Genomic DNA, 60,387 nt, shown 5'->3' with positions numbered 1-60,387 from the left:
AGAGAAGCAGGCGAGCGCCTTCATTTCACCTCCTAAATTCACTTTCCCTTCAGAGACGGGAAGAGGAAGAGCTGGAACATGACAAATCTGTTCTATGGAAGACAAGTCAAGGAGCAAAATCTACTAAAGACAGTATCCCGAGGCACACGATGTGGTGATATCACTACCCCACGGCATCCACACTCAGATAGATCAGACTGCTTGGGTTGTGGAGAGCTCCTGAGCTGAACGACATGCCTGGGCCACCTCTGCAAGCTTATCATCCAGGTCTGAGTCCAGAACAAGGACGATTAACTCTGGGATAAAGGGGTTCCCAGTTTGTATGTGATGTATGTGGTTTTTTAAAAGGAAAAACCTCACCATGCCATCAGTAACTTAGTCACTTGTTCCATTTCCTCTGCCACAAGCTCTCTTGGCCTAATGGAAGCTTTGCTTTGTGTAGACTACCCGCGTGTCTTATGTCATTATACTTCATTGTTAGGCAAAACGGAATCAACACATTTTTACTGGTTCCACATTACTAGATGAATCTCTAAGTAAGGGCATGGGTTTCAAGCTTTTCTGGTTAGTTTGTCAAACCTAATTAGTAGAATACATTAGTAGAATAAATTGTGCTCCAGAGTACCCATCATATGTAATTTTCATTTGACTTTTAAAGAACTGCTCAATGAAACTGAATTCTCTAAGCAGAAGAAATTTAAAAAATTGTCAAGACCAAAGATAAAACAGACAATCTGTGCTTAAAAATAATTCATGTATATATTTTAAAATTCTAATTTATGTCTAAAACTGACAAGTGTAAATTACATTGGTATTTTTTGCTCAATTATTTAATCTACTAAGTTAAAAAGATTTCTTCTGGTGTGGAAGAAAATATGGCTGGATAGAAAACTGTAAATATCACTTTCTAATTAATGCATTTCAGTTCAGTCAGAGGCTGAACATGGATCACTCTGATGACTGGTCATTGTTACTTGTGACATCTATTTGCTACAAAGTAACTATTGTTAATCCCATTTTTTCCAGATCAAGAAACTGAGATGTAAAAGCTGTCAGAGCTGTCACCTAACTCTGTCCAAAAGTCATAAGCTAGTAAATAGTAGAACGGGGTTGGGAGAATCAACTTTCCCCTGAGTTGAATCTTTTTAAACTCCCAGAAGAAAAACAGTATCTGCCAAATACCTATTAAGTGCCAGGCACTGAGTGTGTTTACAAACGTTATTCTACTGAATTCCTACAATAACTCTGAAGTACACATCTCCTCCAAGTGGTAAGGACATCGATCGGCTGGTGGAGGGAGACCGCCAAGCCCTGCTCCTTCCACTCAATCGTGCAGCCTTGGGGCAATGGACATCCTCCCACCTGCCTTGTCCAGCCCATCCAAGTACCTTGCACCATGCCTCTCCCAGAGCGCTTTCTTTCTGTCTTTTGTTAGGGATTATAAATCTATATAGTATTAATAAGAAACTGACAATGTAGTATGAAGTTTACATTTAAACAAAATTTTCACAAACACTTAACAGATGTCTAAAAAGATTTACAATGGAGTTCTAGATGCAGGTCTAGAGAATGTCAAGAACTGATGGATCTCATAAGTCAAGACAGCATTTTGGGTATTAGTTAATTCTTAGGATTAAAAAAGAATTTTTATTTTGTTTTGTGCTCTAAAGTGAACCACTGTCCCAGTATGAAAGTTTAATCTTCTCCTCAGAACAGGACTTTTGAAATAATCCAACTCTTAAAGTGACTTGATGAACTTGTGCTCAGTGACTGAACCCTGCCACTAATGGTTTCATAGTTCAACATTAAAAAACAGAGATGCTCTGGCCGGGTAGCTCAGTTGGTCAGAGTATCGTCCCGATATGCCAAGATTGTGGGTTCAATCGCCAGTCAGGGCACATTCAAGAAGCAACCAATGAATGAATAAATAAGTGGAACAAATCAACGTCTTTCTCTCTCTCCTTCCCTGCTCCCTCTCTAAAATCAATAAGAAAAAACCCCAAAACAAAAAAACCACCTCTTATGCTACCTTCTTCCCCTCCCCAAATACCTCAGCCAAGTGGTTTTGATGGATAATCTGTAACTTCATAATTAGAAAAGGGTCTTCTTGTCAATTTCAAGAATTGGCACCTCTAAGACAGAATAATCTAACTATGTATATGCTTCAATGAAAGACTGTCCCTTCTCAACCAGTTTCCATCCCCAAAATGGCAGCCTTGGTAACTCATCAATGGGTTTAGTTCTTTATTGGGAACACGTTGGCTTGTAAGTTTTTTTCCTTCATAGAAGGCCCTTCGCTTTTCTCCCCAAAGTGCAGAATGGGTTGCCTCAAAACACTGATCTTTCTTCCCCTCCACTGGGATGGGTGTGCACTGTACAGCATGGAACAGCTTTAAAGCACTGGGCTGCTGTAGGGCACAGAAACTAGACTGGCTCTTCAAAGGACATCTTCTCAAGCCACCTCTACAGCTTCAAGACAAGGAGAACTCTTCCCCTCCCCACCTGAAACCCAGTCAGATGTGACAGGGGCTGGTCCCAGCAGAGTTTTTTGTCACCATCTTCTGAGGAGTAGGAATGTCACATGAGCATAGAAGGATATGACAAGCTGGGGGCACTAGACAGTGGCTTCTTTGGCAGGGACCAGGTCAGCCTCATCAAACATGAGTTCTCCACTGGATTCTGCAGCTCTAATAATGTACTCTGGCTCCAAACCCCAGGCAAAGCCTTGGCGCTTTTGACTCTTCTTTCTTCTTCCATTTGTTCTCCTCTCCCTTAACTTCAGAATCAGAGTTAGCTTTGCACTTGCCTCCCTCTGACTTCTCTGTCTCATATGCTGTTTTCTGTGACTACAGAAACTCAGCTGTGAGGTTGGGGCAATCCAGGTTCTCTTCTGGCTCCCGTGCATTGCCTCCATCTGAGAACCCCTTCCACTTTAGCAGGGACCCCACCTTTGCCATTACCTCTCAACGGCTGAGCACTTTGCCCACTATATTCCTCTTCCTTCTCTTCTTGCACCTCCTCCACTTTCTTCTTGTTTTGTTTTTTCCCCATAGAGCCCACCAGTACTCTGGTTTAAAGGGTGACACACTGCTCAGAGCAGTGCCCAAAAGCACAAGAGGAATTGGGGCCGCACTACTGGCACATAGTGTTGGGCAGCTGGAGGAGTGGTGCCCAAGTGGCCACATTTGAGGCCCTCACTGAAGCAGCGTATCACAGGCCCCAGCCAATGGCCCAGCCTGAGAAGTGCTTTCTTGCTAACACAGGCCATGGAGCACCTGCAGGACTGGTGGGCCAAGGAAGTTACACGGTACAAAGGAAAAACTGTTTTGATGCCCCAAACTTTATAGCAAATTCAAATTCTCAACTATTGACATTTGAACATCATTGAAAATCTCACTTACACTTTTGGGCTCCATTGAAGAGGGCTCGGTCTTTTGGGGTGTCACCAACTTCAATTATTTTGGCGCCAGCCAAGAGCTGCATAATGAGGCCGGAGGTGACAATGGGAGAGATACCCAGCTCCATCAATGTGCCTGAGGACAGGGGAGGCAAAACACAGCCCATATTAGCTTGGAAAACATATTATTAAGAAAATGAATGAGCAAAATCTGACTGTGTACCCCTTACACAAAACTAGTGTGCTTCAGTTTGCTAGCAGCATTTAATTTAGAAAATAACTCCAAAATATCAACGATTACAGTATAATTCAATTCATTCTATCCAGTCGGCCAGACCACATCTTATTCTGTTTCCGAAGTCACATGGCTTTTAAACAGATAGCTACATTTAAATTCACCATAAACAGATTCATTCTGGTTTTACAGAGATAAGAAAGGTTTGTCTCTTTCTCAGGTAATAAAAAAGATTAACATTCAAATAATTCCAGAGTCTGAAAAGGATGCCTATACAATTGTATCTAGTTGTGAATAAACTTCTACTTCCATTACGCTAAAATACTTCCAACTGATTTGAAACTTTATTTGAACTATATCATATTTAAAAAAATAGGTTAATCGAAAGTGGTACTGACATAAACATTCAAAATCCCCCCCCCAAGGAAATTAGAGTGTACAAAACACTGTTACATATTTTGATATATATAATGATGTAACCTATAGATATGAAAAAGATGCAGCTGAGAAACAAATTATATATTCTAAAGGTTATCAAAATACAAGAAAGACAGGTAGAAATATCATTATTTCAGTTGTTTAAAAAAATATTCTAGTTTTTCCTATTCTCTACGACATCCTCAACCTTGTTATTACAGGTTTTATACTGCATTCAGATGCAATTCTGAATATGACATGCCTCGATGCTGAATTCGGCATTTACTAAGGCTACTCGGCACAGCACACTGACATTCTTCCCAAACACTCTCTGAGCTCCACATAAAGCCAAAGCCTGTAATTTAACTAAGAAGGTCAGTCAAGCCCACACTGTACAGAAAGAGGTACAGAGAGCCAGAGTTCTACCTCTATTAGAGGCTAGGATCACTCTTATCCAATAGAAAGGGTCGGCAGAATCTGAAGACATGATGCCAAACAGGGGGATCTGGAAACAAGCATAGAGAAAAGGAGTCAGCACACGTCTCCAGCCCTCTCTGACCCCCACCTCCATACAGGAACGGGAAATCGGGCTTACCTGGCAGCACACCAAGAAAATAAAGAGGGTAATAGCGGTCCATAGCACTTTCTCCTTAAACTGAATCTGTGTAGAAGAGAAAGAAATAAGGCAAGAAGTTATTTTCATAAGCAAATTAATAGAAATCGACTCAGATTTGACCCCTTTTTCTGTTCATCAGAAAGGTAAGCCTTGTACTCCAAACCATGTACCAAACATTAGTGTCAAAATACAAGTTCATGTACTGCAGGTTTTCTATATGCAAAGACCTTTATATGTATCATCTCATTGGACCCTTGAACTACATAGCTCCTATTTTTTTTAAAATATATTTTATTGATTTTTTTACAGAGAGGAAGGGAGAGAGATAGAGAGTTAGAAACATCAATGAGAGAGAAACATCGATCAGCTGCCTTCTGCACATGCCCCATTGGGGATATGCCCGCAACCCAGGTACATGCCCTTGACCGGAATCGAACCCGGGACCTTTCAGTCCACAGGCCGACGCTCTATCCACTGAGCCAACTGGTTTCGGCAGCTCCTATTTTTATTTAACAATGAGAAAACTGAGTTTTCTCCTGAGACCCATAGCTGAAGTGAGTTTGAGTCCAATGCATGTGCTCTTAACCATTAGTATAAACAATTTAGGATCAAGTCCAAGATAAAAAAATGTTGCAATAGAAAGAGATCCCTAAACCAGACAAGCCTTTACAATATATGAGCTATCATCATTCACTTGAAAGGGTTTTGTAACTGACGAAATCTTGTTATTTTGGAGTCAGCCAATTTGGAATTTGTGATTGTTTAATACGTAGTATACTTTCTATGAATTAAGGATAAAACAATGTAATAAACAATATGGGGCAGGAGGGCAAGGAGAGTTGCAGGTTTAACCCACTCACTAACTGCTAGTAGCATCTAACTAAGACTTTTCACATCTCTTCAGGTATGTAAGCAGGATAGGTTTACATTTCAGAAGCATTTTACAGATGACTACGAAGAACGATTAGAAAAGTTTAGATGCCCTGCCCAAGGCGCCTCTTGTGCTAAGCAGTAGAGTGGGATTCTTCTGGGTCTTCTGCTTCTAAAACTCAGTGTCTTTGTTAGTACTTGCTGCCTATACTGCAAGAACAGCTTTAAAAGGCTTAAAAAACACAGTAATATTGTGCAGAATAAGGATCTTTATGTGGAAATGCCTTGTGAGTGACAGTATTAAGTAAACAAAACTTGTTCTTTGAAATGACTTTTTTTAATCCTCACATGAGGATATGTTTCCATTAATTCCTAGAGAGAGAGGAAAGGAGGGAGGGAAGGAGGAAGGGAGGGGAGAGGAAGGGAGGGTAGGAAAAAAGGGGGGAGAAAGAGAGGAGGGGAGGGAGAGAGGGAGGGAAGAAGGGAGGGAGAGAGAGAGGGAGGGAGAGAGAGATAGAGATAGATCGAAGTGGGAGAGAAGTATCAGTCGGTTGGGTCGGGTCAGTTGCTTCCCATATGCTCCCTGACCAGGACCTAACCTGAAACCTTTTGGTGTGTGGGACAACACTCCAACCAACTGAGCCACCTGGCCAGGGCTGAAATGATTTTTTATAGGAAAAAAGAGTGGACAATTTTTACAAGACTCCTCATTTGTTAATAACCAAGTCTTTCATGGATGCAGCCAAATTTAACAGCAAGGCATCAAAAGCTGTTTATTTGAGTCTTATCTACTCTACCTTTTACACGGCTCCTAAATCTAGCCTTACCTCCTAGCCCACTCCCGTAGATCACTCTCTATTGCAAAAGCCTCTAAACCACTCTAATCCTCTACCCTACTTTCAAGGCAAGCTTCTAATGTCTGGCTCCTATTGCTTCCCACCGACCCTTTGTGTTCCAACCTGCTTGTCTTCATTGCCTTTGCACATTACACATTCTTTATGCCTGAAATTCCTCTCCCTCACTTCACGAAAACTTCTATTCTTCCTGCAAAACCACCATCAGAAATCACATCTTCCAGAGGTAACCCCTTTTGAAGCCACTGCTGTTTCTTGCACATATTTTCACTGCTCCATCTATCACACTTAAGCTACAAGGCCAATCCATGTCACTCGGCTAGTAAGCGGTTGTGGGAAGGGTGGGTCCCAGGATTGCCTGCCTCCAGAGCCATGCCCTTTCTACCATGCTGGGGGTGGGGGTGGGGGTGACAGGGGAAGGGCTTTGCCTATTTTGTATAAATGTGGGGCATTTATACAAAACAAAGACCACCCACACAAAAGACAAGACACTCCAAGAACCCAAGTGTCCATGTTGATGTCAAGTACACATATGTGAATGCATGAACAACAGTCGGAAAAGAATGTGAAGACAAAATATATTCCTATTCTTTAAGAACCCAATGACAGCTTTACTTATACTGGCAACACTCACTATCTTGGCCTGTAGCTATCCAGGTAGCAGCAGAAATCCTGAGAAAGATGCAATAGAAGTCTACACTTCTATTTTTTCCCACGTTTTAATGCACCTGCTGTAAAAAGCAGGGTTCACAAAATGCCTTCACTCTCAGGTGATCTGGCAGCTTACATACAAAGTTTTCGGTCAGAATAAAGCGACTGCTTTTAGCAGCTGGCTACAAAGAGCTTCTCCTAGAAAAAAACCCAACTGCATCTGCTCCTGTTGGAGGTGAAGAGGGAAGGGTAACCCAACCTGAGGATCCCAGGGCTTTTGAGGCCTTACTCATTCACTGCCAGGGTCAGTTTTTGGCACAGGGCAAACTCGAGGCTCTGCTCCCTGGAGTAACATCCACAAAGGATGCTCCGAATAAAGCACGATGACTTGGGTGGAAATTCCCACACGAGGAGGTCACCTTTCGACAAAGCTCAGGAGTGCATACAGCTATCCTCCAGGGGGAAGAGGAGGGAGAGAGTTTCCATTGGCGTGTTGAAGCCATATTTAATTGTACTGTAAACTTCAAGCATCCCGAGTTCCACGAAGCCTCCCTGACAGCGATTGGGGACTTACCTTTCGCTCGGGCTTCTGGATTTCCGGCAAGATGACACAGAAGGGTTTGATGACTTCCAGAAACTTGACTTTGATGGAAAAAACAAAAGAAGAATTAGGGCTCGGAGAACCTTTCGCGCTACCCGGGTAAGCCTTCCGCCCAGCTTGTGTTGGGGCAGGGGGCAGGGGAGCAGACCGAGTACCAGAACTCGTGGGAATCCCGAGGGCCTGGGATCCGGGCAGGCCTGGTGGGCGGGCACCTGCCCGGACCGGTGAGGGGAAAGGGGGACTGTGTTCCATCCCGGCGCAACCGGGGCTGCCCCCAGGGACTCACTCGCCATGGCGGCGGCTGCTCCACTCCGGGTCCTGCTTAGGCTCCACTCCGCTCCGCGCGAGGCGACGCTGCCCGCGGCTCAGCCAGCAACGGGGTGCAGCACCTCCGCCGAGAGACACGTCAGTGATAGCACTGGGATGAGTGGAGCGGGGCGGAGCCGGGACCGGGTGCAGGCCGTAGGCCGCTTCCGCTTCCTGCCACGCGCTGAGAGCTGGCCCCGGCGCCGCGCCGCCTCCGCGGAGACTTCAACTCCCGGCGTGCAGCGGGGCCCTCGGGGCCTGTCCGGAAGAGGATGCTCAGCCGGAGGGGCGGGGCCGCGAAGAGCGGCGCGGGGCACGCCGGGACTGGGAGTGTGTGGCTGAATGGACTTGGTTACGCGAGAGGGCGTGGGGAGGGCTTGTCGCAGCTCCGGAGGCAGAGGCGGTGCTGTTTGGTGGGAAAACTGAGGCCAATGGTAGCCGCTTCCTGCTCCCTCGGCTCTGAGCAAGGCGGAGTCGGGGTCACTTATTTGCTTTTCACGGCATTGACAGCTTTTGAATTAGCGAATAGACTGTAAGCTCCTTTGAGCGGACTGCGTCCCAGCGCTGACCAGTTCCGGCACCTAGTAGGTGCTCGGCACGGCGGCCCGACACCCTCGTTAGCCGAGTTATTTAGCAAACTCCGGGGCCTGTCCTGGGCCGGAAGTGACTTCTGCCCAGCCCCTGCCCTCTGAGGACGAATAGGATGAGTGCGCGGAGAGACAGGCGGTCCGAGGAGAGCGGGGGGCCGCCGAGGAAACGGTCTGGTGCACCGGGGAGTCCAGGAAGGTCTCCTTGAGTGGCTCAGTTGCTTCTGTGCCGCACGCAGACGGATTCCGGCGAGAAGGAAGGACGGAGGGTGCTCCCGGTTGAGGAAAGCGTAGTGAGGAAGACATGGTGTGACTGCGTAAGATCTATGGGGAAAGAAGCCCTGTCTGGCCATGTGAAGGAAAATCATAAGATTTAGTGTTCGTGGACCAATGGGTGGGTCCAAGGATGCTAGATGGGAGTTGGGATTTATTTTCGATGCATCTGTGATCCAGGGTAACATGTAAATTAAAAAGAAGAGACTACTGTGAGCATTGCCTGAGGAGGTGGTGGGCGCCACTGGCTGGGGATTAGTGAAGATTTTAGGGAGCCAAATCCTGACCTGGACCAGCAGAAGTCGGAGGTACAGCTGTGACAAGATGCTGTATTTTGGCAATAATCATTTAGGGATTGCTTTTGCTATTTTCCTCCCATTTCTAGCAGGTAGCCAGGACTTGTAAATCACTTTCCAGGATTTTTGTAGGATAGGAAGTCTTTTTTTTTTTTTTTTTTAAGGTTTAACATCTTTCTTCTTTTTTTCTGTTTTTCTTTTTAAAATTTATTGGGGTGACATTAGTTAATAAGATAGAGGTTTTAAGTCTACATTTCTGTGATACATGATCTGTATATTGCATTGTGTGCCCACCACTCCAAGTCAGGTCATCTTCCATCACCATATCTTTGCCCCTTTTTACTCTTTACTAACCCCACTCCCATTCCCCTCTGGAAACCATCATACTGTGGAGGTCCTTTTTTCAAAACCTAATCCAGGGAAGCGGAAAATTCAAATTACTATAGAAGGCAGGTAGGTAACTTCAATCAGTAAAGGGCTCAGATGTGACGTCACTTGATACCAATCCCCCACCCAAAAATTAAGCATGGACTACTCTTCTAGAGTTGCTTCTGAAATGCAGCCCCATCTTTCCTTCAGGACCCACTGATGATCTGGAGTTTTGACCAGAAGCTAAGACTGGCAGCTCTTGGACTAAATTCAGTGGGTAGACCAGAGCTGATGTCTATACACACTGCACCAAACTGATGGTCAGAATATTGAAGTACTTCATGGTAAACAGTCTCATAGTAATTGTGCTATATGTTACAATTAGTTAATATAAATTTTTAATATAAACTCACTGGTTTGTACTAACAGTTTTAGGATATAGAAAATGGGCATTCTGTTGTAGTGACATTTGAGAAACATTGATGACATAGTTTGGCCTGTGTTACCGAAGGGACTGTGGCTAACAAAACACAAATTGCTTTAGGAGAATCACTAGCTTACAATAATTTTGTTAGCACATTGGAAGAAATTAAAGTTTCATACATTAAATATTCGAAAACTTAAAACTCCCAAAAATGTTATCAAAGTGAGAATAAAGCAATAAAAAAGACTTAGAAGATAGTATTGGAATTTTTAGCACTATATAATAAAATATATTTAAACATTTTCACAAAAGTACTTACTAGAACTTTTAAAGGAATAATATTGACATGGACATGGGTACTATGGACCTGTTTGTTACAAAACATAGGTGTACCACAATGAGAAAACATAATCAAGGCAATACATTTTAAATCATCCTCAAAGAAGCTTCATTTGCTTCACATAAAAGTGTTTTAATATTTTGCTTACTCTTACCATTTGCAACAGCATGGATGGACCTAGAGGGTATTCTGCTAAGTGAAATAAGTCAGAGAAAGACCAATACCATATGATTTCACTTATATGTGGAATCTAAAGAACAGTATAAATGAACAAACAAAACAGAAACAGGCTCTTAGCTACAGAGAACAGACTAATGGTTAATAGAGGGGAGGGGACTTGGGGGACTGGGTGAAAAAGGTGAAGGGATTAATTAATAATTACAAAATAGTCATGGGGATATAAAGTAACAAAATAGTCATGGGGGTAAAAAGTAACAAAATAGTCATGGGGTATAAAGTACAGCTTAGGGAGTATAGTCAATAATATTGTAATAACTATGTATGGTGCCAGGTGGGTACTGGAAATAGTGAGGGAAGAAGCACATTGTAAAGTATGTGATTGTCTCACCATTATGCTGTACACCTGAAATGAATATAAAATAATACTGAATGTAAACTGTAATTGAAAAAAATAAAAAAATTGCTTAAAATACAAATGTCAAGATTTTGAAGATAATGGTTTTTGTTGAGCTTATGGCAGTTAGAATCACATTGAATACAATGTATTGAACTTTGGAGGGCCAAACATATTATATTTCATTGAAAAATATTTCCACAATATTTTCATTGAGATTTTACAACAATTTTTAAAAAGTTATTGGATTTTGTACAAAAATGCCATTGTAATGCTAGAAAGAATCTGGAGTTTTAGCCAAAAGTTTGGGAAAAAAATTGAAGGTTTGAATTTGCCACTAAGTTATCAAATTTAATTAATTTTAGATAAAGCAATAGTAGTATAAGATCTAAGTCAAGTAATTAATATTTTTCTCAATAAACTATTTATTGTCACATAGCAAATATCAACTGTGTCCTGGCTGGTGTGGCTCAGTTGGTTGGAGCATTGTCCCGAAGGGTCATGGATTTGATTTCCAGTCAGGGCACATACCCAGGTTGCAGGTTTGATCCTTGGTTGGGGCGTTTAAGGGAGGCAATTGATTGATTTTTCTTTCTCTCCATCTCACTTCCTCCTTCCTCTCTAAAATCAGTGGAAATGTCCTTAGGTGAGGATTTAAAAAAAAAAATCAGCTGCAATTTAAATAATGAAAAGTGAACCTTGATGGACAGCTTGAAGTGCTGGAGCTGTGAAAGCAGTTTGGGCCCTAGCAGGTTTGCTCAGTGGTTAGATCGTGGGCCCACCAACTGAAGGGTTGAGGGTTCAATTCCATCAAGGGCACGTACTCCTGATGTGTGGTGTGTGTGTGTGTGTGTGTGTGTGTGTGTGTGTGTAAGAGAGAGAGAGAGAGAGAGAGAGAGAGAGAAGGAGGCAGGGAGGGAGGGAGGGAGGGAGGGAAGGAGAGAGAATTATCAATTTGATTTTAAACATACAGAGTTTGATTTGCTAGCAATTGATCAAACAGGAGAGATCTCATAAGCAGACCTGGTGCTTAGAGATGAGTTAGGCTTAGAAGAGTGTGAAGTTATCGTCTATAAGAGTAGATGTGATTTCCAAGGGAGAAAATAGAGAAAGAAACCAGGTTTAAGGGAAGACCCTGGGAGTGAGGGAGTCACCCATGTCTAAGGGTGGGAAGGAGGAGAAGCAGTCAGGAAACAGGACACTCAGTGGTTCAAGAAGTAGATGATTGCCCAGCTGGCATGGCTCAGTGGTTGAGCGTTGACCTATGAACCAGGAGGTCACAGTATGATTCCCGGTCAGGGCATATGCCCTCGTTGCAGGCTCGATCCCCAGTGTGGGGCTTACGGGAGGTAGCCAATCAATGATTCTCTCTCATCATTGATTTTGCTATCTCTCTCTCCCTCTCCCTTCCTCTCTGAAATCAACAAAAAAATATTTTTTAAAAAAGAAGTAGATGGTTGAATTAAGTAGATTATTCCTTTGGTAAGCTTTGTGGTATACTGGTTAGGATGAAAGTTTGTATGTTGCTGCAGAAATTCCAAAAATCAATATCATAAACCAGATGAAGTTCAGGTGACAGTATATCTTATTGCTTCACTCCCCTAGGGGTGGTGCTGTGATCCACAGAATCCAGTATGGCTCAGCACCATTCTTCAGTTGGGCATGCCTTTCCTTTTAATGCAGAACCTGAAAGTTAAACACATTACTTCTGCTCATGTCCCATTTATTGGCTACAACCTAGTCTATGACCACACATTTGAAATGAGGCTCAGAAATGTAGTTTTATTATGGAAAGTTATGTGCTGGCTAAAAATCACAATTACCCTGGAGGAAGGGAGAGAAGGGAATACGGTAAACTTCTGGGCTTGGACAAAGATGAAGAGTAAGGAGCAATGGAAATATAATTGGAGAAGCCAGGCTTCATCATGGTTGTTAATATTGTTAACCTAAAAACAAAGGGCCTTTCAAAGCGAGAGGCAAACAGCATTTATTTAGATCAATAAGAATAGCTTTTCGGGCACACTGATTCAGGAAAAGCCCAAATAGTGTTCCAACTAGGAGACAAAGGCATTGGATATTTATGAGAAGGGGAAGGGGAACAATTACTCAACAGAAGGAAGGCATTTCTGTTGGTGCAGTTTAATTAACAGTGATATTAATTCTAAACAATATTTAAAATTTTCAGTCCAGTAGTTATATCAGTCTACTTTTTTGTGATCTTTGTAAAAAATTTTTTTGCAAGGTTGCTTAGGCTCAGTCCAAAGGTTATTTTGCCCTGTTTTAAAACATTCCAGTGATTTGAGGTATGTCATGCAAGGCAGTTCCTCTGGCATGGCAGCTCTGGCTCCATTTTAAAGTGACTCTGTTTATATTGTTTCAATATATAGCAGATGTATGCTGAACTGGGCAGACCAGGGAAAATGGTTCTCTCAGCAGATATAGGCCTTCTATGTTTTTGAGGCAGAAGCTCTTCAGAAGGAAGGGAAAGAGGGTAGGAAAAGGAAGGATGTTGACATCACCAGATACAAGTCTAGGAATAAGATGTTGGATCTGAGAGGTACCAAACAGATTTTATTTTCTCTTTTCTGTGTTGGAACTGCTTTTTTAAATTTTAATTTATTTTTTAATGCCATTTTTGGTTACATCTTCTGATCTTTTTGTCAAGTTAAAAAAAGAGTACATAAAGTTTAATAAAACAAAATCCTTATTCTACCAAATAGAATCAACATTGCTAACAGATCACTTACAGACAAGGCTTGGTGCTTAAACGTACTTAAGAACTCCTTGTATTAATTTCTTCACTTCCCTGGATCCATCAGGATTCTCTCAATTGTACATGACAAAACAACAACAAAAACCCAAACAAAACAAACATCCCTGGCTGGTGTGCGCAGTGGTTAGAGCGTTGGCCAGTGCACCAGAGGGTCTCGGGTTTGATTTCTGGTCAAGGACACGTACCTGGGTTGCAGGTTCAATCCCCAGCCCCAGTGAAGTGCCTGCATGAGGCAACCAATTGATGTGTCTCTCTCACATTGATGTTTTTTTCTCTCTTTCCCCCTCCCTCCCACTCTCTTAAAAAAAAAAATCAATGGAAAAATATTCTGGGGTGAGGATTAAAACAAAACAAAAAAACACAACAGTTTGAATAGGTTTGAGAAAAAAAAAACTCTGGAATTATTTTGCTCACATAGATCTAAACAAAGATTGATCTAATTTTCTAAGGGCTTAGAAGATGTCAGACCCAATTTCTCTCCATCTATTTTCTGCTGTCTTGAATACAGGCCCCTCCTCAGAGTGACCTTCAAAAGTCCCAGGCTTCATAGTTTAAAGTCTAGCAGAAGGAGAGCTTTTGTCCTCCACACAGTTCTTACGAAAGCCCTGGAATTGAGTTTAATCAAATTGACTTGGGCCAAGTGTTCATTCCTGAACCATCACTGTGACCATAGGGGACAGAACAAATTGACTGGCCATTAGTCTCATCCTAATCATGTGGATTGAGAATGTCCCAGGGGAGGTCGTATCTATGATGGAAAATCAGGGTGCTACTTACAGAAGAGAGAGGAATGAATGCTGGGGTGGCCAAAAAGAATCCATCCACCCCCCCCCAGCCCCCCGCCCCGCCGCCACCACCACCACACACACACCTGTCTGCAGCTTGCCACTGTGGAAAGAACATTGGATATAGAGTCCAACAGACTCCCATTCCCATTCTGTTCCCATTCTGGCTCAAATATTTAATAGTCAACTTGATCTATTTAAAATATCTGAGTTTCAGTTTTGTGGTTTTTTTTTTTCGAATTAAAGAGTCACATTTATTGCAATCTGGGACTATTAGGGGCCATTCCCCAAATCTCATAGTAGTAAGATGGTCGCAAAACTAGACTTATATAGGCAAAGATCACAAAGGTATTGATTACATCCCAAGGTTTGGAATGAGGAACCTGGTTTGCAAAAAAAGCAGTTTACAGAAGCAGAAGCAGCATGTTATCTAAGTTATAGTTTTGGGTCTCCGGATCACTGAATTGACAGAAACACATAATGAGGAACCTGGTCAGACTTAAGCATGTTATCTAAATCACAGTTTTTGGGTCTCCGGAACACTGAGTCAACAGGGACACGTTAACTGGAGCCCTCTGACCTTGGGATAACTGTGCTGTCCTTCCCAGGTAAAGGAAAATGTGCTTTCTAAGACCAGTATGACCACAACCAAAGGGATATTCACAGTACAATCAATAGGGTATTCAATCGAATGGGGCGATTTATATAATTCAGAAAATCAAAATAACTTTTCTATTATTTTGGCAAACAAATAAGTACAGGAACCAAACAGCAGGGTTAAAGTTAAACTATAGTTTCTACCTGAGAGGATTGCTACCATACTTCATTCCCCACTGGCTTTATGTACCTGAGTCAAATCTTGGTGAGTTTCAGTTTTTTAATCTGTCAAAGAGAGGTGATGATATGCAGTTGTGGTGAAGATTAAGTGAAATGACCCACGTGAAAGCACCTTAGGAAAATGCCTGGTCTGGAAAGTCTAATGTTTGCTAATTTCCTTTTTGTTATTAACCGAAGCTTCTTTGTAGCATCCAAAGGCAAATTTGCATTTCTTGCAAGGAAAAGTTACGATAAGAATACGTAATTATTACACTAGCTACCCCTTACTGAGTGTTTCCTGTTACCACTTGTGCTGTTAGGCCGGACCGCCTGGTATGGCTATGCAGACTGTGCTGCCCAGTTCCTCTAGGGCCAATCACACGGAATCTAATGAGGATGGCGCCACCTGGGGGTGGCAGTGCAGCAGTCCATGCACTAATTCATTCCTCACGCTGACACTGAAGTAGGTACTATTAACCCCATTTTACAAAGAACTTTGTAACTTAGGTTAAGGAACGTTGCCAAGGTTCTTTGAGCATCAAATGACATGGACAAATGGAAGCCACACACTTCGGGGACACTTTACTGTGGCATTTAGAAAGAAATAATCTCAAGATACAGAATTACAACCTCTTTGGTTAAGTTTATTCCCACGTCTCTCTTTTGTTGTTGTTGCAATGGTAAATGGGAGTTTTTTTAGTTTCTCTTTCTGAGAGTTCATTATTGGTGTGTGAAAATGCTCTGTCTTTCCATTTCACGGTAACAACTTCATCAGTGGCTGACCCTCCTGGAAGCCCAATGGCCGCCAGCCAGCTCCAGGCTGAATGCGTCTCTACTTCCTCCAGGGCAGCAGAAGCTGTCCCAGAGCCTCCTCTCCCCTCACTGGTGTGTTGCTGGGCCTAGGAGCCTGCACAGGTGGGCTGCATCCAGCCAGGCTCCCTCAACAGGGGGTGGCGGTCAATGCCTTACAATCCTTGGGCTGCAGCAGAATTCCTGAGGGAACCTGGGGTGTCTTTGCCAGTAGAGACGCTGGGGGACATCCAAGAGGGGAGGAAATGCCAGAGGGGTGTCTTTTCTTGAGGCCGCTGGCTTCTCCAGCAAGGAGTCCTCCTCCTTGCCGGGAGGGGTGGTGGTACCTGGGGGCAGGTGCAGGTGGGGGGGGCGGGTGGTGCACAGGCCCAGCTGCTTTATCTACAGACGGTCCATTGGCTCTCCCTCAGCCCCGTGATTGGCTCTTCTCCACAGCACACGTGGCCCAAGCCTGTGTCCTCATTCCCTCCTCTGGATAATAGGCATCAGTTGCCTTTTCTCTCATTTGAGTGAGATGTAGGGGCATGGGGTGGGGAGGAGAGAGGGTTAGTTCTATCTGCCCCTTTAAGAGAAGCCCCCAGCTGCAGCTCAGTGAGGGCCAGTGTTTCCCCCTAGGTCGCTTAGCACACTGGGCTGAGATGGTGCTATACCCCAGTGTTGTAAAGCCTTTCCCCTGACCGCTCTCGCCATCTGAGTGTGCTGTCCCCACTCTGGGACTAGCCGAGGGGCCTAGTGAAACTGGGGCATAGAGGAGATTCCGCCCAGGGTTCTCTGTCCTCCCCTCCACCACACGTCAGTGGCATCTCTCCAAACCCCAGACCTGTCAGCTGTTCCCTGTCTTAGAGTCTGGTGCCCAGGCGCTGGGACCAGGGCTGGCCAAACTGTCCTGCTGGGACCCCCTCCATTCTTCTCTTTGCACAATTCTCCTGCACCCGTGCAGTTCCCAGAATTTGCTAACCTTTTCCTGGTCTCTCCCACCCTCCCCCCGATCCCAATCCATACCCTGTACACCTCTGAAGACCCCCGATGCCCTCTCTGCTACACTTCTCTCCTCCTCACCATGGCCAGCACTGTGCCCCGGGACTGGTGCACGGGGCTTAGTGAGCGCTGCTGGTTACAGGGTGCCACTGCACTACACAGAGCAAAGGGCCAGGGTAGGGACGCTTCTGGGAAGGGTGCAAGGGCATTCCAGGTGCAGTGCTCGCCTGTGCAAAGGGAGGTAGGGAAGTCACAGGAGATGTCCCGAGCTCATTTCCTCCCTGGGCTTTAATTACTGGACGTGTATTTAGCTCCCGGGAGCAAGGGGAACTCTTGGTGCACGTGACCGAGAAACGTAGGCGGAAAGGAGGGTGATCACTTCTGCTTTTGAATAAGCAAAGAAAGCAGAGAGTGATTTCTGAGGTTTCCCCCCTATAGTTTTGCTTTTATAAGGTGAGAAATTTTAGTCTGTCCCCTGCTTTTCAAAAGGACAAGAAATTCCTAATGTAGTGACCCTGGGAAATAAAGGGGCAGCTGTGGGACCTTCGCCCCCTGGGGGTGTGGGGCGAGAAGGTCTCAGGACACAGCAGGAAGCTACCGGACAGAAGCTGGGGCCATCGTGATTCCTCTCACCTTCTGCCTAATCGCAGCAGCACGTAAGGCTTCTGAACACTTCACCGTGCCTGACGCTGGGCAGGAGCTCCAGTGCATGGTCTCACTTCACCTTCCCACCCAGGAGGTGGTGCAGGTGAGCAAAGGCAGACGCAGCAGTGAACCGACCAGTCCAGCCCACACAGTCAGGCACCAGGGAGTCGGGTCCTGAGTCCTGTCCACTCCACTGCACTCCACTCCAGCTCTGGCCGGACTACAGTTCATTTTCTTTGTTGCTTTGTCCTACTTAGTTAGCCTCCACCTGGATTCTGCCAACAGCCTCCTATCAGGTTGCCTGTTCCTGTTCGCCCTGAGGTGTGGCCACCAACATGCTCTTTATAAAGTCCCTCCCTGGTCTCCATGAGTTTGCACCCAGGGCCCACCCCGCCTGGCTCAGTCTGCTGTTACAGCCACCTGCCTTCAGACTGTCCGCCCAAAGCTTCTCTCGTACCTGCACAGCAGGCCTCTCCCAGGCCAGGGCCTTTGCACAGGCTGCCCCTGCACCTGGAATGCCCTTACGCTTTCTTGTTCATCTGGCAAACCCAAGCCGTTGGTCACCTGCTTGTGAGAGGAGCCCAACAAGACTCCCTAAAGCCACGGCCTCCCTCCTGGATCCTCAGCTGTTTGGGCCACTTTGCTGGTACCAGAGAACCATCTAACTTGTGCGATGACTCGTGTTTAGGTGTCACCACACTTCTTTGACTCCTGCGGAACGCATGCAAGGCTTCACGTTAAAGGAGAATGGAGGTCACCCCGCAGGCAGGAGCCTTTCCTCGTCACAATTATAGAAGTGTAGGAATAGCCCTAACTGGTTTGGCTCAGTGGATAGAGCATCAGCCTGCGGACTGAAGGGTCCCAGGTTCAATTCCGGCCAAGGGCACATGCCTGGGTTGCGGGCTTGATCCCCAGTGGGGTGTGGGGGAGTGTGGGAGGCAGCCAATCAGTGATTCTCTCTCATCATTGACATATCTCTCTCTCTCTCCCTCTCCCTTCCTCTCTGAAATCAATAAAATATATTAAAAAAAAAAGAAGTGTAGGAATAAATGTGTGTTGTAATGAAGCCACCAAATGTGTAAAGATTTGTTTGGCAGCGATAGGAAACAAATGCAGGGATAATTACACTGCATTTTTGCCTGATGTGGGTTTAGACTCTAACCTCTCACAAGATGCCATGTCACTGTATTTGCACATCTCTTTTCTTCTCCAGATGTGAACTTGTCGAGAGCCTGGCCTTGCATCATGTCTCTCTGCCCAGAGCAGTGCCTGGCTCAGAAGAAGCGCTCAACTGACCAGCTGACCGATGCTTTTCAATCTTCTTCCTGCACGTCTTTTCTCTGAGCAATGGCAAGATGTTCTCTAGCTTTATTCTGGGTATCCTGGTAGTCCCTAGTTCAGGGCTGAACAGTCTTTTGTGTTGAGTAGAGATAGGGAAAGGGGGTGAGAGTGACTTTTATCTGGAGCCAGGGGCTGTCAGATCCATGTCCCAGGGGACCTCTGCCCTCTGCCTGGTCCACCCTCGCATGGCACACCCCCCTCCCGGATGAAGCAGACCCAATACTGGCACACTTCTCTTTGATAACATTGCTCTAAGACTCACAGCACTGGGCGAGCAGAGACACAAGCTTTCAGTAAGGCTGCTGGGCCTTAAATCATGCCTCTGATTGGAAGGAAGTGTCCTTGCTGGTGAAAAGCCTCATGTTTGGCTGCAATCTGAAGCTTCAACTACTCTATCCAGCACACGTATTTTTCCTGTGCTCCATGCCAATGGAGATTACTGCTGAGTTTCTAATGCTGCAGGGTGGGCGTGGCCTCCCATAGGGTGCTGCAACTATGCCTGAGTTATCCAGTTGTCCTCTCAGTGACAGCTGACCACTTCCTCCCAGAGCTCCTCTGTGTAGCCTGGACCAGCCTTCTGCATGAGACGGGTGTGCTTCCCAACTTGGCTGTTATCCATAATGTCTCTCAAGGAGCCCAAATGCCTCTCAAGAGGCTTGGGGCCACATCTGCCACAAGGAGGCGGGCTCCTGCACTTTGTCTAATGTTCCCAAGCTCCCACAGGGCAATGCAAAGCCCACCTTCTAAACAACCACCACCCTGGAGTTTGGTGCCAGAGCCCAGAGCAATCGAGTGGGAGGTCAGATCCTTCCCCTTTGAATAACAACTGGAAGAATCAACCGAAATGTCCATCTCTTGATGATTTGTTTAAGAAATTATGCTACATCTATGGCTGCTTTAGATATAGCATTGAATGAAAGAAGAATGGATTAGAACCATGTTATATATGTAAAAATAAAAGAACATGCATATATATATTCCTTTGTAATGTATCTATTCCCTTAGCTCAGTATTTTTCTTCAAGAAAATCTGGTGGGATACACCAGGAGTTGGCAAAGCTTTCCTGTGAAGGGCTGGGGAGTAAATATTCTAGGCTTTGTGGGCCAGAGGTCTCTACTGCAGCCCCTCAGCTCTGCTGTTGCTGCATGAAAGCCCCACAGACAATCCAGAAGTGATGAGCACGACTGTGTGCCGATAAAACATTATTTACAAAAACAGCTGGTGGGTGGGATTTGTAGTAAACAAAAACGTTGAAGTTTGGAGAGAAAAATACCTAAGAGATAGTTAAGAAGGGACTCAGCACTATAAACCCTTGGCGCTTGCCAGGCATGCAGGGCTTCTCTCACTGAAATGAACTAAATCACCTTGTCAGGAGACATCCACGGCCCAGACTGCTTGAGTCCTCCCCTGCGGCAGGGGTATCAAGGTCATCCCAAGAGAGAGTGGCTGTGGTGGGGGAAGGTTGGAGTATCAATTAGGAAGTCTTGGGCTGCACGTAAAATTTATTGCCACAATTAGCATCTGACAAGAAGTCCCATGGCTGGTTCATTCGGTGGCTGTGCCACAAATCTTGGGTCTTTTCCTTCCGTGGGGCAACTGCAGCATTTTCTCTCCAGTCTGTCCTCACTGCAAGACAGCGACTGCAGTCCCAGGGGCTCGCAGACTTGAAAAGACAGCAGAAGAAGAGCCCATCTCTCCCTCTACAGCTTTTTAAAAGAGAAAACCTTTCCCAAAGCCCCTCTGTGGGTACCCCTCTGTGTCTCTTCGGCTGGCATTGTGCCACATGGCTGTGATAAACTAATCCTGGGCAAGGACATGGGATTGCTACGACTGGTTCAATCGAGGCAGGATTTACCAATGAGCGGGGGCAGGGTCCAAGTCGCTGTATACAAGAAGAATAGGGCAATGGCTATAAGGGCACACTCAGCTGGGTTTGCTAGAGCTGGCAAATAAGTGGGGTGACTTGACTCTACACCCCAGTACCTCTTCCTCTTGGCAACCCCTAGACAGGCCCAGGATGAACAACTGGAGCCATTCGGGTAGTAGCTCTCTTTAAGAAACACTTTCAGGTGAAGGGGGTGGACCCTTTGAAAGATTTTGGTTTAGGCTGAGCGGCCATTCTCTTATGTTTAAACTCATGGCATCTCCCTGGCTCTGAACTGGCCAGCAAACTGTTGACAGCCTCCATTTCTGACTGCACTGGACTCTCCTGGTTCCTGCTGCTACTGGGCTAAGTCAGCTTCTGTGACCTGAGCTCCTACAGGGCCTCCTGCCCATCTGCCCTGTTTGCTCTCACCTTACTCATCTACATGGGGCTGTGGAAGGATGTTCTTAAAGGGGTTCCTTGCCTGAAGCCATGCTGCTGAGGCATACAGGCCAGATCATTGGTATGGCATCTGAGGGCTTCTGTGATTGGCCTCATCTCCTTCGCTTGCCATCCTCCTGTGCTTCAACCGTCCCGCAAATGGGACCACCTCCTGGCCCTCGTCTGCCTCAGACATCCTGGCCTCTGGCCTTGCTCCTGATGCTCTGCTGGCTGGTCATACCTCACTCTGGAGATGCTCAGCACGTCCTGGGCACAGGAACCCCTTCTTCAAATGAAACTGACATGGATTTGCAATATGAAAAACAAGATGAAAGTGATCGTTTATTGGTAAAATTTTGCAAGTTCAAATTCAAAGCATTTGCTCATTATAAAGTCAATCAGAGAGAACAATGATGCTTTCTTTCAGAACACACACTGAACGGGGGTGTGCTTGACAGCTGCAGTCTTCTCTCAGCCTCAGCATCCAGATCACTTCCTTTTTAGGTCCCATTGCTCAGTGTCAAACAATTCTGCTTCATAAAGAGAAGAACTAGCAAACAGCCAAAGTTTTCTAAGAGCCCTCCATGTGCTATTGGGACAGCATTCAGTTAAAGTGAAAAAGGATTGATAGGAAAACCTTGTTTCAAAGATGAATCTCTACCAATATGTAACAACAGGAGGGCAGAAGTGTCTAGTTTTGAATTACAAATGTGAAAGTCAGTCAAGAAACATGAGAGTTTAAGAAAACACTAAAGCAAACCACTGTTTGTTTCAGCATGCCATATGGAGGAGCCAAAAGGCTGGGTCTGGGAAATTAAGAGCTATCTCAAACCACATCCACATCTCTCCCTAGAATCCCAAGGGATTGCACTCAAGCACTGGGTTGTTCTGGGCACCACGCTTTGGGAAATGCTGAGTGCAACAGTAATGATAATAATAACAATGGCAGCTAATAAATGTTTACTGTTTTAGTATCTTACACACACCTTGGTCAGCGTTTTCTCACTCAATCCTCACATCAACCCTATAAGGCATTTTTCTTCCCATTCTGTATATGAGGAAAATAAGGCATTATTAGAAAGGTTATATTGCCCCAGATCACACAGCTAGCTAAGTAGCAGAGTTGGGACTAAAGCTTAGATCCGAAACCCAATGCATCTAGAAATGTGTCATGACACGCTAGCAAGGCCTCCTTGATCCAGGGCAATGTGACAGCTTCTATGTTTAAATAGGAGCAGGTGCAGGGGTCCCATTAAGAGGAGCTTAGGCAAGCAGCGACCTGTGGGGGCGCTCCTCAACCATGAACACCACCGGCCAGTACAGCCCTTACTGGGAAGAACTGCTCTGCCTTTTCGACAGGAAAAAGAATCCATGGATTAGAAGACCCTCTAGCAGGGAGAAGAATGAACTCATTCAACTCAGATTCCTGGAAATGCTCAGAGACCAAGCCCTCAGACTGAGAATTGCTACTCTGTGTGGGTCACCCAAAGACCTCTATGTGCCAGGCACTGCAGTGGGCACTTGGGTACAACTGCTAGAGAGACAGACATGGCTCCTGCCCTGTCTAGCCCACTAAGGGACAACCTACCTTGGGTCTAACTGGGCCCCCCTTCATGGTGGCAGAAGTAGGCTTCCAACTGGCTCATATCCATGGACCTCTCTCCTGCCTGGTTTAACAGCTAGAACCTGGGGACATGGAATAGAGGTCACAAAAGTCACACAGCTCTATACCAGAGAAGAGCTATACTCATCTAAGAATGTCTGCCTGTGGCAAAGTTCTAGGGAATTTACTAACCACTCCTACTTAAGAGAGCCCGTGTAAGGTGAAACTCTGGAGAAGGTGTCAAAGATCAGGGATCAAAATGCATTCTTTGAATCTACTGTGCTTCCAGAAGTATAGAAGGTAAATAAAATAGATGGATTTCCCTGGTGTTGTTTAAATGTCATCTCCAAAATGTATTTCGGGAGTGGCTGTTTCCTAACTATGCTCAACTGTGGGCTGAAGCAGGAGGTTCCATCCTCCCCCTTCAACCTTGGGGACGATAGTGCAAAGACTGGGCCCAAGAGGGCAGCCGGCTGCCAAAGGGGTATGCTTCCTTTCTTTATTCCAGAGACTGGTCAGTGCCTGGATTGGGTGGTGTAGGCCAGTTGTGTTCAGCCAGAACCAGCCTGTGGAAGGCCTTGTGTGTCTGAGAACTAGTCAAGGGCAGCTTGGGTAGATCCAATCCAGGAACCTCTGTACCAACCCAAGAGCGGACCATGGCTGCAGAACCCCGTATCTCCTTCACTGGCACAGACCCAGCCCAGGGTGGAATTCCTCTGCTCACTGTGGTTGGCTTGAGTGCCTGGGATCTTAGGAACTCGTAGTCAGTCCACTGCTAGCCCTTTTTTGGACAATGTTTCTGCAGCAGAAGAGTATTCTCCATGAGAATAGACAGTTTTTATAAGACTGAAGCCAGAACAGAGTACAAAGATATGTCTTCCTTCACACCACTATTTTGAGATCATTTCCCTGCTTAGAGACTAGGTCCAAAGTCCTTGGTCTTCCAAATGTTGGTCATTTAGCTATGATCTACCTTTCTAGCCTTTATAGCAAAGGCAGTGGTCCAGGCAACCTGGCCCAGCTCTGGCCTTCACTCAGCTATTTGTGATCTCGCTATCAAATTGCACACATGGGACTGCTTCCTCCTCATCCTCCAAGGCTCTGATGAAGGCCTGCTTCTTGGCAATGCTGTCCTTGAGTCCCCAGCAGAGTGAGATTCCTCTACCCCCTGCACTTCTGTGGCTCTCACCCTGTACTCCTCTTGTGACATCACCACATTCAGTCTTTGTAATGTCTTGTCCACCCTAACCAAGTGGGGTCCCTGAGGGTGGACTCTGCACACTCCCCCTCACAGTGTCCAGCACAAGCTGCTTTGCACATGGGCCACTATGCATGCAAAGCACATGTATGGATGCCCATGAGCTCTCTCCATTCCTAAGGTCTCCTTTGCAGACATAACTGAAGGTTCTATAGCAATGCTGACCTCAGTGGTCCTTGCCTTCTTCCACCAAATCTGAAGGCGGGGGGATGAGGTCTCGAGGATTCATTCTGGCCACCAGGCAGACATCATAGTTGTCATGCATGAGGACATTGACGGCTACCACATTCCACTGATTTTCCCATGGGTCCAACTCCAATATTTCTTTGGAGATAATCTCATGGCGATCTGAAAAACAGCAAAGTGGGAAGATAAAATATTATAGGGGTATTAAATTCAGAGTTCATAATCACTGTATTAAATAACTTTCTCTAAAAGACCAAAAATTAACAAAAAAAACAATCAAGGTACAAATAGAAGACACAGTTTTCCTGACATTTAAGAAACTATGAAAGGCCAAGTTACAACTGACATTAAAAATTTATTCAAGACGCACGGATTGTCTAAAGTTGAAAGGATGTTCCACTGTTATGTTAATGATTTATTGATGCTGTGGGCAAGAGACGAAACTGTTCTATTTCTACACCTGTGAAAGGAGGTATAGCTGGAGTCATATGACCTGTGGGAGTCACTGACCTCCTTGAGCTTATGTTTTCTTTCTTTTTTAAAATAAAATATTTTTATTGATTTCAGAGAGGAAAGGGAGAGAGAGAGAGGGAGAGAGAGGGAGAGAGAGAGAGAGAGAGAGAGAGAGAGTGAGAGAAACATCAATGATGAGAATCATTGATCAGCTGCCTCCTGCACACCCCCTCTGGGGATCGAGCCCACAATCCCGGCATGTGCCCTTGACTGGAATCGAACCTGGGACCCTTCAGTCCGCAGGCCCATGCTCTATCCACTGAGCCAAACCAGCCAGGGTGAGCTTAAGTTTTCTTAAATGCAGACAGAGATGCTAATACATAGCCAGGGTCCTTGCTGGAAACATGGCATATTCTACCTGGCTAATTTGAAAAGTTTAGCAAAGGGACTGTTGGAAAGGTGTGGGCAGAGTTTAGGAAGACCCATAGGCATGGCACAGCACCCCAGGACTAAGAACAGCAAGGACCATGGCCACCTGGAAGGCATTGGGGGAGAATGGGTACTGGAACTTGCAGAGGGCAGCTGTCTGGAGAGTGCTGCCTGGCAGAAGCAGATTTAGGGAGGGGAAGACAGGTGCAGCCATCCTCAGCAGCCCTGCAGGGAGCGGGCAGGAAGGATAAATAAACTGACTCTCCTTTCACTCAACATCTGCTCTGGGCTCCAATTGGCTGAGCCTAACCAGAAGCCAGAGGGGAAAGGAGCCATGAATGGAACTCATACAGGTTAGCTGTGAAAGACAGACGGCAGGATAGAGAAGGGACAGGGTGAGTCTGCAGGGGCAAATGAAAGAGTTCCAGCCCAGCTGTCTTTTTCACAATTGTGTTATGATTAGAGGAGATAATATATAAAAAAGTGTCCAGTCCTGGCATATAAAAATCAATGGCTTATGTGTGCTTGTAAAGGATGTGTATTTTGCAATTGTTGGGTGTAGTATTCCATATGTGTTAGGTCATGTTATTTTACTCTTCTACACATTCACTGATTTTTGTGGGCTGGTTCTGTCAGCTACTGAGAGAGCTCCTGTTACAAACATCCCAGTAAGATATAGATTTGTCTTTTTCTCCTATCAAATCTTTAAAAATATATTTTTATTGATTTCAGAGAGGAAGGGAGAGGGCGGGAGAGATAGAAACATCAATGGTGAGAATCATTGATTGGCTGCCTCTTGCATGCCTCCTAATGGGGATGGAGCTTGCAACTCAGGCATGTGCCCTTGACCGGAATCGAACCTGGGACCTTTCAGTCCACAGACTGACGCTCTATCCATTGAGCCAAACTGGCTAAGGCTCTTCTATCAATTTTTAGTGTATACATTTTGAGTCTGTTATTAGGTAAATATAAATTGTTATAATTTATAAATTTATCAGAAATACAAGATGGCAGCAGAGTAAGTATAAGTTACAACCACCTCCTCCCAAAACCTAACTGGAATTACACTAAATTATAGAACAATCAACTTGAAGACTGGCTGAACTAAGTCTCATAACCAAGGATTTACAGAAGAAGCCAAATCGGGGCTGATAGGAAGGGCAGAGATGTGAAAAGGGTTGGCCCCACTCACAAGTATGGTAGCTGAGAATCCAGAGGGATAGCTCAGCTGCAAAGGTCCCCCCTGAGCCCACACCGGTTCCCGTGCCAGGAGCACCAGCGCTGGGAAGAAGAGCCCACATAGCACCTGGCTGTGAACATCAGTGGGGATTCTGTCCGCCAGAGAAAGACCCAAGTCTGCTAGAAACCCAGTCACCCTCTTGAAGGTCCAGCACACAAAATCTCATTTGCAGTCACTCACCCTGGGCTCCAAGAGAGGGAGGGTGGCTCAGAGTGGACTGTAGTCATGCAAGGAGAGATTGGATTGTGTGGCTCTGGGGAGAGAGCTGAAGGGACAGCCACCAGGCTCCCTGACTGAACCCCTCTCTCACACTGCCCACAGACTCCATTTTTCCTGAGTCCAGCACTCCCTCCATAGGCATCAGACGAAGGAAGTGCACTAGCCCCACCCTCCTGACTCCCTGTCATCCTGCTCTGCTGAGCTCACACACTGCAGAGGAGTCAACTGGCTATGGCCAGCCTGAGTCCATGATGCAGACTATCTAGGAAAGTTCTTGAAAAGGTCCAGGCAGAATTAGGGAGAGACTGAGTCCAGGCAGAATTTTGGGAGAGAGCCATTTCCCCCTCACATGCTCTCCCTTCACACAGCCAAATCTTGGTCTGTTAGAACATAATGAACTTTGCTGACCTCATCCTGATGACTCCTTGAGACCTTGTCTCACCATAAAGGTCACCAGGCATCTGGCAGGTGGCAACTGGCATTGGTGTCCTTATGATTTTTGCTGAGTGGCCTCAGACCCAGCACCGGCATCGAGTTTGAGTCTATCAATCTGGTGAACACCACTTGCCACTACCTGGTGACTCACTGAGAACCAATCTCAAACAATGCATGTGCTACCCGAAGCTCTGTCAAAAGCTCTCACTGGCAGCTGGCAGGCAAAAGCAGATCTGGGGGTGCCCTGGGCCTTTTGCTGATGGGCCTCCAGGCTTGGAGCTGGTGGAAGCCAGACTTATTACACGGGTTGGCCTCTCCCCCACACACCCAGGCACAGCAGAGACAGCCGCAAACTGTGATCACTCTGTAGCTCCAAACAGCTAGCCCGGCGCCTGTTACAGGCAGTGCCTGCCATTAGCCAAGCAAGTCCTGGCGAGGTTGTGGAGAAAAGGCAATCCCGATACCCTGTTGGTGGGAATGCAGACTGGTGCAGCCACTGTGCAAAACAGTATGGAGTTTCCTCACCAAGTGAAACATGGAACTGCCTTTTGACCCAATGATCCCACTTATGGGACTATATCCTAAGAATCCCAAAACACCAATCAGAAAGAATATATCCACTCCTATATTCATAGCAGTGTTATATATAATAGCCAAGATCTGGAAACAGCCCAAGTGCCCATCAGTACATGAGTGGATAAAAAAAAAAAAAAAAAAAAGCTGTAGAACATTTAGACAATGGAATACTACGTGGCTGTAAAAAAGATGGAACTCTTACCCCTTGCAACATCATGGATGGACTTGGAGATAATTATGCTAAGTGAAATAAGCCAATCAGAGAAAGACAAATACCATATGATCTCACTAATATGTGGATTATTCTTTGGTGACTGGGTCAGTTAAGAAGCTCAGTCAACAACACAGGTTATAAAACATTAAAAAATAGATCAATACCTGCTCCATGGAATCCCCCGCAGATGTAGAGCTTCCCGTCCACTGCTCCGGCATTGGTAGAATTGGTTCGAAGAGAAAGCATGGCACTTGGCATAGGTGGGCCCTCTCTCCAGAAGTTCCCGTCAGGGTTATATATCTCCACCACATCAAGGCACTTTCGAACCTGGCCCTTGTCTCGACCCACGCAGCCAATGCCACCTACAGAGAATGATACAGAGAAATGAGTTAACTAAGAACAAACACTTGATTGTGGATAGCACTCCCTTCCTGCTATGGTTTGTATCAGAGATTTGTGGGCCTTTGAAATTTCTCTTTCTTGCTTGGTGTTACTTCTAAGCAATAGTGATGTCAACTAGGTATTCCATAGCCAAATTTAATGTCATTTTTATTCATAGTGTTCCATCTGCTTGTTCTTATGCATAAGGCTGATTATATTGCAGGCTTTATATTCTACAGTATCCAACACTGGTTGACACAATGAGCACTCCCTTTAGAATAAGAACTCCAGCCCAGCCGGTGTGCTTAGTGGTTGAGCGTCAACCTATGAACCAGGAGGTCATGGTTCCATTCCTGGTCGGCGCACATGCCCAGGTTATTGGCTTCATGCAGGAGGCAGGCAATCAATGATTCTCTCTCATTATTGATGCTTCTATCTCTCTCTCCCTCTCCCTTCCTTTCTGAAATCAATAAAAATATATTTAAAAAAAAAAGAATAAGAACTCCAGGTTGGAATGTGAGGGTAACTTGACTGACATCTGCCTTCCTGTTGATCATTAGCAATGATTTCACCAACCTTGCAGGCTAGGGATGTGTCCTTTCCATTCCTCATCATTGCAAGCCTTTTCTTTCCTCTCTTCTTAAGTTTCATGAATTCTTCCCCATTAGGAAAGGGCCATAATTTGGTAAATTTAAGTTTTGGTGTAAAAGGAAGGTCCAAACCCAAACGCCCAGTGTATCTTCCACTTTTGATGATACAGTTCATTAAAAAGATATTTACTAATTGCCTAATATATGCAAGGCAATGTGCTAAGAGATAAGAAGTTTAGAAAGATGAATAAGGCATGTTTCTTGACACTAAGAAATTAATGGGCTGTCACTTCTTTTATCTACAAACCGTTAACAATTACAAATACTACTCATTTAATAGAGTTGCTGTGAAGAATAAATTTTTAAAAAGCAAACAAATAAATGCAAAGTATAAGCACCATGCACAAGTATGATACATGTTCATTAAATAATAACTACTAATATTGTTATTACTCCCCTCACATGACATCATTTGGTATGAAGGGCTTTGTTTTTATTCAATTAGAATTTATATATTACTAGAGGCCCGGTGCACAAAAATTTGTGCACTCGGGGGGTAGAGGGGGTCCCTCAGCCCATCCTGTGCCCTCTTGCAGTCTGGGACCCCTCAGGAGATAATGACCTGCTGGCTTAGGCCTGCTCCCGGGTGGCAGAGGGCAGGACCAATCCTTAGGTGCAGCCCCTGGTCGGGCTCAGAGCAGGGCCGATTGGGGAGTTGGGGCGCTGCCCCCTGTCATGCACAGAGCAGGGCGGATCGGGAGGTTGCGATGCCACCCCTAGTCACGCTCAGGGTACAGCCGATTGGAGGGTGGGGCACCGCCCCCTGTCACACTCAAGGCAGGGTCGATAGGGAAGTTGTGGCGTCACCTCCTGTCACACACAGAGCAGGGCCGATCAGGGGGTTGGGGCGCTGCCCCCTGTCATGCACAGAGCAGGGCCCATCAGGGAGGTTGGGGCTCCGTACCCTGTCACACACAGAGCAGGGCCAATCAGGGAGTTGAGGAGCTCCCCCTGTCATGCACAGAGCAGGGCCGATCAGGGGGTTGAGGAGCTCCCCCCTGTCATGCACAGAGCAGGGCCGATCAGGGGGTTGAGGAGCTCCCCCTGTCACTAACAGAGTAGGGCCGATAGGGGAGTTGGGGCACTGCCCCCTGTCACACACAGAGCAGGGCGGATCAGGGGGTTGGGGTGCCGTCCTCTATCACCCACAGAGCAGGGCTGATCAGGGGTTTGGGGCACTGCACCCTGTCACACACAGAGCAGGGCCGATCAGGGGGTTAGGGCGCCACACCCTGTCATACACAGAGCCGCAGGGCGATCAGGGGGTTTGGGCGCTGCCCCCTGTCATGCTGATCCCGGTGCTGGGAGGCATATTACCCTTTTACTATATAGAATAGAGGCCTGGTGCACAGGTGGGGGCCAGCTGGTTTGCCCTGAAGGGTGTCCTGGATCAGGGTGGGGGTCCCCACTGGGGTGCCTGGCCAGTCTGGCTGAGGGGCTGAGGGCCATTTTCAGGCTGGCGGGTGACTGAAGCTCCCAACCACTCCTTTTTTTCTTTTTTATTCTGGGCCAGCTTTAGCTCTGAGGCCTCGGCTGCTGAAAACAGGTTTCTGGCCTTTGTTTACCTTCTGTATTTGATACAATGTTGTGGTCCAGCTGGCTGAAGCCTGGCTGACTAAAGCAGGTTTCTGGGGTTTTGTTTAGTTTCTATATTTGCAACAAAGTTGCTTAGAGTTGCAGCTGAGAGGCCGGCAAGTCAGGCGGGGAACGTTGGAGTCTGCAGTCACTGGAGCAAGCAAGCCTCCCTGTTCGCTTCAGTGCATGGCTGCCGGCCGCCATCTTGGCTGGCAGTTAATTTGCATATCGCCCTGATTAGCCAATGGGAAAGGTAGCGGATATATGGCCAATTACCATGTTTCTCTTTTATTAGATAGGATTAGTAGGAACTCATTCAAATAATGTTTTATTTTACAAAAGTTATCATTTATGATATCATTAATAAATAAAAAAGAAAATACTAAACAAAGAAATCAATGGGCCTGAAAGAGCCATGTATGCAAATAAATGGAGGCTATCATGGCAGGTACCTTAAAAGAGATACAATTAGACTCAGAAGTCCAGAGGCTATAATAAGTAACAGAAATGGCATGTGCATAAGTATGACTTTAAGTACAACCCGCAATGAGAAAAGTACTTGCGTAAGAATTTCCAATAGACTGTAATAATAATAATACAAGTTTGTAGGCGATCTTTTTGTTCTCTCCTCCAAAGTCCCACAGTGAAAGTTCTTAAATGTCAGGACCATATTTCCTGACCTGAAATATGGCCCCTGAGACAAATAAATTCCTTGGAAGGAGAGACACTCCTGTACTTGCAGACACTCTTCTCATCAGTGACCTCATTCCATGCATACCCAATTACCTGATATCCCTGATCTACATGATCAATTCAAAAGACTTTAAAGGGGTCTGGCCATTTTTGTTCAGTGGTTAGAGCATCAGCCCATGGAGCAAGAGGTTGCAGGTTCAATTCTCAGTCTAGGTTATGTATCTGGGTTGCAGGAGCCCCACCCTTGTTGGAGTGTGTGCAGGAGGCAACCGATGGATGTGTCTCTCTCACAGTGATGTTTCTCTCTCTCTCTCTCTCTCTCTCTACTCTTCCTCCTTTCCTTCCTCCTCCCCCTCCCCCCTCCTCCTCCTCCTCCTCCCTCCTTCCCTTCCACTCTCTCTAAGAAAATCAATGGGAGAAAAATATCCTCGGGTGAGAATTAACAACAAAATGGCTTTAAAGTGCTGGCCTCCGGTTAAACTAGCTCTTTCCTGTAGAGAAGGCCCTAGAAGAGTCCTTGGTGCTTGGCTGTGTTGTTTACAGCAATATCAAAACCAAAACTAAGAACTGCCCTGATCTCATGGCACTTACTGAACACTGTTACTTAACACCTTTTATCTATCATTGCACTAGACTCGTCAGCTGGTATTTGCATCATCATCTGTGTTTTTTATCTTTCCTCAGCACTGCATCCTCAGGACCTAGTACAATGCCTGACACGTGTGTGTCTGGAACAAATGAAGGGGAAACTGAACTTTTCCTATGCTTTCTCAGTCTGTCCAAGTGGATGTATTTGTAAGCTCATTCAAGTCAAAGGCCACTTTTTACACATCTTGGATTTCACAGTGCCTGCCACACAGTGCTCAATGAACCCGAGGCTGCTGGGGACAGCTTGTTTCTGCCGTGGTTGGGACGTGTGCCAGGCATAAGCGGTGATGGAAGAGGACTTTGGAGGAAACCTTTCTTTTCTCTTTGCTGATGGAGGGTGGCCTGTTTCCTATCTCAATATGACTTTAGGGACGGAGGCTACCAACTCAGGAAGCTTTTAGCTACTTTCTCTCTTATCTTGCTGGATAAATAATTTAGCGCATTACAGTGCCAAGTCTGAGCCGCAGTGTTTCCAAGGAAGGGACATGCTTTCCTCAGTGAACTGCAGAGCTCTGCTCTTCATATTATAGCCACCGCAGAAGTATAAGTAAACAGGTGCAATGAAAGTTACTGGCAGTTAGGCCACAAACACTGAGCACCAACATTCTGAATGTAATTCAGAAGCTTCACATAAAAGCCCATTAGAAAAGCTCCCCCAACATAATGCATACAAAGAATGGGTATTCATCTCTTGGTTTTTTGATAATTAGCATGCTTGTCACTTTATTTTTCTGTTACTGGGTGTATTTAAATATAATGTCAGCCCTTACTCTACAAAACCAACCTTTTAAATATGTGCCTTCTTTTTTTTTTTTTAATACTCACCTGAGGATATGTTTTTATTGATTTTTAGAGAGAGGAAGGGAGAGAGAGAGAGAGAGACATCAATCAGTTGCCTCCCATATACACCTCGACTGGGATCAAACCTATGAATGTACCCTGACTGGGAATTGAACCTGCAACCTTTTGGTGTATGGAACTATGTTCCAATCAACTGAGCCACTCAGCCAGGGCTAAATATGTGCCCTTTTTATTTGGTTGGTAGATGGTTCTCATGAGCTACTCGAGGGCAACATGGGCTTACAGGGCGTTCTGTCCTTGTTCTGACCATTAATACCCAAACACATTCTCCCTTGCACTTGGATGTAATTCCACAGTCAAGTACACTTTCAGCAAGATGATTAACAGCAGACTTAATGAGCTTAAACTGGAGGTGAATCCTGATTAGATAAACAATCAAATAAAAGCATGATCTCTATTAATAAGTCAGCATCAGCACTACAAGAGAACTCTCTTGATGAGAAGAATCCTAGGGTAGGATCAGCACATCTTTAGAATTTTAATGAGGTACCTCCATATCTTTAATTTACCTGCTATCAGAACCTGAGCCTGACTTTATTCCAGAACAGAGAAATGAATAGAAATTACCTTTTAAAGTCATACCCAAATGGACTTCAAATGCAAAATGTATACCTTAGTGTTTTCCTGGTGTGTGTGATGGGTTACGGAAGAGAATATGCCTCCTCCTTATCATTTCTACGGAGATAAAGACCAGCTCTTCTTGTGTTTGGCTATTTTAGAGTCTTCCCCTTCTGTGGGGTGTGGGAGGAGATCTCTCCCCATGCAAAACCTGGCAGGGGAGCTGGCTGAGGGCAGGGGGGCGCTGTGCTTTTCTGACGTCTCCAAGGACTTGCCACCCACTGTGCTGCTTTGATGCCCTCTGACTGGAGGGTTGCTTTAGGTGGCAGCTTACCCTATTCTCCCCTGGGCTGCATCCGAAAGAGGAGCCGGATTTTGTAACCGTTCTGACAGGCTCCTAAAGTGGCTTACATTGCTACATATGCTTTAGAAACAAGCTTTAGAAAATATATTTACTGTTGTAGGCTCCCATGTGTCACGGAAAAAGCATGCAGGCTTTTTGGAAACAGACCCTGGTTCATATGCCTGTGTCACCACTTGCTAACTGGACAATGTTGGGCAATATAATTTCTCTAAGCCTCAATGCTCTCATCTATAAGTTAGGAATAATAATACCAATTTCATAAATTGTTGCAAAGATTAAATTATTAGTTAACTGTGTGTAAGAAACATGCCTCTGATTCATCTTCATAGAAAAGAAACAAAAAATAAAAAGAAAAGAAAAGGAAAGGAAAGGAAAGAAAAGAAAAGAAACAGCATAGGCCAGGGGGTTACTGAATTTCCCCAGAGCAAAGAGGATGTGGGGGGTGGGAAGAGGGTATGAGAGCTCTGCATGTGGCCCATAGCACACTTTCCAGAAAGATTCCCCTAAAGTCCGTGGTCGGCAAACTGCGGCTCGCGAGCCACATGCGGCTCTTTGGCCCCTTGAGTGTGGCTCTTCCTAAGCCTTAGGAGTACCCTAATTAAGTTAATAACAATGTACCTACCTATATAGTTTAAGTTTAAAAAATTTGGCTCTCAAAAGAAATTTCAATCATTGTACTGTTGATATTTGGCTCTGTTGACTAATGAGTTTGCTGACCACTGATCTGGATGAGCCACAACTGGGCTGACAGGGCACTTCAAGTCTCTGCCACGTGTCTGTTCCATGCCAGTAGGCTACCTCAGGAATGTCCTCATGGAGATGACAGAAACACAAGAAAGAGCAAGGCCTCTCGAGTTGTAGGCTTAGAAGCACCATACTTGCACTTCTGCTTCATTCTATTACCCAAAGCCAGGCACATGGTCAAGTCCAGAGACAGAGGCAGAGGACACTTCAAAGTTAAATGCGCAAGGGGGTGGATGCAGAGAGGGTAAAAGATCATGCAACCCATCAGCAAGACCTATCAATTCTACCTTGGAAATACTTTCCACACCTGTCCAATACTCCTTCTATCTTATTGCTACCACCACTTCAGTTCACCATGATCTCTCTTACCTATCACCACCTGACTGCTTTGTCCAAATCTTTCTTGTCCATTCCTTCTCAGACCATTCTCAATGTAGCAACGAGAATAAACTTAAAAAGAAAACCTGCTCTGACCACTCATTTAATTAAGTCTGCCAAATGGTTTCCTATTGTTCTCAGGATAAAGGTGAAAATCCTGACTAAGGCCTGAATTGTTTGCAATTGAGGGGTTATTTTAAAGCAAATGGATGAACCTGGTGAAAGGGAGAAAGAGAGTGAGGAGGGAGTGTGGGAAAGAGAGGCTTTGTAATGACTTCCATGTGAGGACAGCCTGGGAGCCCTTTCTCCAACCTCATCTCCTTCCATCCTTTCTTTCACTTTATGGTTGGAACACATCATAATTTCCCAACTTGTACACTATTTCAAGCCTCTGGGGTCTTACTTGGACTGCTCTGTGTCCAAGTAGAGTTCTTTATCCCTCCTTTTGGTACGGATTCAAAACCCTCTGCCTTTCTCCTTTCCTTCTTCTAGGGAAAAAGAAGAGAGGAGAGGAGTGCAGATTGGTTTGGCTCAGTGGATAGAGCGTCGGCCTGCGGACTGTAGGGTCCCAAGTTCGGTTCCGGGCGAGGCCGAGGGCGAGGCCGAGGGCGAGGCCGAGGGCGAGGCCGAGGGCGAGGCCGAGGACGTTTTTAGCAAAGGCTAAATACGTTAGTAACAATGTACCTAGCTATATAGTTTAAGTTTAAAAAATTTGGCTCTCAAAAGAAATTTCAATCGTTGTACTGTTGATATTTGGCTCTGTTGACTAATGAGTTTGCCGACCACTGCCCTAAACAAAGGGAGGTGGAGGTCTCAGCTAGAAATGTCTCAGCCCAAAGTTTTAATGGCCCAATGGAAGATAGCAAGACCTAGGCGAAGTGTGAGGAAACCGGTGATCTCATAGGATGCAGCCAATGAGGAACCGGAGGAGGGACTAAATAAAATAGGCTATGTTCCCCGCCCCACGTGTGTGCCTTACCCTGATGCCGGCTCTCAAGAATGTTATTAAAAGTCTCATTTTCGCCCTGTTTCTGTTTCCTAGTCCGCCATTTGAAATTTGGACAGGTGAGCCGTTTCTCACACTATCTAAAGGTAGAGAAGGGTAAGGAAGAACTTACAATTGCTGGATACCTATTCACAAGTATCACTATAAGAATTTTATTTATTCTCATGTACTGCATATAAGCAAAATGGCTAGCATACTAGCTACTCAATAATGTTAATTCGCTCTCCTTCACATTCTAGCATGTTGCGTAAGTAAATAAGTGTTTACTGATGTTGCCGAAATCTTACCTTTGCTGACTCTCAGTTTAATTATTTGCTGTGTCTGTAATTGATGACTTACTGATCAACTTTCTCTCAAGGTTGGATAGAAGGTCAAAGGGCTAATAAGCTGAGCCTTCCTTTCAGCCTTCAAGTGGGGAGAAAAGCTCCCTGCCTGTGAGGCAGAGGAACGCATTCAGTTATAAACAGGCGAGAGAGGTAGGAGTTGTCAGGTGCCATCATACGAGGTAGAAAGGGACTTTGCATTCTGTCAGCTTCCAGGAGTGAAGCTGGCCCACACTTCTGAGGGGCTGGGCACTTTTTGATGCGCATGTTAAATACAGCCTATTCACGGCTAATATAATGCATACAATGGTGCTGCTTTGATGCCCTCTGACTTGAGTTTTCTATTCTCTGACTTTTTTCTACTCGCATCTTGGAGCCTACGCCCCTAAAAGACATGAACCTCGCTTCTTGTCCCTTTCTTAGTCTAACACAGGGTTCTTGGGTATTTTCAGGACAGCATTGAAAGTGGGCTTATTGCTTGCTTTTTACAAATTCTGGGTCTGCCAGGCAATGCTAATCTGTATTCAGGTGTCTTGGGCTCACAGAGCCTGGGCTGATGGTCCTCACTGGCATTCAGGCCATTCTCTTCACCTGCTCACCCTTTACTGTCTTTTGCCAGTTTTTTTCTCTCCGGGCTAAGGAAAAAACACGAACGTCTCTCTGCATTTTGATGGCTCCTCAAAAGAGATTATCATGAAAATCAAATAAAAGAACTAACAGGGAAGACCAAGTTCCATTTGTTAAAGCTTGACTATGCTTGGTTTTGGAGGGAAAATCAAATGTTTGAAGCATCTACATTTCCACTGGAATTGAAAATACATTTCAAATGAAAATATAGCACTCAGCACTGAGTCCTGGGTACCAGATAAGCTGCAATTACAAAATTTCTGTCCCATCTGGTTCTGAATAACTCCTGGGCTTTTTGTGTTGACCTAGTATTGGGCCTCAGTGAGTTTCAATGTGCAAGTCAAGTCTGGGCCTTACTCTGTCAGTTCTTCCAAACCCTTTTCTTTTCAATATGTTTTTATTGATTTTTAGAGAGAGAAGGGAAAGGGAGAGAGAGAAACATCAATGAGAGAGGGAGACATCAATAGGCTGCCTCCTACATGCCCCCTACTGGGGATTGAGCCCATAACCTTTCTGAAATCAATTAAAAAAAACCAACTTTTAAAAAGCCATACATTTTTAGGAAAGAAACACTGCCTTTAATTAAAGTGCCAACTTTCACACTAGCAAATAAAATCTTCTTGGTCAGTCACTAGAATTAGAGTCATTAGAATTCTTTTCACCTTTGATTTGTTCTTTATATCCTCACCTCACCAATCTTCCTAAGACATTCTTTAATCATCTTGCTTCTGTAGTTTCTCATTGATTTCTATTATCCTCTTAATTCTTTATCCATAAGCCTTGAAAACCTGGTTCTCAGTTCACCTATACAACTCTCTATCTCTCACAGCTACCTGCCCCTGTGGGCTCATTTTCTCACTCTCTTTTCATCCTTACTCTTACCACCTTCATTCTTACCTCCAAACTTCTGCTTTTGCCATTGTCCCTACTTATTCTTTCCTGCCCTTCCTCATTACCTCCTTTCCTAGAGCACACTCTTTTCTCCATTTCACCTACCCAAAACTTACAGGCCCTTTAAAATCTACTTCCTTTCATTCCTTCAGTGGACATTTGTTCATGCCATAAAGTATAACCTCCAAAAAGATGTCTTTCCTCAGATAATTTACCAAAAGACACAATATCATTTTTATTCCACATCTAGCTTAGTTGTGACTCTACATCAGGGGGAAATCTCACTTTGGTTCAATTGATATATTACTTTTACCCCACTTTTGACTACCTCTAAATTTAACATAATTAGTAGATGAGCCCTTCACTCCCTTGAGTTATACATCCTAGGCAATTTATCCTAGTTTAAATATTGTTTCTCTGGGCCTATGACACAGCATATGGTTGTAACCAAGTAACAAATATATATCCAGAAGAAAAGATTATAATTACAAATGATTCTCATAACTGAGATAGTTATAAATTATATTACATAATGTTTTCATTCTTAAAATCGTAAAACTATTAATATTTGAGCACATTAATTATTTTGCCTCTTGCTGTGCAGACATCCAAGAAATAATGGCTTCTCTTAAGGAAAACAAACAAAAAACCTTAAAACTATTCAAATGCTTGGTTTTTTCTTTGTCATCTTCTTGCTATCCTTCTCTTCCCTAAGTTTTTTCCACTTGGCCATCAGTGCAGATAGAACAAAATAAAGAATTGGCATAGTTTTCCCCCAGTCCAGTCAGCCTCCTTACTTCAGTTTAATTCTTTCCCATACTTATGGGGGAAGGGAGAGAAGGTGTAAGAGGATGATGTTAGGAAAATGGAATGTGCTTAGAAGAGCAAAGGGCTTAATAATAAAAAAGGAAAAAAAACAACAACAAAAAACAAGGAGGAAGAATAGGGGGAATATATTGATGTTCTAGGATTGTTTGTGGGAATGAACCAGTCTTTCACCAACCCCTACTAGCTAGTATAAGACCACACATATTCAAGCAATAAGAAAAAATGCATTCAGATAAAAACTATTTTATAACATCTCTACAGAAATTAGGTAGGTGAGGCAAATGATGAAGATTGGCCTGATCTGTGGCCTTGTCTTACTTATGGTGGCTTTCTCTTCTGTTAGCACAGATAATCACATTTGGTTGCAAAAACTTACATTTCATCAGTTAAAGGTAGCCAAAGTCATTCCCATCTCAAAATATTTTTCCTGGTAGTATATATAAGGATGTATCACTACTAGTCTTACATTCCAAGGGACTTAAAAATTCCATAAAAATAATTTTGCATTCAATAAGTCAGTGGATTTTCATTTAATATTATCTGACTGTGCTCTAGAAAACAAGAAATAAAAGAAAAATGTTGGCTAGATAGGTACACATTTGAATTGGAATGCAAGAGGAAGGGAGAATATTTTGTTTTAACTGAGGCAAACTGCTGAGGGGAAAAAAACCCAATTATACTCTTTTAGCAATCTGCTTCTTCTTACCTAAGACATAAATCTCACTGTTGACTACAGCTGTACTGAATCGGTACTTAGAGTACTTCATGGGCGCCCGCTCTGTCCATTGATCTTGGCTGGGGTCATACTGAAACAGTTTGTTGCTTAATCGATCAGGTTCTTCATCAGGAAAATCCATCTGCATGAGATATGACAACCAATATAATAATACACCATTTAAAGATCTCTGTGAGTACATAAATGCAATTAATCTAATCAAATAGCCAAAGAGACAGAGGTTAAATAGTTATGAAAAAACTTAATTACAGATAACTTGTCAGGTATCAGCTGTGATTAAACCTGTACGTCTTTTTGATACAGAGCATGAAATTTAAAATGTAAAGTTTAAGTTTTTAAAATGAGCATGATATTCTATATACGTGGCAAAGGCCAAGCTGATGAAACAAATGCAAAGCGTCAGTTTTATCATGAAGCAAATATGGAGAAATAAGAAATTATATAGGCAAAAATAAATTCAATTATGTTATGTGGGTGGACGAGGAGTTAGTAAGATTAATTTCTATTAGAAAGACTAGATGGCCAGGGTAAAAGGCAGCTGGAGGGATACGATATTACTGTGAGAGCTCCAAGGCACCGCGAGGAACACCCAAGAGAAGATAAAGGACCGCACTGCGGTCACACTCGATTGACTTTTCAATTTTGGCTTGCCAACATTCCATGGGCCTTCAATACAAATAGTATTCTGATTTCTCTATCTGCTGATGCCCAACTAAGGCATACAGTGTTTAAAATGACAAAATACTTTGTGGAAACGAGCATTCTGGTTTCCCTCTTAGAGTAAGAATTTTAAATGTGGAAAAGACCTTAAAAAAAGTTCTTGCCTCGTGTCACACAGCAGTTACGCAGATAGTCCTGGGATGAGGCCTCAGCTTCTCTGCCTCCTCCTTAGATGCTCCCTACAGATAATCCCTCAACATAAGCGTCTTTCATTATTAGCAAGATGGGAAGCAGCATGAGGAATACAGCATGAGCCCAGTCAGTATGGCTCAGTGGTTGAGCGTTGATCTATTAACCAGGAGGTCACGGTTTGATTCCCAGTTAGGGCACATGCCTGGGTTGCGGGCTCGATCCCCAGTGTGGGATGTGCAGAAGGCAGCCAATCAATGATTCTTTCTCATCATTGATGTTTCTATCTCTCCCTCTCCTTTCCTCTCTGAAATCAATACAAATATATTTTAAAAAAAGAATACAGCATGAATACTGAATGAAGACATGTCAATGAATAACACACTTTAAAAATTCACTCTCCTAAACTGCTTTAATGCTTAAAATCTTAAGTTTAGTATTCTAGAAAATAAAAAATATTTTATAAAAAATGTAAGTCATACTCCTTTAGTATTCAACAACCACAACATTTTCCAACACAGCAGCCAGACTCAGCATAGCCATGCCACGTAGGCACATAGGAAATGCCGTAACCTGAGGGGTCCAGCCTCCAATCACATAAAGTCTGTTATTCACTGTCACTACAGCATGACAGGCCAATGGCAGTGGAAGGGGGGACACCCTTTTCCAACTGTCCCGGTCCACAGAGTACTTATCGACACAGTTTGTGATAAGATACTGGTTTTTAATTTTCATCTGTCCTCCTATAACATAGAGGTCATTGTGGACACTGCCCAGAGCATAGAGCTCTCGAAATTCAGCTGTGCATAACTTTTCCCAAAACCGGTTTCCTCGATCATGATACCTGTCAATTAACAGAGAGAGGAGTCAGGATTAGAGTCAACATGAAAACAACTTACCCGAGAAACACACTTAAGTTTCTTTTCCAACTAAAATAATATGATTTAGTTCTTCGAATTGGAAAGGGAAAACGAATCAATATAAGATAGTGATACAGGCTTTTTGGTTTTTTTTTTTTTTTTTTCCAAGGACTGATGAACAAAATATAATGTGCATAAAAACAACCACACCAACCTGCAGAATTTTAGGAAAAGTAATATATTGAAAAAGTACAGATACTCAGGACTAGCCTTCATTTCCTAAGTCTGGGGAAGAAAATCAAGAACAGTAAGAGGCCTAGCCAGTTTGGCTCAGTGGGTAGAGTGTAGGCCTGCAGACTGAAGGATCACAGTTTCTATTCTGGTCAAGGGCACTGACCTCGGTTGTAGGCTCAACACCCAGCCCTAGTGGGGGAGCATGCGAGAGGCAACCAGTCGATGTGTGTCTCTCTCACATTGATGTTTCTCTTTCTCTATCTCTCCCCTCCCTTCCACTCTCTCAAAAAATTAATGGAAAAATATCTCCTGGTGAGGATTAACACACATACAATAGGAAAGTCTTTCAGCAAACCATTTGTAACTTTGCCATAAGAGAATAAGAAGTAAAAATAAACACAAAAAAGTCTCTTCTATGGAATAGAAGTTTCAGTTTAGTACTACATTAAAGAAATAAGTTTTTGAGCAGAAAATCTGAAAATATCTCCATTCAATGACTTCTAATGAGATGATGTAGGATGTGTAGACTTTAAAGATTGTTCTCGTGGTTCTAACTGGCTTAGAACAGCATCAAGAGCTCCTGTGGGTGTATGGAAATCCGCCTGCAGGCGTCTGTTGGGCATTTAACATCTATTTTAATCCCCTAGATATGGTAATTTCAGTGATTTCTTCCATGAATAATTAAGTCAGCCTGAGAAAGATCTTGGGAGATAGGGACATTAGGATATATGATCTCTCAATACCTCCAGAAGTCCAACACATTAACTGATGATCTCTCTGTGTGTGTGTGTGTGTGTGTGTGCACGTGTGGAGCATTTTATCATGCCTCTTGATAGTGGTAAGTCCATCTTGATTTGGGACAGTCTAAGAAGGACAAAAGTACTTATGGGGACAGTGGGATAACATATGTGATATTAGATCTGTCCTAGAAAATGCAGAATGTATTCAAAGCTAAAACAAAACAAAACAACGAAAAAAGTAAAACATAGAAAATAGGAAAAAAGTTATTCTGTTTGGAAACAAAGAAAAAGTTTTATGTGTGTGTTCTATATGGAGTACAATTTTAACGTATGGACTACTGATTTTGCGTCAAATATTGACATTTGATCATATTTATAGGAGTTTTTCTCAATTGTTTTAGGTCAGCTCTTTCATTCTTCCCCAGAGATGACTTTTCACTTTAAGCCTGACAGATAAGTTGGAAGCTTATGCTCCTTTCTTAGAGGGTATGGCCAGCTTGTCCAAACTGAGCACAGACATTTACCAAGCCTCATGATAGCTGTCTTTTATGAAATTCTAGGTAGGAAACCAGAGCCCCTAGCATCACAGGTGAATCACTATTTTATTTTATTATTTTTAATATACTTTTTATTGTTGATAGTATTACAGATATCTCCTTTTCCCCTTCCCTTACACCCCCTCCCCCCGACTATTTTAAATTGTACTGGATTTTATAAGAAAAAGGAGGGCTACTGAAGTAAAGCCAATGAATGAATATACACGAAGAACTAAAAAATGCATTTTGGTTTACTGAGACATGATTCAAGAAAACTGGGCAAGAATGAAATACATCCCGTGAAGGTTGGGATGTACATGTTTGCTGGGCAACTTGCTAATCTTATTTTTAACATTTTGAACTGAAAATGGAGAGAGAAAATGCCCAGATAAAACTGTAAAATTTGGGAGCATTGAGATCTTGCTTCCCAGCAATTATCAGTTTGGGCTCAAATAAAATCATAAAAATAAAAAAAAAAACACACTAAAATTTATTAAGAAAAATGGGTAAGACATAAAGAAAATAATAGTGACAAAACATTCAATGTTCTCAGAGGTTGACAGTCTAAAAACAATACACAACCTCAGCTGTATATCAAAGTATGGGAAATAAGTAAAGGAGATGGAAAGGTATACGTTTTTGAAAAGAAATGACTGACTAGAGTATGAATCTGCTTCCTTTTTTAGTCAAAAAGAAATATATCTGCATGAAAATCTATGAACAATGGAGTACAAACAAATTGAAGCACATCTGGACAAAAATAAAAGGGATGAGAAACAGGGATAATATAGCAGGAATATCCCACAATTGATTTCTCATACATTTCACAAAATTGGTACTAAAGTGACCTTCAGTAGTGCTGTGAGGTTTTAACTATCCAGACAACTGCTGAAAGTATCATTTAAGCCCAAAGCAGTGCTTCAGACAGTTTCATTATTGAAGGAAATGAAGAGGGTAACTGATATTTTTACCCCAATTCTGACCAATGTGGAGGAATTGGTTGGTGATGGGAACCTGGTTGAGTTCAAGACAGATAGATAAGATAGACATATGCCGTAAGAAAGGAAGCAGGCTTTCAAAAAAGTTAAGAGGTAAGATGTTTGAGGATCAAAACAGAAACACATTTTGATAGGCTTGGACATTTATTAAAAGAACATATGTATATATGCATAACCCATGGACACAGATAATAGTGTGGGGAAGGCCTGGGGTGGAGCTGGGGCTGGGCAAAGGGGGCATCTGTAATACTGTCAACAATACATTTAAAAAAGTTCCAAGGGCGGTTTTGTGGACTATCTTGATCAGGAAGAAAAGGAGCCATTTAAAGGACCTGAGGCACTTTTAGCAAGAGACTCTCAAGTGGAAAGAAGTGAATCTTACCAAGACCAAATAATACAAGTGGCCTGGATCTATGAGACTCATGCTGGGGAAGCCAGAGCTTCCTCTTCCTGTAGGGACTGATATCCTGGCTCTTTAGTCGTTACCTGGTAATTCTGAAGAAGGCTGCCCCTTCTGCTCCGTGACATGCTCTGCCACAAGGGGCAGAGGTCCAGGTCACTTATCCAGGGCTCTGCATTCCCTCCCCTCTCTCTACTAAGGAGGAATGAAACACATCTCCGAAGGATGAATGTGAAAAAGGAACAGGTCTATAGCTGGAAACATTGAGTGCTTAGAGGCGACAGAAAGATAGCAGACCTCTTAATTCTTTCTTTGTCGAAACCTCACTGTCCAGAAGCATTACTTTCTGATGGAAAAGTCTTAACAAACCCTGGTAAGAGAGTAATGAGAGGAGAAAGATATTGAAGGAGAGCTTTACTGTCTAGTATGTATTCTATGTGCATATTTATTACTTACCCAGTTAGATGTAAGAACTGAATACTCACTGAATACTTGCCAAATGAATAGTAAACAAAAGTACATGTCCTCACATACAAGATCTAGATGATATGCTACTTCTTAGCAGACATTCTTGTTCCTCTTACAGTTCTAGGGTGGAAGCACTCTTACTTAGGCTACAAACATTTTATACTGTCGGAGGTTTAGGAAAGATCCACAAATTAAGGATACAGAATGGAAAGTGACATATAACTAGTAATTTTTGTTTGAGGAAAAAATTAGTACTCTGAAGCAGGAACTAAAATAAATCAGTTCAAAGGAGTCAGTAGAAATTAATTTTTCTTCTGGTTAAAAGTTATATCAAGCTCTTCAAAAACAAAGTATATTGATAAATAAGGAAAGAATGAAAATATACAATGGAATCACAACATACATTTAACTTATGCAAATTCAACTATATGTTTTTAACAAATGGAGAGAAAAAGTTTTTTTTTGAGTATGGGTGATTTAACTATGAGTTTTACATATATGTAGAATGTATAATGACAGGACAATTTTGACTACATGATATTTAAGATGTGATCATTCTTTCAGTAGTATTTTCTGCCACTGTTGCTAATGTCAAAGCAAGATAATGAAAACAAACATGAATATAGTGCTAGATACAAACCTATAGATTTCAACATTCTTGTTCTTTTGTCTGGAGAGTTTAGAGGCACTTGCTTCTCCAGCCACAATTACAGCATTGTTTTCCATGACAACACCAGTGCACACAGTTCCTAAACCCTCCCCATACTTGGGAGAGGAGATAAAGTAGGTCTTCCGTGATGCAGGGTCATAACAAAAACTGGCATCCCCATAGTTCCTACGCCTGGACTTGATTCCTGAAGAATTATTGCCAATGCAAAGCAAAAGACTAGTCGTCTCCATGCCGTAGCGAAGGTTTAGAGGGTGTTGTTGGGGTGTCTTGAAGGCTTTGAATGTGTTTTGAATGATGTCAATGCAATTGGCATCACATAGAAGCATCGTGTTCCTCTTTAGGGCTTGTCTTAAGAAAGAAGGATTTATAAGCTCCAATCTGACTTGCTTCAAAAGCTCAACAAGATGCTCTTTGCGCAATTCTTGGTTATGATTTACCCACCTCAGAACTAAGTCCAGAATGCTCTCCTCTCTGGAAATGTTAAGGTCATCTGATTTAATAAGCGTCAGAAACTGGTGCACTTCAAGTTCGAGTATCTCTTCATGTAAGCTCACCTCCGCAAAGTGCTGATATAAATATTTCTTCGATTGATCAGATAAATCTTCAGCTCCAATCTGCTTTGCAAAATAATAGATACCTACACAGTTGGAGGCATCCATGTGGTCCATCATATATTTTTGACACACACTAAAGACTTCTTCCATCTGCATAAAGTAGGCCGCCATAGCTACAGTTTGTACATTGGAATTATTGATCTCCAATGCTGCACTGTACATATAATTTAATATAACTGACACGCTTTCTGCTGTGATGTCATAGAGTACCACTTCTCTCTGAGTACATTCAACTAGTCCACAGGTGAACATGGCTTTGAAATAAGGACTAAAGGCAGCCAGGACCAATCTGTGGCAAGGAAATCTCTCTCCTTCTGCTATGAGTACTACATCGACCATTTCTGCTAATTCTTTCATGTGCTTAATTTTATTCAGTAAATTCAAGCCATGTTGGCATTTTTCTTTCCCCTCAAGTCTGAACTCCATGATACACTCTCCCGTGTTTCAAAGTAAGTCGTCTTTAAATTTAGCTTGATTCTTGAGGGGCTATTTGCATGTCTGATTACTCACAAAGCAACAGAGATGTCTTTTAACATTCCTGAGGGAAAGAAAAAGAAGCAGTTTTCCTCTAAGAAAAAAGTCTCTATAATATTAAAAATGCAGCATTAGTTCTAAGAAGCATTTATAAATAAATATTATTCATTCCAAACAGAATAGTTTAACTTTAAGATATCTACTTTTTCATACCTAAACATAATGTCAATTGTATAAACAGTAAATTTGTATTTTCCTAACCAGCAGCAGAGACTTTTCTAGGGGGCCTGGCAAGTCCTCCCTCCCATGGTGAATGAAGACAGAAGCCATAAGATGGGCACATTTTGCAGTTCCACTTCCAGTTACCAAATACAGCTGCCCTCCCTGCAGGCAGTGGGTACAGAGCAGCGGTTCTCAACCTTCTGGCCCTTTAAATACAGTTCCTCATGTTGTGACCCAACCATAAAATTATTTTCGTTGCTACTTCATAACTGTCATGTTGCTACTGTTATGAATCGTAATGTAAATATCTGATATGCAGGATGGTCTTAGGCGACCCCTGTGAAAGGGTCGTTTGACCGCCAAAGGGGTCGCGACCCACAGGTTGAGAACCGCTGGTACAGAGGCCTGAGGTAACATTCTCTCTGACGAGATGCAACATCACCTGAAATGTTATGTGCATCTCCCCAAAATGCACCCAAATGTTAACATGGCCGCTTCACAGAGTCACAACAGGGGCCATGGAGTATGGCTGAAAGAAAAAAGAAAAGTCCCCTAAAGTTCTGCTCAAAACGTTGCTGTGGGGCAAACCATTCAATACAGATGCCTTGGAAAGCACAACCCAATATCTGCTGATTTGAGACTTCACAACACTCGAAACTTACATCCAAATCACCCTATACTTAGAAAAGGCAAAAAGTCATTAGGTTTCTCTCTCCTTCCTCCTTACTCAGCGTTTCTTTGTTCCCTTTTTTTATAGTAGCAGAGACCGCATCATTTCTCAACTTAAAGGGCACTCGTCTAATGAAAAGTCTCGCGAAGCTAGATGTCTCATCTCCATCTTCCCCAGGGAAGTGGAAACAGCTGTTTCAAGGAAGTGACTGCGCAGATTTGATTTATGAAGGAGATTCCTCGAGTCAGTAACCTTAACGTGAGGAGGGGATCTTAAATATCTGTCGTCCTTTCTAGTTTGTACTTGGCTATAAGTTGCATGCAATAAGAATAAACATTCATGGCAGAAAAGCCAGTACTAAGAGGTTAAGAAAGAAGGGGAGGTGATAATTTCAACAACGGGAACACAACATTGGCAGCTGTGAATTTTATACATTTTCTAAATCTCTGTGATCCTGGAAAGAGTTAGAAATCTCATGTGTCTCAATAAGGCATGGCATTATTTTCAGTGCGAAATTAAAGTTCTTTTCAGGAAACAAGTGTTAAGCATGATAGGAATGTTTAATTATATAATGGCAACTATAAGACCTATAAAAAGGAATTATAACAACTAGCCAGAATCTGTATACTTGAAATAGGAATAAAACCCTTCTTGCCAGATTTTCTGGCATTAATAGCTCAGTTTTATTTCATTAGGAGCTTAAGACTTTATTTTCGAGGATTTGCAGGTTAAAAGAGTCATTATATTTCTGAACTCTTCTATAACACCTTATGACTAGCCTAAATCATATTATGTAGGCTACATTATATATAAGAACATCAATCAACTTTACAGATAATAGTTGTTACTTTAAGTTGAAAAAGCATAAAAGCTTTCTTATAAGAAAATACATATTTAAGCATTTTTAGTATGGCATTGATGTACAAGACTCCTTCAGAGGATATCGACATTAACAATGCTGGAAGGTCAAGTGCAGCTTCCAGAACGATCACTAGATCTAATATGCTGCAGGCAATTCAGACTCATAGTTCCTAAAGCGTTGATCTTGATGTCGCTAGGACAGAAGTGAGTTGCTGAGGACCCAAATGATATGACTAAACCCCTAGGATTTCATGTCTTTTTTTAAAAAAATGTTTTTATTGACTTCAAAGGGAAGAAGGGAGAGGGATAGAGAGAGAGAAACATCAATGATGAGAGAATCATTGATTGGCTGCCTCCTGCACACTCTCCCCACCCCCCACCCTCCACCCCCCCAACCGGGATCGAGCCCAAAACCCAGGCATGTGCCCTGACCCGGAATTGAACTATAATTGCAATAGGTGACCTGGTTCATAGGTCAATGCTCAATCACTGAGCCACACCAGCTGGGTGGATTTCATATCTTTAAGGCAGGAACCAAACCATCCTTGTCAAACATTTTGAAATAGGGCTATTTTAATAAAAACACAGATGGCGTTAGTTTCAAAGAGAGGTTAAGAATAGAACAATAACTAGCACATTTCCTGCTTGTTTTCTTATAAACACATTATACATAATATCTTATAAACGACTTCATAGTGGACAATGTTGGGTTTCCTCCAGCATCCAACTTGCCTGCATTTGGTGAAATTGGGGTGGGATTGACTCCCATCTCCCTCACCACTGGGATTGGTTCAGGGATAGGTGTAAGATCTGAGATTGGCCTAATCAGAGTGTAGTTCAGGTCTCTGGTTCATCAGCTGGGGGTGTCCATGTGCTATGCAGAGGAGAGGTCTGGAACTGCTACAGCCATATTGTCATAAGCCAGTACCAGGGCAATATGGGGAAGAAGCAGCGAATCCAGGGCAATGGAGTTTGAAACATGCCTTGTATCTGTATTTTTCAGTTTTGAGGGACGAGCCATTCCCTTTATTGTTTAAGCTAGTTTGAACTGACATTGCTGTTATTGGCACTCAAGAGTCCTTATGAGTATATGTGGTAAATGTAAAAATATCAAGAAAAGGTTGAGTAAGGTACTTGCAACTATAATTTTATAAATTTCCACTTCTGTTATATTATTATACTTTCTATTATTACACTGTCAAGTAAAAGAACCACAGAAACCTCTACTTATCATCATTTCTCCTTAATAGAAGGCAACAACACTAAGACACTCTTCTGTGTTTACCTCTTTTCATTAAATGGCCACATTACACAGGTGCAAGAACTGAGCCTTGAACCCAATTCTATCTGACTCCAGGCAGGGCACATGACTGGGCTGTGCTCAATCCCTGATAGGGGGCATGCTAGGTCTATGTTCTACTCTCACAACGATGCTTCTCTTACTCTCTCCCTCCCCCTTCCTCTCTGAAAATCAATAAAAATATTTTTAGCCCTAGCTGGTTTGGCTCAGTGGATAGAGCATTGGCCTGCAGACTGAGGATCCCGGGTGCAATTCTGGTTAGGGCACATGTCTGGGTTGCAGGCTCGATTCCCAGTAGGGAGCATGCAGGAGGCAGCCAATCAATGATTCTCTCTCATTATTGATGCTTCTATCTCTCTCTCCCTCTCTCTTCCTCTCTGAAATCCACAAAAATATATTTAAAACAACAACAACAACAAAATATATTTTTAACAAAGAGAAAATAATGGACAATATGGCAACAGGGGGCCCTTCATTCCCATGGCAACTACAATGTGCAGGACTTGAGTAGCCAGTTGCCGCCTCTCAGGTGCACATCTAATCACGTGCACTACCCTAAATGCACTCTGAGTCTCCCACTGGTATGGACAAATGGCTGATTCATTTAATAGGAATAGTCATCCCCACACTGGGCATTTAATAAAGGCCAGGAGATAAGACAGGCTTCTTTCTTCTTTCCTTGAGGAGTCCACAGTGTTTTGCATTCTCACCGTGCTTTATACTTTTTAAAGAGCTTAAAGATGCTTTATAGCTCATTAGTTCTGCTAAAGAATCCTGGGGTGGGGGTGGGGTGCACGGCAATTATATTCGTGGCTTTAAAGTTAAGAGAGTTGCCCGGGGATACTTCGATGTTTATTGAAAAATTTTCAAGTGCCAGGCACTCTTCAGGGTTCTAGCAAGACAACCTGGAACAGAGTGAGGCTTGCTTCTCCTTTTCTGGAGCTTACAGTCTAGTAAGGGCGGCAAACGATCAAGCAGTTAATAGTCCAGAGAATGACAGCGCCATGAAGGCTACCAAACTGCATAATGTGACAGGGAGGGGAAGAGAGCCCGGCTGGGTGGAGGTGGTCTCGGGGAGGAGGCCTCTGCTGAGCTGGGCCCTGCTGGCCAGAGCTGGCCCAGGGCAACGCAAGCGAAGCGCTACACCAAGACAGGGCTCTAGGCGCCCCGTGTCCCGCACTCACTTACTTACGCGGGTGCTGCCCCTGCTTGGGGTTTGGCCCCCTGGCTCCCTCCTCAGAGGCCGCCCGGTGGCTGTCAGGACGCTCTGGAGTCTGGAGGGCGCGGGCCGAGGGCGCTGGCGGCTGGCGATGGGCCTGACGGACCGGCACCGCCTAATATGGGCCTGTGCGGCCGCGGAATAAATAGGCCGCTCAGGATGGGCACGGGACCAGGTACGCGCCCTGCCGAGGGCAGCGGAGGAGGGAGGGCGCAGGCAGGGCCTCTGAGGTGACAGCTGCGGGCCTCCGTGCCCGGAGGCGGGGACCACGTCCCCCAAGCCCGGAGCGGCTCTGCGCCCCGCGGGCTCCCCACCCCCCACCCCGACTCTCCAGCTCCCCAGGCCGCTCTGCTGCTGGGTCACCCGCGTGCCAGGGCCACTGAAGATCCGCCAGGAGGGGCCAAGGACACATTTCTAAAGAGAACCTGGAAGTCAGATTTTTAAAAATGACAAATCTACCCGTTTAATCTGTAAAAAAGAAAGAACTCTTACTATTTGCAACAGCATGAATGGACCTGGAGAGTATGAGGCTAAGCGAAATAAGCCAGGCAGAGAAAGACAAGTATCACATGATCTCACTCCTATGTGGAATTTAATGAACAAAATAAGCTGATGATAAAAAATAGACCCAGAGACACCTGGGAAACACTGGTTGGGCAGAAGAGGACCGCAGGATAATTAAGAATATGGCGAGACAGAAGCGTTAAGTCCGTATAAAGGCACAAACCAAGACACTCTTGGAAGATTTCAGATGTTAGAGGAGCGAGAAGAAGGTGGGATCCAGCCTGGGCAGGTAGGAAGGAAGAGAAGCCAAAGTGGAGGTGGCGGAAACACCAGCAGCCTGTACTGGGGCTCACAGAAAGGGACTCCTTCCCTGTAACAGAGTATGAAATGGGAAGAGATACCGGGGGTTTGTGATGACCCCTTTGGTTGATTGAAGGGGTGAGAGACAGTGGGAGGTCTCAGAAGAAGCTGTCTAGAATGAAGCTCTGGAGAATCTGTTGTGGTTTTTTTCATAACCCAATTGTTATTTTTTAAAAATAATTTTATTTTTAAATTATAGTTCACATACAATATTATATCAGGTGTACAACCCAGTGATTCCACATTATATAACTTACTGAGTGATCACCCCAATAAATCTAGTACCCATTTGACACTGTACATAGTTATTATAATACTAGAGGCCCGATGCACAAAAGTAGGCCTTCCTTCCCCTGGCTGCCGGCACTGGCTTCCCTCCGGCACCTAGGACCAGGGCTTCCCTCACAGCCCCAGCTTCATCTGGAAGGTGGTCCGGAAGGACATCCGGTCTAATTAGCATATTACGCTTTTATTATTATAGATTATTGTTTTACTTCATATCCCCAGGACTATTCTTTTTTTAAAATATATATTTAAGGACTATTTTATTTGTTTATTTTAAATCTTTATTGTTGAGAATATGTCCCCCCATTGCCCCTCTCCACCCGGTTCCCGCCTGCCCCAGGCCTTCACCACCCTATTGTCTGTGCCCATAGGTAATGCACACATACATGTAAGTTATTTGGTTAATTTCTTCCTGCCCCCTCCCCCCTTTTCCTCTGAGATTTGTCAGTCTATTCCATGTATTCATGCCTCTGGTTCTATTTTACTCATTAGTTTATTTTGTTCATTAGGTTTCATGTTCATTTATTTTGATTTTTATATTCAATTGTTGATAGATATGTAATTATTGCCATTTTATTGTTCATTTCTTCTTCTTCCTCCTCCTCTCCTCCTCCTCCTCCTCCTTCTCCTCTCCTCCTCCTCCTCCTCCTCCTCCTCCTCCTCCTCCTCCTCCTCCTTCTTCTTCTTCTTCTTCTTCTTCTTCTTCTTCTTCTTCTTCTTCTTCTTCTTCTTCATCTTCTTAAAGAATGTCCTTCAACATTTTATAATACTGGTTTGCTGGTGATGAACTCCTTTAGCTTTTTCTTGTCTATGAAGCTTTTTATCTGACCTTCAATTCTAAATGATAGCTTTGCTGAGTAGAGTAATCTTGGTTGTAGGTATTTACTATTCACCACTTTGAATATTTCTTGCTCCCTTGTAGGTAACTGCTTTTAAGATTCTCTCTTTGTCTTTAACCTTTGGCATTTAAATTATGATGTGTCTTGGTGTGGGCCTCTTTGGGTTCCTCTTATTTAAGACTCTCTGTGCTTTCTGGACTTGTAAGTCTATTTCTTTCACCAGGTAGGGGAAGTTTTCTGTCATTATTTCTTCAAATATGTTTTCAATATCTTGCTCTCTCTCTTCTCCTCCTGGCACCCCCATAATGCAAATGTTATTATACTTGAACTTGTCCCAAAGGCTCCTTACACTATCTTCATATTTTTGGATTCTTTTTCTTTTTTCTTTTCTGATTGGGTGTTTTTGCTTCCTCATCTTCCAAATTGTTGTTATTATATGTATTTATTGGCACTTTATTATTTTGTTATTCATGTTTTTAATCTTTTTTTGCTTCTTCTTCTTCTTAAAAAGGACCCTTTAATATTTATTTCTTTTATTAAAAAGTTTTAATGTTGACATAATTGCAGGTGTCCTTCTTTTCCTCATCCTTTGCCCACCTCTTCCCACCTCCCCCTCCTCTGCCATGGCCTTCACCAAACTATTGTCCATGTCCATAGGGTATGCATCAATGTCCTTTGGTTAATCCCTTCATCTTCTTTATCTAGTCACCCCCCACCCCTCGGGCACCTGCTAATCTGTTCCATGTATCCATGCTTCTGGTCCCATTGTGTTCATCAGTTTATTTTGTTCATTAGGTTGTTTTATTTTTCCAAGTGTTGAGCTAGTTGTTCCACTCCCATTTATTAAATACTCCATCTGGAGTTTTCTCACTTGAAATTCTAACTTTCTCCTATACCAAATTTCCGTATTTACTTTTTCCACTTCTGCACTGTCTTTTTTTCCTACTGGGCTGTCAGCTTAACCTGTCTCAGTAACATTCTACTTTAAGTCCTATAGCTTTCAAATATCTTTTAACTCATGCGAGGGTACATTTGTTTTTCTTTCAAAATTTTCTTGACTATTATTATACATCTATTTTTTAACTTCAATTTTAGAATCATTTTGTCAAGTTTCCAAGAAAACTACTTTGGAATTTTATTTAAAATCACAAAAACTAAATAATTGGATAAAAAGTAAAATGATAGACACATACTTCTTTTACTTAGGTGGGTGCAGGATAGTTAACAGTCAACAATTAACTCAATGACAACTAGGGGATTTGTGGTCTCTGCAGAGCGGTGTCTATGCTTTGAGGGGTCCAGAAAAAAGAAAATCACTTTGACATTACAATGATATGCAAAAAGACAACAGACAGGCTCAGTTAAGGTAAAGATTGACTTTTGTCAGGCAGGATACCAGTCTAGGACGACTACCCACCATAAACTGCTTTTAGTTAAAACGGTTTAATTTTAGACCATCCTTTGTGGTTAGTTTAGGTCTCTGAGTTTGTAAGGCTGCTGTGTAGGCCTCCCTGGAGCTTGTCAGGTTTAGCAAGTGGCCACTTCATCCACAGGACCAAGGTGGCTAAAGCTGCTTTTTTATTCTTGGTTTTGCTTGTTTGGAACTAACTCTAAATCAAACAAAATACAATAGATAAAAAACAGTGATCTATTTGAATATCATGTAATCACCAGGGGGTTTTGGTGCTATGCAATTTGTCTTGATTGACTCCGTTGTTTCCCTCTGGTTTGTGGGGAGCTTGCTGCAATACTGTGACTTCTGAGGACGTGTGTGCTATTAAATTTTGAACTTGTGTGAATTTCTTTTACTTCAAGTGGGTCTATATGCAGCCACTGCAATGCTCACTTTGTGAGAACAAGATACAGCTTATTATCAACGAGTTAAAGGATGTCCTGTGACCTCAGCCTATACCCAACATACCAGTGCTTCCTGGAATGCTCCCTGGTTTTCCCTTCTGTGTGTGGGGCCAGGCACTAGCTCTACTCAAAGACACAGTGTTGAAGGGGAATAGTGAGATGACCATGGACTTTTGTAGATCTGTGAAACTTAGTTCAGCTGAAGAAGTCTTTTCATTGTAATCATTTCTGACCTGGGTAGTGGGCTTTCTTTCCCACCCCCTACCCCCATCCCTTTAAATGTGCTGTAACCATAAAAAGGTTACCAACCAGGAGAAGTCAGTTTAGGGCCAGTAAGGAGGGATTTAAGTGTAACTGTAATTGACAGGATGATTCATTACTTTGTAGGTCACTGGAAAGGAGCAGAATTTCTCAAACTGTGTTCCCTGGGTTGATATTAATCATACAAATGCCCTGAGCACAAACAGTTCTCAGGGTTCCAGGGCCAAGTTGGTTTAGGATATGCTGCATACTAATTCCCCAGAGAGGGGACTTTACAATGTGCATTAGCATATTAAAAGTTCTGAGAAGTACCACAGGGAAGAATTCAGTTTTAGTTTTCTGAGTGATTAAGCAGATATATTAGTACAAAGGACAAGTTTCTTTTAAGCCAAACAGGTTTCCCTTAGCACCAGTTTTGGAAGGGCTAGAGGAGATTGAATGGAATTTTACTTTCTCTTTTGTCACAGTCTCCCCAGCCCCCATTAAAACATGTGTCCGTTAACGTAAGAAGACATTCAAATCTGCAAAGAATTTTTGTGAGTTTATTTGAGCCACTCTGTCGACAATTGTGGGGAAGCAGAATCTCTACATATTGGGATAATGCTCCAGGGAATGGCGGTTTTTCACCTGTTTTTATAAATTACCATCAAAGGTGGAGATGTAAGTGGGTTACATGAAATGCATTGGTGATAGATTAGGGAGGTGGGAGAAAGCAAAGAGTGGGGGAGAGAAACCTCTGGGATTGGATAGAAAGTAAAAGGATAGACACATACTTGTTTTACATAGATGGGTACAGGATAGTTAACAAAATAACTAACAACGAGGGAATTTGCGGTCTGTGCCCTGGCACCATTTGTTATTTTTGTGGCCTGAAGGGTCCAGAAAAAGGGAAGTTACAAGTTACCCTGACATTTCACAGTTATGTTATCTTAGGTGCAAAAAAGACAATAGGCTCAGTGAAGATGGAAGTTGATCTTTGTCAGGGAAGACGCTGGCCTAGGACATGACTACTATAAACTTTTTTTTAATTAAAAGGTTTTCATTTCAGACCATCCTTTGTGGTTACTTTAGGCCTCTTGAGTTTGCAAGGCTGCCACGCAGGCCTTCCCTGAGTTAGTCAGGTTAGCATGTAATGCCTTTTTGTCATTTTAAGTGAAATGCAATCAAAATCAAATTCCACTGAAAATATAATTTTAAAAATATATTTGTATTTATTTCAGAGAGGAAGGGAGAGGGACTGAGATAGAAACATCATTGATGAGAATCATTGATCGGCTGCCTCCTGCATGTCCTACACTGGAGATCTAGCCCACAACCCAGGCATATGCCCTGACTGGGAATTGAACAGTGACCTCCTGGTTCATAGGTCTATGCTCAACCACTGAGCCATGCCGGCTGGGCAGAAAATATGCTTTTGCTTATTTATTCATAATGTCAATGGTATACTTAAGTGCATTAGATAAAAAGGTGGACTTTTTAACTCACATGACACTTTCAGAAAATGACCTTCTTATGCAGCCATTGATTGATTTATTCAAATAATAGATATGAAGACACTCCTGAGTCTTCAATGCTGTGGTAAGTATGAGAAAGATGTAGATATTCTAGAGCAGTGGTTCTCAACCTGTGGGTCGAGACCCCGTTGGGGGTTGAACGACCCTTTCACAGGGGTAGCCTAAGACCATCGGAAAACACATATATAATTACATATTGTTTGCAGTAGCAAAATTACAGTTATGAAGTAGCAACGAAAATAATTTTATGGTTGGGGGTCACCACAGTGTGAGGAACTGTATTAAAGGGTTGTGGCATTAGGAAGGTTGAGAACCACTGTTCTAGAGTCAGGGTGGGGGTAAGGGATAAGAAAATTGGGAAAATACCAGAAGCCCATACATATTCTTCCTGGGGCTACTCCAGAGGCTGAATCCTGCCGTCAGCATTAGGTGGCTGTGGGAGGGGAAGTACCAGCGTGAGCCGGAGAGGGGCATGGCCCAAGCCAGAAAGTAGGTTGTCCTTTTACTGCAACACTTGAAGGTTTTGCCAGGGACACCAGCACTCACAAACTGAATTTGACGTGTATCAGTTCTCAGTGATAACATTGCTGCTGTGTAACAAGCCACTTCAAGCTCCTGTTACTTAAAACCGTATTCCTTTATGATCACAGGTTGCCTTGGGTTGATCTGACACAGGCTCAGCTGGGCGACCGTGCTTCAGGTTGTGGTGGCTGGAACACCGCTGCTTCTTACTGCAGGTCTGTGAGTCAGCTGGGCATCTCTGCTCACATGTTTCTGTTTCTTTTTCTTGAATTCATTAGGTAACATTGATTAATAACATTATAAAAGTTTCAAGTGTACAATTCTGTATATTGCATTGTGTGTTCACCATCCAAAGCGAAGTTTCCTTCCATCACCATTTATCCCCCCTCTACCCTCTTCTACCTCCCACAACCCCTTTGCCTCTTGTAATCACCATACCGTTGATTGTGTCTATGAGTTTTGATATTTATTTTTGCTTAATTCCTTCACTTTTCGCACTCAGCCCCCCAATTCCCCACCCCCATGACAGCTGTTAGTCTGTTTTCTGTATCTATGAGTCTGTTTCTATTGTGTCTGTTTGCTTATTTTGTTCATTAGATTCCACATATAAATGAGATCACATGGTACTTGTCTTTCTCTGACTGGCTTATTTCACTTAGCATAATGTTCTCCAGGTCCGTCCATGCTGTCACAAAAGGTAAGATTTCCTTCTTTTTTATAGCCGAGTAGTATCCAATTGGGTAAATATACCACTCATTTACTGATGCACAGTTAGGTTGCTTCCAAATCTTGTCTGTTATAAGTAATACTGCAATGAACATTGGGTTGCATATATTCTGTCAAATTAGTGTTTTGGGTTTCTTCAGCTACATTCCCAGAAGTGGAATCACTGGGTCATAAGGCAGTTCCATTTTCAATTTTTGAGGAAACTCAGTATTGCTTTCAACACTGGCTGCACCAATCTGCATTCCCACCAACAGTGCATTTCTCCACATCCTTGATAACACTGTTGTTTGTTGATTTATTGATAATAGCTATTCTGACAGGTATGAGGGGATATCTCATTGTGACTTTAATTTGCATTTCATATGTCTGTTAGCCATCTGTAGGTCCTCTTTGAAGAAGTGCCTATTTAGGTCTTTTGGCCATTTTTTAATTGGATTGTTTATTATTAGGTGTTGAGTTTCATAAGTTCTTTATAAATTTTGGATATTAACCCCTTATTAGATGTATCATTAGCAAATATGTTCTCCCATTCAGTGGATTGTCTTTCATTTTGTTGATGGTTTTCTGTGCTGTGCAAAAATATCAGAAAAAAATATTGTTATGAGAAATGTCCTAGATTTTACTGCCTATGTTTTCTTCTAGGATTTTTATGGTTTCAAGTTTTACATTTAAGTCTATAATCTGCTTTGTTATTTTATTTATTTATTTATTTTTACTCTTCACCCAAGGTTATTTTTTTTCCATTGATTTTCAGACAGAGTGGAAGGGAGGAAGAAGGAGAGGAGAGGAGAGAAGAGGAGAGGAGAGGGGAGGGGAGGGGAGGGGAGGGGAGGGGAGGGGAGGGGAGAGGAGGGGAGAGGAGAGGAGAGAAACATCAATTGGTTGCCTCCCATATGTTCCCGGACCAGGGGCGGGGATCAAACCTGACACTAAGGTATGTGCCCTTAACTGGGAATCGAACCCATGACTCTTCCTTTGGTCCATGAGCCAACACTGTAATTACTGGGCCAAACTGGCCAGGGCTGTTTTGAATTTATTCTTGTGTATGGTGTAAGAAAGTACTCTGGTTTCATTTTTTTGTACATATCTGTCCAATATTCACAACACCATTTATTTCATTGTATGTTCTTGCCGCCTTTGTCAAATATTAATTGACCATAAACTCATGGGTTTATTTCTGGGCTCTCTATGCTGTTCCATTGATCTATTTGTCTATTTTTATGCCAGTACCATGCTGTTTTGATTACTATGGACTCATAATATAATTTGATATCAGGTAATGTGATTTCTCCACTTGGTTCTTCTTTCTAAAGATTGCTGTGGCTATTCAGGGTGTTTTGTGGTTTCACATAAATTTTTGGCATATTTGTTCTAGTTCTGTGAAATACACCATTGGTATCTTGATCAGAATTGTGTTGAATCTTGTGGAAGGCCCCCTGCCAGGGAAGGCACTGGCTTTCTTTTAAATTCATGTCGACTGAACCCATGATGAAGGCAGAGCCTTATCTTGTGGCATATCTAACCAAGAGATGGGAATGCCTCATTGACCTTCAAAGCCAGGTACCGGGAAATGGGTTCTTACCTAAATCTGGTCAAGCACCAGGAAGGAATGCAATTCGGACCCACCCGGAGGTGACTATTTACGAGGAAGCTACAAGAACACACACATTCCCCCTTCTATTGACCCTTAGTAAAACTCCCTGGTATTTGGCTATAAATAAAGGTTGCTGCTCTGGCTCTGGGCCCTGTTCATCTATCAGAGAGCAGATGCCACACCGGCCCCAGCTTTCCTCTATTTCTGTCTCAGTCTTGTTTTATTCAATTTTCCTTAAAATCTCGTCGTGTTCTATTCAAGATTTCATCAACCCCCGCATTCTCTCTCTCTCTGTGCTGGTCGCAGGAAGAGAGAACGCCATTCGGCCCCCCCCCCCCCCCCCCCCCCCCAGTATCTGACACCACGAACAGGGATCCCCGTAGACTCTGTAGCGTGCTTTGAGTAGTATGGACATTTCAATGATGTTAATTCTTCCTATCCATGAACATGGAATGTACTTCCACTTATTTGTATCTTCTTTCATTTCTTTCTTCAGTGTCTTATAATTTACTGAGTACAGGTCTTTTATATCCTTGGTTAAATTTATTCCTAGGTATTTTTATTGCAAATAGGATTGTTTTCTTAGCTTCCCTTTCTGATAGTTCATTATTGGTGTATAGAAATATAGCTAATTTCTGGGCATTTATTATATATCCTGCTATTTTATTGACTTTATCAGTTCTGGTAGTTTTGTTGTTTGTTTTTGTTTCAAACAAAGAAACTAAGACAACTCAGGTTATTTACGTGCCTGTGGTCACACAACTAGCTAAAAGCAGGGTTGAAATTTTAAAAAGTTATTGTTCTGGCCAGCTTGCTCAGTGGTTAGAGTGTCAGCCCTCAGCCTGAAGGGTCTTGGGTTCGATTCCTGATCAAGGGCATGTACCTTGGTTATGGGGACCAGGATGCGTGCAGGAGGCAACCAATTGATGTGTCTCTCTCACCTCCATGTTTTTCTCTCTCTTCCACTCCTCCCTTCCTTCCACTCTCTAAAAATCAATGGAAAACATATCCTCGGGTGAGGATTTAAAAGAAAACAAAAAACCATGTTACTGCTTTCCAAGAAAAAAAAAAAGCTAAATTTCTTTAGCTCCATTACCTGACTTTCCATTAGACTTAGAACCAGGCATAGTTTGGGATAAGCGTTACATTTCATAGAATACATTTTATAGGTTTTAACATGAAGTGTTGCCAGCATGTTTATAATTTTCTGAGCCCCTAGAAGCACTGCATGGAAGTCTCACACCTTAGCATTTTGTATCTTTAAGTTGGTTGCTTCTTCCGCAACATCACATCCATACAGTAGCAGAGGTTTTCGTTGGTTCTCCTTCATGGCCACTGGTCCCTTTTTTCACTATTGCAGCTATTTTGCCGACTTTATTTCCTGACTGGGAATGAGCCACTCAGCTGTGGAAAACAAAACCCCAGAAGCACAAAATTTAACATTTATTTTAAAATAACAATGCATGAAGGGCTTTTTATGTTAAAAATCTTCTATACACATGTTTCAAAGCCAAAGTGCCCCAAATTTCCAAAACAAAGCTTGTGGAAACATGATAGACATGAGCGGACTCCGTAAGTTGTTGATGTCCACAGCCAGATGTGGACATAAAATGCTGTGGAGAGAGGCAACAGTATTTTTCAAGATAAACAAATTTGCAAAAGTAGTAAACA

General features: G+C 43.3%; 2 protein-coding genes and 1 pseudogene across 3 annotated transcripts in view; all 3 read right to left on the bottom strand.

The window, feature by feature from the left end:
• Nucleotides 1–8,085, bottom strand: part of SEC61A1 (SEC61 translocon subunit alpha 1) — a 16,420-nt gene extending 8,335 nt beyond the window's left edge. Inside the window, exons 1-5 of the mRNA XM_070420752.1 lie at nt 7,928–8,085; nt 7,615–7,682; nt 4,645–4,710; nt 4,476–4,554; nt 3,402–3,533 (exon numbers count right to left, since the gene is read on the bottom strand). Of these exons, the coding sequence (XP_070276853.1) occupies nt 3,402–3,533; nt 4,476–4,554; nt 4,645–4,710; nt 7,615–7,682; nt 7,928–7,934 (352 nt within the window). The 5' untranslated portion in view covers nt 7,935–8,085. The remainder of the gene's footprint in view (nt 1–3,401; nt 3,534–4,475; nt 4,555–4,644; nt 4,711–7,614; nt 7,683–7,927) is intronic.
• LOC139014632 (chromobox protein homolog 1 pseudogene) lies at nt 1,612–3,142 on the bottom strand (annotated as a pseudogene).
• A 13,495-nt stretch (nt 8,086–21,580) lies between the features above and the next one.
• KBTBD12 (kelch repeat and BTB domain containing 12) lies at nt 21,581–50,323 on the bottom strand. Of its 2 annotated transcripts, XR_011472252.1 has the most exons (8): nt 50,224–50,323; nt 44,865–46,046; nt 40,562–40,832; nt 39,110–39,260; nt 28,041–28,238; nt 24,290–24,472; nt 22,852–22,949; nt 21,581–22,311 (listed from the first exon to the last, which is right to left on the bottom strand). XR_011472252.1 is itself a non-coding variant. In XM_070421584.1 (7 exons), exons 2-6 carry the CDS (start codon nt 45,932–45,934, stop codon nt 24,291–24,293), a joined length of 1,872 nt encoding a protein of 623 aa, XP_070277685.1. In that variant the 5' UTR covers nt 45,935–46,046; nt 50,224–50,323; the 3' UTR covers nt 21,581–22,311; nt 24,290. The 2 variants fall into 2 exon arrangements, 1 of the variants encoding a protein (XP_070277685.1); XM_070421584.1 differs by lacking the exon at nt 22,852–22,949.
• Between the last annotated feature and the right edge of the window lie 10,064 nt (nt 50,324–60,387).

This window comes from Myotis yumanensis, unplaced genomic scaffold, assembly GCF_028538775.1.
Source record: "Myotis yumanensis isolate MYYU_CA2020_CCGP unplaced genomic scaffold, mMyoYum1.0.hap1 SCAF_7, whole genome shotgun sequence".
Classification (NCBI taxonomy): Eukaryota; Metazoa; Chordata; class Mammalia; order Chiroptera; family Vespertilionidae; genus Myotis; species Myotis yumanensis.
Note: the sequence above shows the minus strand (reverse complement) of the source record. Positions and strands in the feature narration are given on the sequence as shown.

Bases quoted from the DNA above. Each gene is read 5' to 3' on its own strand.
- KBTBD12 (XM_070421584.1), bottom strand. From the start codon at position 45,934: ATGGAGTTCAGACTTGAGGGGAAAGAAAAATGCCAACATGGCTTGAAT. The intron at 40,833-44,864 runs GTTTGTATCTAG...GTTAATTGACAG, and splicing joins AAGAATGTTGAAATCTATAG to GTATCATGATCGAGGAAACC. The intron at 24,473-28,040 runs GTATTGATCTAT...GCTGTTTTTCAG, and splicing joins CGGGGGATTCCATGGAGCAG to ATCGCCATGAGATTATCTCC.